Source organism: Mustela lutreola, chromosome 2, assembly GCF_030435805.1.
Source record: "Mustela lutreola isolate mMusLut2 chromosome 2, mMusLut2.pri, whole genome shotgun sequence".
NCBI classification, from domain to species: Eukaryota; Metazoa; Chordata; class Mammalia; order Carnivora; family Mustelidae; genus Mustela; species Mustela lutreola.
In genome coordinates, this window is record NC_081291.1 from 223660004 (window position 1) to 223712621 (window position 52618).

Genomic DNA, 52618 nt, shown 5'->3' on the forward strand with positions numbered 1-52618 from the left:
TGTATGTCTTACAGACGGTCCCTTATTTCAAAAATAGAGATTCCTACTTAAATTTAACGTGTCTGAAACCGGCCAGGCATCCGAGTCTGCAACACATCTGCTGCTGCTTGTTCACGGAGCCCCTGGCACTGCGCTGCTGGGCCACCTAGGCTGGCGGGCTCCGGAGCTGCAGCGAGATCACAGACCACAGCTAAGTGCCCTGCCCCCAAGCTGGGGCCTGGGGAGTGGGACACCCCTCCCCCACCCCCCGCACACCATGCTGCCCAACGTCGGGGATAAGGCACGCCTCTGCGCCCAGCACTCACGAGGGTGAGCGTTCCCTTCCCACGCCACGCTGCAAAGGACAAGTCCGTCTCCGTGTTAGGCTCCCACTGCGGCCGCACATGCCGAAGCTCAGAGCTCCGGTGTCTACACAGGGCCGCGTGTTCCTGCCCTAGTGACGCGCAAGTCAGCGAGGACACAGATCGAAGCATGACCGGGAGGACAGCGTCCGTCCTCACAACCAGCAGTAAACCTCTTTCACGCACCCCATTTCTCATCAATCTGTGTTTTTAAAAAGTTTTATTTCCTGAAAGTATCTCTAAGTGTGATAGTTTGTAACACACGACAAACAAAAACGATGTAACGAGATTATAAGGAAACAGGCAGGAAGTACTATGAAGCACTGAAACCAAGTGACGTCCCCGGCCGGGCCCACAGAGCCCTCCTGCCAGCCACCGCTCGAGCTGCGAGGCCTCGTTCCCTCAAAGGAACATTACTGGTTCTAGCCCCCAGCAGTGTGGCACACACGCCCCCACCGATGCGACAGAAGGGAAGCCACAGCCTGTGTGTGTGCACCCCGGCCGGGAGAGGGGGAGGGGACAGCTGTCACCATCTCCCCAAAGTGCCAGGCCAGCAACACGGTAACACTGCCTCTGGCTGTCATCGTCCTACATACACCATAATTTCAGAAAAGAAGCCTGTTTGGAGCGGGAAAGGTAGGGAAAACAAGAGATGCTGTGGTTCTGCAAGCTTGCCTTTTTTGGTACCAGCACAGAGTGTCACTGTCACTATGCGTTCAGCAGAGAAAGCCGGGCCGCGGCTGGGCGCCGTGTCTGTGCGTGCGTGAGGACGGGCCTCAGAGCCCCAGGGACTTCTGCGCCAGCTGCCTGGCCACCCGGCAGAACTGCTCCCGGTCGTCCCGCCACATCTTAGAAGCATCCACGTTGGCTCCGCTCTCATCGTTGGGCTCTGCAAGAGAAGAGACATGCGCCGTGGGAAAGGAGCTCTGGAACGCAAGGGCCGGCCGAGGTCTTCTGCCTCGCTTACACCCTCCACGTGTCCTTCCGGAGCCGTGTCCCAGAAACACGCGCTAGGGGAGAAAGTCAGCTCTCGGACAGACCCACCAAGGGTGGCTGAGAGGCAGCGCGAAGTCAGGGACACGCACATGTGGCAGGAAGACCCACCCTTGTGACCCCTACGTCCCGAGTGTCTTGAAGACAAACGTTCTATCTTGCTCTGGACACCCTGGGCCCCACTCCTCCGACTAGATGTCCACCCAGCTCCTGCCACAGCCCAAGGCGAGGTCGACACCTGGCCCCGGGGCACACCTGACTCCAAAAGGTGCCCCAGACAGATCAGGACACACACACAGAGGCAGCAAGGCAGGGAGCCAGAGGCCCAGAGCGGGCCAGGAGCAGGGCCCACGGCGCAGGGAGCCAGAACAGTGGGAAGCACTGGATGGGAGCAGAAAAGACAGCCAAGAGGCCAACTGTGAGCAGGACCCTGGTCCCTCCCTCCTGCCCAGCCTTGCGTCCCTCTGTGGCCACCCCGTCTCTGTCCCTCCAACCACGATGGCTTCTTCCTCCCGTTTATTCAAGAAGCCCTTCCTCAGCAGGTCCTGGGCGTGAGGTCCAGTGCAGGGGACCGCACCCCCTCCCCCAGGGCACTACAGACGGGACCGTCCACACACACATTGTTTCAAACTTGGGGCTGCAAAGTGGGCGATGGGAGAGCAGGAAGCAGAGGACTTGGGGTCCCGCAGGCCTCGAGGAGGGGTTGTGCTCAGCGGACCCCTGAGTAGGCCCGACGGCAGGGAGCATACGAGCGCGGACAGGGCCAGCCTGGCTCCCCACCCAGCCCTGGTGACAGCAGGAACCCAAGGCCCAGACGGCTCACAGAGGACCAAGGGCTGCAGCCTCCTCTCAAAGTAGGCCAGGACGGAGGGCGCCGAGTGGAGCTGCAGCCGAGCTGGGGGGGAACCGAGCTGAGAAAGCAGCCCAGAGCACAGGGCACGTACTCTGACAGCAGCAGGTCGGAAATACATTAAAACATTCTCTTTTTTTCCAGCAAGCTGCACGCCCAGTGCGGAGCCCAAGCCCGGCTCGAGCTCCCAACCCTGAGACCCAGACCGGAGACGGGATCAGGCGCCGCAGCAACCGCCGGAGACAGAGCCGCGGCTGCGCGACGACCTTTAACGGTCAGCCTGGGTCTCTCCCTCCCCGCCCCCCGCCCCACAGTGCTCTCCAAAATAAACAGATAAATAAGTAAGTAAATAAAACCTTTTGAGAAAAGAATTTATAGGGCGCCTGGGTGGCTCAGTGAGTTAAAGCCTCTGCCTTCGGCTCAGGTCATGGTCCCGGGGTCCTGGGATCGAGCCCCGCATCGGGCTCTCTGCTCAGCGGGAGCCTGCTTCCTCCTCTCTCTCTGCCTCTCTGCCTACTTGTGATCTCTCTCCGTCAAATAAATAAATAAAATATTTAAAAAAAAAAAATTTATAGGGACGCCTGGGTGGCTCAGTTGGTTAAGCAGCTGCCTTGGGCTCAGGTCATGATCCCAGGGATCGAGTCCTGGGATCGAGTCCCATATCGGGCTCCTTGCTCCGCAGGGAGCCTGCTTCTCGGTCTGACTCTGCCTTCCACTCTGTCTGCCTGTGCTCGCTCTCGCTCGCTCTCTCTGACAAATAAATAAAAATCTAAAAAAAAAAAAAAAAAAAAAAAAATTTATAGCAAAACTGTCCCGGTGCGACTTACAGCTGCCATTCGCAGACCGCCGATCCACCGCCTCTCCTCGGGTGCCCTGGCAGCGTGCGGGGAAAGGAGTGCCTCCGCCCTCACACTCGCACACGCACGGACATTGGACGTCCTCACCTTCGCGCCGCGCGAAGGGCCACTGAGGCCCCCCGAGCCTCCCCCGAGCGCCTCCCACCCCTCCACGTCTTTCCTTCCGGGCGGTCTAGGCTAGCGCCCCCGCGTCCCCGAGCGCCCCCTTCCTCGTGCTCTCTCTCTCATGCCCTTTGTCCTGCCCCTCAGCCACGGTCTCATCCAGACGTGAGCTCAGTCTCACCTGCACAGCGGGCCTCGGCCCAGCGGCCACCAGGGAAGGACACCCCCACGCCAGACCCTTCTCCCCACTCTGCGGGCTCCTGTTGCGGAGACGGCAGCCCTCTCCCCCGGTGCTGAGGTCAGAGACACAGGAGCCACCGTGCACACCAGCGAGCCTGTCTCCCATATGCAACCCGTTCTTGTGGCCCCACAGCGGTCCCCGGCCTTCAGAAGTCCTTGTCCCCCAGCCCACTGCAACACTTGCCCGACAGGCTCCCTGCCACACGGACAGTCTTGCCGAGGTGCGGCTGCACAGCCTCCTGTCCCTGGCTAAGCTGGAGCTGCAGCCGGTGCTGGTGGTGTCCCCACACGAGCCACAGGCCTCATTCCAAATGCCCCTCCCGCCCCCTTAGCTCAGTACCTCCTCCGCAGGACAATCCCATCTCGGGGCCGGCCCGACAGCTCCTGTGAGTCCAGCTCAGGATGTGTCAGTGACTGGCCGCCACTGGCGGATCTGGAAAATCCCCTCAGAAAGCAGGCTTACGGCTGGGGTCTAGGACACACTGCGCTGGACACCTCAGGACCCAGTGTCAGCCACACGGCAGGTGCCCTAGGAAACACCAGCTCCACGAGCGCGATCCCCAAGGACCGGAGCGCGGCTCACTCTGGCCATCGTACAGACTCATAATCATGAAGAATGTATACGAGTAATTGCGTGAAAAAGCAGAAACGGCATATGTGGATGAAGCACGAACAGACACGACCGTGACAGAGAACAGAGGAGGACGACACAGGACAGAGACGTCTGCGCGTCCGGCCCCCCTCCCGTCCCCCGGGGCGGCCTTACCTGCCAGCATGCTCACCACCGACAGCAGGATCTTCTCCACGCTCTGCACGGGGCTCCAGCGCTCGGCGCTGCTCTCGTAGCCCATGGGGTCGTCGCCCGGGGCGTGCAGGATGGAAATGCAGACTCTGCCGTCAGGGTAGACTGCGGGGGTGAGGACGCAGCAGGTGAGCCGAGAGAACCGGGACAGCGGGCAGCAAGGCAGGCAGCGGCGCGGACACAGAGAGCCAGCTGCTCGCGCGGCTGCGGCAGAGCCCGAGGCCCCGAGCGCCGCACCCTGGTGCACCCGGCCGGCTGGGCCCACGCTCGCCGACCAGGCTCCAGGCCGTTGCCTGGCCCCAGACACCCCCACAGCTCCACCTCCACGGGGATCTGGATTTGTCAGCAGTGCGTCTGAACGCACTAACTAATGATGGGGAACCTGGCAGAGAACTAGTTCACCAAAGTAACTCTTGTAACGAGCATTACAGTAATTGTCAGAGCTGATTTCTAAGATTTTCCAATGCCCCCATGAAACCCTGGAACCAACTGGACATGGAAATCTACATCCCCGGTGCCAGGATGAAGGCAACCAGGATTACAGAGACTTCTAGAAGGAAAAAGGTGCCCTGACTTCTCCCAGGGCCTCCCTCTAACACACAGCCCGTCATCTGTGCCCTGGAGGTCCGCAGTGTCCCGTTGAAGTCATGGCCACCAGCAGCATCAGGAACCAGACCCGTGTGCTCTGGGTCGAGACAAATGCGTCTCTGTTCCCAGTGTGTGACTGATGCTACCAAGGACCCTGCAGTGCCCGCCGCTTCTCTCTCTCACGGGAGAGCCTCAGGCGGTTCAATGTGTACCCAGGACAGCTCCACTGTAAACTGTGAAGGCTGCAGGTTATAATAACAGAAACAACCGACAATTCAGGATAAATGTATGTAACTCTCCTTCCTCGTGAGCTCAGAAGCCCCAACCACTGAGACACCGGAATGGCTTGAAGGACGCCCACACACATGCGCCACCCCACCTCGACCGTGGCCACCTCACAGCCAGCCTTCTCGAAAGAACGGGGCTTCTGAGCACTTACCGCACACACAGAACTGCATCAGTGTGAGAAAAGAAAAATCTGAAACAGTCTGTCTGAGGAGGGAGCTAACGACCCACACGTAACATCAGCAGGACGCAAGACGATCCAAATGAGGGTCTGCATGGCCAGTCCCACAGGGGGACACGATCCTGAGCCCCTCTGTCAGGGGTGGGGGTCTGGGCAGGCCTCCCCCGACCCCGTGGAGGTGCCCAGGCTAGGGGAGAACTGCGAGGTGGGTTCGTTTGTTATTAAGCCAAGGGGTGTCAAAGGCTCGGCAAGCTCTATAAACACTCCCATGGATTAAATGAGACTTGAGCTATTTCATACGCAGAGAAGTACAGGAAAATAAGGAATACTCAAATGAGAAAATACTTCACTTCTACAAAACAGGGCATCTTACTCGCTTTTATTCTCCACAACCATTAAGATCATGATTTTAGTGGCAATAATCATTTATAAATAAAAGGAACATTATCCTAGGGGCGGCTGGGTGGCTCTGTGGGTGAAGCGTCTGTCTTCAGCTCAGGTCAGGATCTCAGGGGCCTGGGATCGAGGCCCCGTCGGGCTCTCTGCTTCTCCTTCTCCCTTTCTCTATCAAATAAATAAATAAATCTTTCAAAAAATTTTATGAAAAGGAACATTATCCTAAACGTGATCCTTAAAAATATAGTTTCTTACTACACTATACGTACTACAGACACTCTTCTCTACAACCATGTCTTGTAAAGGAAAAGGAAAAACCAGAGCTATTCAGGAATCCAGTTCCTACCACTGGACACTTTCCCAACTTAAATCCATAAATGTAATTAATGACGGAATTCCCCCCCCTTCAAAATACATGTTTATTTTAGAAAAAAGATTTACAAAAACCAAAAAGATGCCGTTATTGAAAGAGAATCACTTTCAACATCTGTGAGCCACGTTCCCAGTTACGTGCATCCACCCACGAAGCGTTTTCAGGACAAGTGAACTGCAAGAAGGAGGAGGACCCGGAACCTGCCTTCCTCATTCGACACAGAACTTCCGCTCTAGATCCTTAAATTCTACTCAGATCACTGAAAGTAGCTGTATAGTACTCGGAGGTACAGTCTAGCGAGGCTCGGCTGTTGAAAACAGCTGCCCCGGCTGGTCCCCACTGTCAGAGCCCCCGGCGGGTGGGGCCGGGGCCGCACTGCGCGCGCACCCAGCGTGCGTCTCTGACCGGCCCGCCGGGAGAAGGAGCCAGCAGGTCAGAGGGCGCCCAGCATCAGGTCCACATTCACCATCTACGTCACACTGTCTTTCAACTGATGTCACCACCCCCACGAGGAGGTGGCTGTGGTTTAACACACGGGTTACACCTCCGGGTTACACCTCCCGGGCTCTGTGACCCCGCCCACAGCCCCGCGCCTCCTGTCGGACCCACGCCCCACAGCACTTACTGTTGGGATGAAACATCTCGCAGGTAAATCTCATCTTTGGGGGACTTAATGGGTAATCCAGCGGGAAGCTCAGGATGGCCGGAAAGACCCCGAACTCAAAGCAGGTGTCTTCTGGGCCCCTGGGGGACAGAAAGAACAGAGACGCTCAAGTACGTTTCCCAGGGCCCACCACACTAGTCAGAAGCTGGGAGACTTCTACTGCTTCACAAGCGCACACGGAGAGACTACGTGAATGCTAACGGTGAAGCGGTACTTCTCTCTGAGCAGGGAAGCGTCGCCTCCTCGTCCCCCGGCAATCTGCTTAGACTTAGGGACAAGCACAAACACCGAATTACAGGCACAGTGTCTGCACTAATGGAGGTAAGCGTGGGCGGCAGAGCCTCCCCAAAATACGGGATCGGGGGAGAGAGCTGCCAGCAACACTGGAAGGCCGGGGGGCGTCTGTTTGCTGTGTGCACGCTGCCGTCTCGTGCGATAAAGGTACACTGTAGGCGCACACCATCGTATTAACCAACCGAGCCACCCAGGCGTCCCCACACCATCGTATTAAATGAGGGTTAAGAGTGGTTATTTCAAAGGCTATTTTGAAATTTTTAAAAGTGCCCAAGAAACGATTTTGTCACCCTCAAGAAAGAGGTACGGAGCACCCCATGACCACAGATGCAGCTCCTGCAGGAGCCGGGTGAGCACAAGCGCGGCAGAGCCGGGCCAGCGCCCCCCGGAGGGCAGTGTCACGGGGCACCTGCGCGCCTGTCTGCGGGGCTTCCGTCCCCATCACAGGAGAGTGGCAGAGGCGGACGAAACCACTGCTGAGTCCTGTCAAACCCCAACACAATACATGTGAGTTAACAATATCCGGGACCCCATGTGGGTCACGACAGCAGCAGCTAGTAAGAGCCCTCCCTTATGGGTGTGCATCAGGGTCGCTCGTATGACCGCCTCCACGAGAGCAGAGCTGCCCCTTAGGAGGGCCTGTCCCCCTGAGCCAGGGTACGAACCAGCAGCTCTGCGAACACACCACCCCAGGAGCCCGAGACCCAGGCCACTGCAGGGGCCGCTGCACACCGGAGACAGGCTCCCTTTCCAGATGAAAACCAGACATGGCACAGGAAAAAAACAACTGAAATAGATTTATTCCGAGACAACTTTCGTTGTTTAAAATCATTTTCTCAGGGCACCTGGGTGGCTCAGTGGGTTAGACCTCTGCCTTCTGCTCGGGTCATGATCCCAGGGTCCTCGGATCGAGGCCCGCATCGGGCCCTCTGCTCGGCAGGGAGCCTGCTTCCCTTCCTCTCTCTGCCTGCCTCTGCCTACTTGTGATCTCGGTCTGTCAAATAAATAAATAAAATCTTAATAAACAAACAAATAAATAAATAAATAAAATCCTTGAAAAAATCATTTTCTCAAAGTATGAATTTGTTTCAAATCAATGAGACTATTTTGATGCAGCAAAATAATAATATAAACTTGCAAGCAGTATCAATGATGTTCACGTCCACAATTAAAGGAAAAAGAAAAAATTCAAAAGGACACGGGACAGAGGGCTTTCCTGTCCCTTGTGAAGCCGCCCGGGGCTTTCGACAGCGCCCGCCGCAGATGCCCAGATCACGTCCCGGGATTGGAAGGGGCCGCAGCAAACCAGCCACAACGAGACACGGCGAGAAGCGTTTGGGGGAGCCCGTTTGTTTTTCCTCTTTAAGAGACCGACCTTGATTTTGAGCACTGTGCCTCTGCTACTCTGGGGGGAAACCACAGTGAATAACTACTTTGTGTTGCAGGTGTGAGTGTCCCAACGGCACCCACAGCCTTGGCCGGAAACCAGGACTGGGAAAGCCACATGAAGAGGGACAAGCGGCGGGCAGGGCGCCCGTCCTGGAGAAGGGGCCGCCACGGCACAGGGAGCGAGCGCGGCCACCAGCAGCAGCCAGCGGCCGGGCAAGGCGGTCTGAGACCCGCCCTGCGCTTCCCGTCCTGGACGCCTGTTCCTCTGCGGGCGGAGGGCGGCCGCCCCTGCTCCCTGCCTTCCCTCCGCAGGTCCCCAGCGGCGGGGCGATGCAAGCTCCGCTCCCCAACAGGGTTGGCACAGCTAGGAGGCCGGTGCCAGGCCAAAGGCATCCAGGTCGGAGGGAGGCGCCCAGCAGGACTCCCGGGAGGCCAGCGGCACAGGCACCCCTCCAGCGTCCGTCAGGAACGCTCCCCGGGGGCCCCCGCATGGGCACAGCCTAGTCAGAGGAGAAAAAAAAGACCTTTTTTTTGGCTTGTTTTGGAACAAGCCAAATGGTATTTGCTCACCGCTCTAGTAAGTTCTTTGTTTCTCATAACAGGGCTTTGTTTAACACTTAAAAGAAAAATCCCCTTGGTGCCCGAGCCTCAGAAGCAAGAGCAAACATTTCCCTCAGGGCTCCCACATCTTACTTATCAAAGCTGTTTTCAAATGCCCTAGTTCAACACCGGTTTGAAAGGAGGGTTTCCCTGTCTTCCAGGACGCCCTGAGGCTGGGACAAGCTCGCAGGGGCCGTGCCCAGCGGGCCTGCTGACTCTGGAAAATGCTGTCGCATCAACTCCTGAACCGCGACCGAGAGACGTAACCAGTGTTATTTTTGGACGCACCTTGGTGCCATACTCCAGAAAGCCTCACTTCTCTCTCACTAAAGGCCTCATCTCAAAAATGCTCAGATAAAATAAAGTTTAAGAAGAAAGGAAACAAACTCATCTAAAACATACAAAGTCTTCAAAGCCAAATTATCGTCCATCTGTCCACTAAAACCAGAGGCAGGGACTCTCGTCCCTGAGATGAGCATCCGCGGGAACTGTCCCCCGTGCTCTGCACTGTGAAGGGAACCTCCTTCCAAGCCGCTCCGGCCGGCCGCCAGACAGCGGGAACGACCGGCTGAGCGGACGCTGGGAAGGCCACACTTGCGGCTTGAAGCTGACCCCTGACCAGCCCCGGCCACTGATGAGCCACACTCTCCCTTCTAGAAGGTCCACTGCCCAGTCCCCCCGCGCCCTGAGCCACCAAAAACGCGCGCTCACGCGCCGAGTGCCTGAAACCGGCACAAACGCTCCCTCAGTCTGTCCACCCCGAATGCCAGTGAGCAGCCGCTCTCCCTTCCCCGGCGGAAACCGCACCTCCGGGACACGGGGAGCCTCCAGCTGCGCGCTGGAGGCCGCAGAGACTGTGGCGCTTGCCGTGCGCCCTGGGTGTCCGCATGGGAGTGAGCCGGCGGCCGCCAGGAATGTTCTCGGCCCGCGGCCTGCATATCACTGCGGCTGCAGCAGCGCGGAAGCCCGCGGTCCTTCCCAAGCCCGCACAGCACACGGACGATCGTCTCCGACACACAGACGACAAGGCTGTAGGTCACGGAGACCGTAAACCACTCGCGAGTGCCTAACTGCAGCTGCGCTGCTGAGGGAGAACGCGCTCTCCCGGGTCAGGACCAGCCGCAGCGGGAGAGGAAGGCGGCCGCTCCGAGACGGCGGTCATCGCCATCGCGGCCCTGGCGCTGCGGAACCCCCAGAGCACCCGGTGGGTGGGCCGGGCCGGGGGCTGCTGTCAGCTGGGGCGTCACCCCTCCTGCCATCAGTGCCCCTCCGCGGAGCCCCAGCTCACCCGGGCGGAGGGCGGCCGGCTCTGCCGCGGCTACCAGCCTTCGCTCCTCCCGGCCGCTGGGCTCCAGGCCCCATCAGGACGGCAGGGGCGGCAGCTGCACGAGGCCCCCAGGCCAGTCTCCGGGCAGCAGGAGCCCACAGCCTGGCAGGAAAGACGGCACGGGCTCCCGGGGACTGGGGCTGAGGGGAGCGCCGGGGCAAGGAGCGGGCGGACACAGCCGGCTGGGCACCGGCTTTGCTGCAATTCTCCTTCACTTGTCGTGCCGTGTGCGCCCTGATCGTCCCAACGTGCGGAACCCGGGCCAAGAACCCTGGGAGGAAGACAGGACAGATGGCCTTTGCTTCGGGAGAGCGCGGCACAGCACAGAGTTTTCTCAGCCTGAACCAGTCCATAAGGAGGCTGCAGGCATCCTCTGATTTGGGGTTTTCTGTGATACAGACATCCCTGAAAACGGAATCAAACGTATCTGACCTATACTTGAACGCAATGAGCCTATCATTCCGAGAACTTCCCAGTCGGTTCTAACAAACACCAACCTTCACGACATGAACTGACTCTGACTAGAAAAGTACGTGTTGGAAAATACTCAAATACATGAGGTGTATAACATAACAAAACGCTCCCCTCCACGCCCCCTCCGGACTCACCTCCCCAAGGCTAACAAGCTCGTCTCTGTTCATCTACTCACACACCTTCATCTGCGAAACCGGATTTTTTCAAATTAAAAAAGTATCATGGTGGGGCGCCTAGGGGGCTCAGTGGGTTAAGCCGCTGCCTTCAGCTCAGGTCATGATCTCGGGGTCCTGGGATCGAGCCCCACATCGGGCTCTCTGCTCAGCGGGGAGCCTGCTTCTCCTCTCTCTCTGTCTGCCTCTCTGCCTACTTGTGATCTCTGCCTGTCAAATAAAAAATAAAAATCCTTAAATAATAAAAAAATTATTTAAAACTATATCTCGGCACGACTGACAAGAATGTGAAGAGACCTAATGAAGTGGCCTGGGAGCGAGCCCTGAGGCTGTGCAGGCGGCAGCCGTCCTTGGCCAAGCCCACAGCTCCCCGTGGAAACCCCCGCTGGCATCGCTGCGGACACCGACGCGCCGATCCTAAGATGCAGAGGGACATGCGAGGGACCCAGGAAGAGGCAAAAGAATCTGGAGGAAGAACAGAGCAACAGGACTCGTACTTTCCAATTCCAAAACCTCCTCCAAAGCTCCAGGAACCAAGACGGCGACGACGGGAGGACAGGCCCAGATCAACGAAGCGCGACTCGGAGTCCGACAGAAACCCGCGCGCGGGTGGTCGGCTGATGTCTGCGGGGCGGCCAAGGCAAGTGTGCAGCCCCATGCCGGTGACTAAAGCTGGGCCCTCCCGAATGCCGTCTCCAAAGAGAACCCCCAACGGTCCAAGCACATGAAATGTAAACGTAAGAGCTACGAACAGAAAACACAGAAGAAAACCTCTGGGACCGTGAGCTGTGCGACACTAAAAGCCTGGTCCATAAAGGAAAGAAACTGCTGAAAGGAAAGAAACACCTGAAAATCACATGTCGGACAAAGGATTTGTATCCAAAATATATAAAGACTCCACAAGAGGAGTCCAGGTAATGGGCAACAGTTGTGCAGGCCACCAAGACCCAGGGGCGGCGGGCAAGTCCCCAGAGACCCTCCGCACGCTGGGTTCGGAGAAGTCAAACACGGCCCCAGGGAGCGCCACACACACCCACAAGACAGCGGGGATGGCGCGAAGCACGGGCGAGGGCCGGGAAGGGAGCCGGCTCACGGCCGCACTACGAGAGCCCTGGGGAAGCACAGAACAGGTCAGTGAGATCCCCAAGGCCTTCCCCCCTCTTCTAGCCCGAGGACACAGAGCCGGCCCGCAGCACAGGCCTTTCCCGTCCTCACCGAGGGCTCCCCCGGAGAAGCACACCCACCCTGTGCGGACAGGGTCCCCAGACAGCCCAGCGTGACGAGGCCACACGGGCCAGACTCTGGAGCCAGAAGAGGCCGAATGGGACACCACCTCCCTATGCGGACGGTGTGCCGGTCTGTTTTGCTCCGATCAAGCGCAGAGCGGCAGGCGCAAGGGCATGAGGCTCCGCCGGCCCCCAGCCCGCGGGCCCCACAGCTCCCCGTCTGCTGGGAGGCCTGGTCGTCTTCCGGGCCGCGGCTCAGACTCCACCGTATGCCCAGCCGGGAGCCAGCAGACTTACCTTCCACCAGTTTTCTTAAAGGTTTTATTTAAGTCATCTCTGCACCCATGTGGGGCTCGAACTCAAGACCCCAACATCAAGAGTCGCACGCCCTTCTGCTGGGGCCAGCCGGGCATCCCAGAGCTGCCTTCCGCTTATCCTCCGAGAGGAGCTTGTGCAGTTTCGTTCTCCGTGCCCCTCCTGTGCACTGATCTGCTGCGCTCACATCGTACCACCCTCCGCCTCCTTCTCTTGGGGGCACACATGGGGTCCCCCCAAATCCTTTATACCTGTGGCCCAAGCACCCTCACTGCACAGCCGAGGAGAGACGGGGGCCCTGTGGGTGAGACCCCGTGCCCCCCCGGAAACGGGGCACGCATGGTTTCAGAAACACCGGGGCACCACAGAAACTCCGGAGACAATCAAAGAACAAAAGAGAGAAAAGAAAAGCCATCACTAAGCAGTGAAACTCAGCCAGGTGTCTGCGAACACAGCTGCGTGAGGCCAATCGATGGGGCGACAGCTAATTCCCCAATAGGTGTTTTAAGTGCATTTGTAAACGGCCTCTTGTTTGTAAATGGGTCTGGAACAGGACCAAGACCCACGGGCGCACCAAATCCTGAAGCAGGGGAATTCCATGCTAACGCAACAGCCTTACTCAGATATAAACGCGCGGAAGGAACCCGAAGAGCTCTCCTTACTTTTTTTGACGTTGAAGTTGAAGCTGAGGCATAACTGACACACGCCGGTCTACGTCCTGGGAGCGGGACAGCAGGGGCCACGCTCTGGAGACCTACAGGACGACCACCGTCAATCGAGGGAACACCCATCACCGTACGAAGTTACAGACTGTTCCTTCTTGTGATGAGGACTTGCAGCTGCACTGTCTTGAGGACTTTCATTTGCCTGCTGCAGTGTCACCAGCCCCGGTCACCCTGCTGTCCCTCACACTGCCGGGACAGAGTCATTCTGCAGCCGCAAGTTTGGGCTTTCGTCCTCCGTTGCCCGTTTCACTGTGGCCCCCACTCCGGCGCTCCAGCGCCCAGCTGTTCTCGGACCTTCGGGGTTTGGGGGCTTTCAGATCCCACCTGTGAGATCCTATGGTATTTCTCTTCCTCTGACTCATCTCACTTAGTATAATACCCTCAAGGTCCACCCACGTTTTCACCAATGGCACGATTTCCTTCCTTTTTAGGCTGCTATCCTGTGTGTGTGCGCGCACATGCGTGTGTACACACACTGCCTGTTCTGTCCACTCGTCCATCACTGGAGAGCAACTTTGGGGGCTTCCAGGTCTTGGCTGCTGCAAATAACGCTGCCGGGAACACGGAGATGCTGACGGCTTGAGCCGGGGTTTGCGTTGTCTCTGGGTAAAGGCTCAGTACTGCAGTCTGTTTCAGTTCGGGGACGCCCCGCACAGTTTTCCGGACCGGATGCAGCAACCGGCACTCCCAGCAGCAGGGTGACGCGGCTCCCCTCTCTCCGCAGCCTCGCCAGCACCTGTCACTTCTGGTCTTGCTGTGTGACGCCCGCGCTGACTGGTGCGAGGCGACGCCTCCCTGGGGTTCGGAAGCGCACTCCCGGGACACCGAGTGATGCCGAGCTCCCTTCCACACGCCCGTCAGCCATCTGTGTGTCTTCTTCAGAAAAGCGTGTATTCAGGTCCTCGGCCCGTTGGTAAATCAGATGATTTACATTTTTGGAGTTGAGCTCTGCCAGGTCTTCATGTACTTCGGAGAGCGCACAGGCACGGGACCACAAACCTCCTCTCCCATCCTGCAGGCGGCCTTTTCGTCCTGTCGGTGGCTTCCTGCGCTGAGCAGAAGCTTTCCCGATGGACCTTGTCCTGCTCCTTGATTTCTGCTTTTGTTGCCTTTGCATCTCATTATTACTGTGTTTTCAAAATACTGGTTCAATATTATAGTGTTTATCTAAAATTAGTAACAGTTACCCTAACAGGTTTAGTTACCCCAACACTTCAGAAATCACACCGGAAGGCTCCCATGTCCCTTAGAGGGTTTTTACCCAAGCCTGCCGACAGGCACGAGCCACTGCCCTGCGAACTGTCAGACCTGCCAGGGGCCACTCACCTCTGCACTCGAGCCTTCCAAAGCCCCGTGTCCCTCCCACAGGCTCGCAGGCAGGTGGCGCGCACAGCTGCCCGCGTGAACACGGAGAGAACGCACAGCATACAGCAAGTGGGAAAGCAGGGCTATCACTCAAGTTCCAATGATATAATCTACTGTTTCCTTAAAAAAAAAAAAGGCTCTGCGGCGGACACAGCAGCCAGCGCCATGCTCCAGCAGACGCAGGACACTGCGGAGCTGGACCCCCGTCATCCCATGGTAATTGCTTCAGGGGACAAAAGACACAAGATGAGACAGAAGTACAGACTGCAAAGACCTCCTCATGCCGGGAACATTTCAGCACGGGAAGAACAGCGGGCATCACAGGCCCAAGCCATCAGACGGCACGCATGCTGTACTTTCTCTGGACAGTCGAAAATATTTTGCTTTATCAAAAACCCTCATTCTTGTCATCAATTTCCATACGTTACTCTAACCTCCAGGGACACTATCAGTGCTCCTCAAGCACGGAAAGCACGAAGAGCTAATGTGACGCTGGCCCTGGGCAGACCCCCAAGGGGTGGGGACAGTGTCTGAAGGCCCGGCTGCCCCTGCCCCTCACTCCTCAACCCAACAAAATCCAGCCCCAGCACCTGCCAACTGACTGAGGCATCTTGTCTTCCTACAGGGAGAACGGAGAGTCCGGGGACCACCTCACAACTTCACAAATGTTACTGAAGCACATTCTGCTGAAAATACAGCAGGTCTCAGACAGGACAGGAACGCAGAAACTGCCCACATAAAGTAGGAAGGAGGCAAACAAAGCGTCTGGGTCATAGGAATCTAGAACATTCTAGATTCGAGGATCCGTTTGTGACCCCCTGAAGTAACATCCCTAAGTGAAATGGGAAATCCACGCATGAGCTTTCCACGGCAGGGCCAGGCACCACACTGCTGGCCTCAGAACTAAGCCGCGTGCCGGGGTCAGGGACCACGGAAGCCGGACGAGGCGCCCGGAGAGAGCGGCAGCAGCAGACGAGGCGCTCCGTGGGGACGAGAGGAAGAGGGAAGTGTGGGTGCACAGGCGCGTAGGGCCAGAGGCTCACTCTGGCCCCTGAGAGGGCATCAGAACCCCTCAGCCCCTGAGGGGCCCATCTCCACTCAGAGCTGAGGGCTCTTGGGGACTCCCCAAGTTGAGAACTGCCAGCGCAGCCACACAACATTCAAAATGTATTACTGTGCGGCATCTGGGGGGCTCAGTCGGTTAAGTGTCCCCCTCGGACTCAGGATGTGACCCCAGAGTCCTGGGATCGAGCCCCGCATCGGGCTCCCTGCTCAGCGGGAAGCTGGCTTCTCCCTCTGCCGCACCCCCTGCCTCTGCTCGCTCGCCCTCTGTCAAATAAATACAATCTTTTTTAAAAAATCTTAATTACTATAAAACCCTAGAAATACAACATCGACTAAACCTTTCACTGGCTCTAAGGAAACATTTCTGCTTCTCAGGATGCACATCTGTGCTGTCCCCTGCTCTGAGTCGAGCAGACTAGAAAGAGCTCAACTCAGGAAACGCACGAAGGAATGGACACTTGGAAGCACCGCATGGCCGCTGAAGGGATTCAAAGGTCCCGTGTCCGGGAAAGTCTTGAAAACCAGAAACACATGTAACGAACTTACATGATCAGTGCCTCCCACTCGAAAAAGTTCTCTTCATTCATGGGGCCTGCAGGGGAAAAAACAATTTCCACAATGAATTGTGAAGGCAACACTGGCGATCAGAAGTAGGTTATAAAGAGGTTAAGTGCAGTGCCTTACCTGCCACAATTCCTTCTGGAGGATTCAGCGTTAGTTCTATAAAACGAAAAAGTAAAACCATTATGAAACACAATGTGTATTAGGCTGGCATTTTAAAAAACACTTTTTAAAAGTATGTAAGAGGGGCGTCTGGGTGGCTCAGTGGGTTAAGCCGCTGCCTTCGGCTCAGGTCATGATCTCAGGGTCCTGGGATCAAGCCCCGCATCGGGCTCTCTGCTCAGCAGGGAGCCGGCTTCCCCCTCTCTCTCTGCCTGCCTCTCTGCCTGCTCGTGATCTCTGTTAAATAAATAAATAAAATCTTTTAAAAAACGCACACAGTTAAAAGTCTGGTCACAAGACCATTCAGACACGGATGCTCCCGGTCCCCTCGGAGCTCTGAGGAGCAGCCCAGAGCCACGGGCAGCAGCGATCTGAGCAGCCCGCGAGGCCACGGAGACGAGACGCGGCCGAGCACTGATGGTCCGTCACACGTCTCTGCCCAGCACTCCTCCGGCCAGTGGACACGCAGGGGCAAAGGACAGGCAAGGGCCCTGCCTTCAGTGAGCTCAGGCGCTCGGGAAGGGAGACTGCAGACAAGGACCACTCGTGAAGAAAGTTCCAGGTACCGGAGAGTACGACGTGACAAAGTGAGAGAAAGACATGCCCGCGGGGGCAGGGGACGCCTCGCTGTGAAGGTGACACTGGAGGGGCTCCTTTTTTTTTTAACTGAGATAGAGCTGACTTATCCCATGTTAGTTTCGGGTGCGACACAGGGAGCCGGTACCGTTTATATTCTGAAATGGGCGCGGTACGTCGTCTGGTTAGTTAACGTCCACCAACACACACTCACAAATCAGTTTTTCTTCCAATAAGAACTTTTAAGATCTACTTTCTTAGCAACTTTCAAACGCATCACATGGCATTATCAACTGCAGGCTCCGTGCTGTGCGTGACATCCCCAGGCCTCGCTCCTCTTATCACCAGTACCTTCCGACCACTTCCACGCTTCCTGCCCACGGCCCATCCCCCGCGGCTACCACGAGGCCATCCTGAGTCCAGGAGCGGCCGCTCTGATTAAGATTCCCTGCGCGAGACAGACCACCTGACACTCGTCTCTGTCTCACTCTGCTTAGTGTGACGCTCTCGAGGTCCCTCCAAGTTGTCGCAAACGGCAAGATTTCATACTTTGTTGTGGCTGAGTAACACCCCCTGGTACAAGCATTATCCATAACAGCCCCCAAAAATGAAAACACCCAAATATCTATCTATAGAAGATGAGATTAAGAGACTGTGGCAGGGTCACACAAGGCAACAAAAGCGACAATAAATGATGCTACACACAACATAAAATTGTGCGAGGAAGCCAGGTGTCTACCTATCGGCACAATACTCCTCACGCTACATACATACGCACGACCCAGAAAACACAACACAAACTACATGTATCGCTAGATTACACTGACTACGTTCATTAAAAACCCGGCAAGCTGAGCGCCAACGTTTAGGAACCCAGGCTTCGGTGGAAAAACAAAGCAAGCTGGTGATTCTCCTGCGAAGACAGAGCTGCTCTGGGGCGTGGCAGTCCCATACTGTGGGGTCCTGGGGAGCTCAGACTTCTTGCTTACCCGGGGCGGCGATGCTCGGGGAGCTCACTGAGGGGAACATGTCTTTCCTGCACCTGTCCTCACACCAGCGGATTCCAAATTAACTTTTTTAAAAAGACTTATTTATTCGAGAAAAGATAAAGAGCACGAGCAAATGGGAGGGGGTGGGCAGAGGGAGAGGGACAAGCGGACCCCTCGCTGAGTAGGGAGGCTGACACGCACCCACAGGGACTCGATCCCAGAACCCTGATATCATGACCTGAGCCGAAGGCAGACACTTAACTGACTGAAACACCCCGGTGCCCTTCAAATTAATAAAGGATTTTAAGAGTTGTTACCACGACAGTCTAGATGGGGAAGGAGCTGGCTTGAGTCAGAGTAGTAAGTGAGAACTGGGGTACCAGCGGGGGGGTCTGTTCTGCAGGCAGAGAGGAAGAACAAGGCTGTTCCCGGGTTCCTGGCCAAACAACTAAGCGAACGGTGGCACTATTCCTGTGACGGAACAGGAAGGGACAGGCTTGAAGGGAAAGCAGGAATTTTCATGTAAACACATTAAAATGGAGACCAGGAAACAGACAAGTAAAGGGCTTCTGGGCGGCTCAGCTGGTTAGTCATCTGACTTGGTTTTGGCCCAGGTCATGATCTCAGGGTCAAGGGATCGAGCCCACGTCCAGCTCTGCATTTAGCCAGGAGTCTGCTTGGGATTCTATCTCCTTCTCCCTCTGCCCCTTTCCGCCACTCACTCTCACTCTCTAAAATACGTAAAATAAACCTTAAAAAAATAAAAAGGCAATAGAACAGGCAGGTGGCTGGAGGGACAAGTGAGAGGCTCCAGGGAGAGACGACACTAGCCGTAGAAATCTACGTGCACACGGAAGGGACAGAGCCGCCGGGCAGTCCCCCAGGGAACACCTGGAAACTCAGGTGCCACCGGCAGGTCTCCACAATGACTAGGGAGTACCACCGCCACGGAGGGAGAAGGGACCAGGAACGCTCCACATTCTGCCAGGAACGAGTCCTCCACAAGGAATACGAGCTGCCGAGCCAGCCGGATCCACTGAGAGCCACAGAAGTCACAGCCGGCCGCGGGAAGGGAAGGGCCAGAGCGGGCGCCCAGAGGAAGCCGGGGAAGCAGGGCAGCAGACGCCTCGGAGCGGGCACCAGGTGCGGATGAGGAGGAGGGGTACCAGGAAGGCTGAGCCCCTCGGGTGGGGCAAGACAGACTGTCTCAGCCCCTCGTCGCGTCTCTGCGTGACAGCCGACCAGGAGAGCGGCCCCAGGGGATCCCAGAACCCAGCTCCCCAGGCTCCGCACACCCAGTCATCTGAAATCCAGTCTAGTTTTCACGTCTAAAGTCAAATCACCGTATTACAAGAAAAACCCAACAGATTAAAGCAGGTGAGTTACAAACCGCTGTGCCTGAGAGAGCACAACAGTAGAGACGGCACTGGTTCCCCGGGAGCCCTGAAGGGGTGCTTCCCCGCAAAGGAGCTGGCTGTGCTCTTCACCTGCGGCCCGCTGGAAGCGCTCACCCTCCCCGGAGGGAGGCCGACGGGTGCTCTCTGGGTGGCTGCAAGCACCCAGCACCCGGCGCGGCCCACCCGCATCCTGACTCGACAGCGGCACCTACTGGTCAGAGGGGAACTGCGCGGCCCAAGCTGCCCCGAGGGGAAGGGGTCCTGACTCTCCTTTCTCAGCTTTGTTCCAAACACACACCCACACACACCCGCAGAGCTTTCACGTTTACTGGCAAAAGCAAATTCAAAAAGAAAAACTCTTAACAGTATCAGAGAAGTCTGCACAAACCATAGCACTGAACCCTTGAGAATGCTAATTTGTTCAAAACATTTTAATAGTGGCTTAAAAAAGTCACCACACAAAATGCAATAGAAACTCAACTCCAACCCAGCGATCCCAGTCTTGGAGCCTCCCCTAGCAACAGATACACTGGTAAAAACAGGAAAAGAGGTAGGCATTAGGCTATTCATTTCAGAATTATTTGTAATAGCAAAACACTGGAAATTTGACCCAAATATCTATCAACAGGGGACCAGTCAGTCAAATCATGATTCTTCTACCAACGGAGTATTTCGCTGCTGGAAGAAAAGATGCACGCTCTCTGTACAGGTGTACAACGAAATGAAAAAAAAAAAAAAACACAGAAAGTGGAGAAAAGCTTGTACCGAGGGTCTGTAAAGAGGTGATTAAATAAAAATGAGGCTGTTAAGGGCCTGAGTCCACCAGGCCTGGTGTTCTCGGACGACCAGCACCCAGCCCCAGGAGGATGGCACCCACACACACCCCCAGGAGAGAGGCTCCGGAAGAGCCAGGCCTGCCCCCAGCTGGACGTCAGACCCAAAGACAATATTTCTGTTGTTGGAGGCCCTACTCCCAGGTATTTTGTCTCTGCAGCTCTAGAACACGAACACGGTCCTCGAGCAGGCGCGCGGCCATCTGTAAGTAATCTGCAGGGGAACCCTGACCCTTAACTCACGGCGCGCCTAAGCCTTTCCCTGACACTGACCACAGATGACCAGGAGAAACTACACCGTACTGAGAAAGACACGTGATTTGTCATAGGAGAAAATCGTAGCAATCTCCCAGTAGGCTGGGGTTTCTTAAACACGGAGAGCATGAAATATTTTGGAAATAAACAGACTGGACTTCAGTGAAATCAAGAAATCCTCTGCTCTTCAAAAGGCTGCGCTATGGAAACTCAAAGGCACACCACACGGGCTGCTGCTCCGGCGGTGCCCTCCGGTCACACAAAACCAAGGAGTTCTAAGGCTCTGCTAGACAACAGCATGCATAGGGTTAACACTGTAATGTACACTTAAAAACTGGTAAGAAGAGGAAATTATGGGGTTTTTTTTTAACCACAATTTTAAAAAGGGGCAAGCCTCAGTTTAAGGGAAAATATTTACAAAACATCCAACGAAAGACTGTAGATACATTATATAAAGAACTGTTACAACTTACCAAGAAAACAATATACTTGAAAATCAGCAGAAGACTCAAGACCCAGGATGGCATGAAACACACAGAACAATGCTCAGTGTCATTGATTAGGAAAGCACCTATCGGGGCGCCTGGGTGGTTCCGTCGGATGAGCATCTGCCTTTGGCTCACGTCATGATCCTGAGGTCTTGGGATCAAGTCCTGCGTTGGGCTCAGCGCTCAGCAGGGAACCTGCTTGAGATTCGCTCCCCCTCTGCCCTTCCCCCAATTCACATGCACGTACACTCTCTCTCTAAAATAAAATAAAGTCTGGGGGCGCCTGGGTGGCTCAGTGGGTTGAGCCTCTGCCATAGGCTTGGATCGTGATCTCAGGGTCCTGGGATCGAGCCCCGCATCGGGCTCTCTGCTCAGAGGGGAGCCTGCTCCCCTGCCCCGCCTGCCTCTCTGCCTCACAGAGACTTGTGATCTCTCTCTGTCAAATAAATAAAAATCTATAAAAAAAATAATAAAAGTCTTAAAAACAAAATAAAACCCTAAAGGCTGGCTGGGCCATAAGCACACATCAAGCAAGTGAGGAGGAAACCACGCTGAAGCAGCGGGGAGAGGCTGGGACAGAATCCCAGCCCTCCTCGCGGTATCTCACAACCAGGAGCAAACGCAAAATCCAGAGCTTCTCCCTGAGCAGCAAAAGGTTCCAACCTCACAGCAGCGCCCCAACTTCTAAGACGTACACTTGAATAGACAAGCCCCCAAACACCTAACTTTGAAATCCCAGGGGACTCGCATCCCGAGACCGCAAGACAGGAGTAATTCGGGAAGGCTCCCTGGAGCGGCTTGCACACGGGGACCCAGGCGCCCCGGGGCCCAGCTCAGAGGGAGCCCGTGGCTTGTGCCTAGACCGAAGAGAAGCAGGCTCACCTGCGTCTGTCGGGGCGCCGGCCTGAGGGCAGGCACGTGATCTGACACACACACACGTCAAGAGCCTGCTGGGTCACTCTCCACTGGGAACGGGGACTTGGGGGCCACCCTTGCCCCCACCCTTTGCTGGGCTCTGGGGCACCAGCATCTCCCTGAAGGGAGCTTCTATGCGTACCTAGTGCCCTGATTTCTGGGGCTGTCATCCACCGAACAGCTCTCGATCACCTGGCTCTGCAGGCCAGGGACACTTGGGCACCCGCTCCCAGGAAACTGTAATAATCAGTATCACACAGAAAGGAGCTCACACTTATCTGGTGTCCCAAATTCTATGCCTGCTTCTGGGGACTTCTCTACATCACCTGACTCCGGCAGCCAGTGGGACTTACGCTGTGGGTTCTGGAGGACCCTAACCAGTGAAGGAAGGGTTCTTAAACAGGCAGTACCCCTGGGAAAGCAAGAAGCCACAGATTCAGGAGCCGGTCTCTCTGTGCAGGGGGCCCTGCACTGGATGTGGAGCGGGGTCTCTCTGTGGATTCTCTCCCCTTCTGCCCCCTCAACTCCCTCTCTCCCTCTCTAATAACAAACAAACAAAAAAAGAAGTTGCAGAGAGAGGAATACAAAAGCTGACTGAAACACAGCCTAGATGAAGCAGAAGAAAGGGTCAGCTCAGTCAAGGAGTGGAGCTCAGGTGATCAGAGCAGCAAGAAGAAAAAAGAAAAAAATGTGAAGATAGCTTAGGGGCTTATAGGACAATATCGAACAGACTCATATTTGGATCACGGGAAAAGAGAGAGAGAGAAAAGTTCAGAAATCTCCTTGAAGAAGTAACAGCTGGGGGAAAAAAAAAGTAATGGCTGAAAACTTCCCTAATCTGGAGAAGGAAACAGACATCCAGATCCAAGAAGCCCAGAGAGTTTCAAATAAGAGGAACCCAATGGGACCCACACCAAGACATATTATGGTTACACGTCAAAAACTAACGACCAGGAGCGAATCTTAAAAGCAGCAGATGAGGGAGGGGAGGTCGTGGCAGGAGGATAAATCAGCAGCAGGAGAAAAACAGCTTATTATGTACAAGGAAACCCCTTAAGTCTTTCAGCGGATTTTTCAGCAGAAACTCTGCAGGCCAGAGAGAGTGGCACGACGTACTCAGTGCTGAAAGGAAAACCTCTAACCAAGATAACTCTACCCGGCAAAGTGATCATTCAGAAGTGAAGACGTAAAGTGTTTTCCGGAGAAACAAAATCTCAAAGAGTTCATCACCACTAACACGGCCTTCAAGGAATGTTCTTCTTTAAGCTGAAAAGAGGGGGTGTCACAAGAGCACGTGTGAAAGAATAAATCTCACTGGAAAGTTGAATATAGTAAAAGTAGTGGGTTAAGCACTTAAAAAGCTAGGATGAAGGTTAAAAGACATAGGAAGTAAAAAATAACTATGATTATGATAATTAAAGAACACAGATAAAAGAATGTACAGTGGGACATCAAAATATCAAATGTGGGGGTGAGGGAGAGTAAAAATGTTGAGCTTTAGGAACTTAAGTTATTATCAACTTAAAACAGACTGTTACAAGCATAAGTTGTTATAGGTAAGCCTCATGGTAGCTAGCCACAAAGCAAAAACCTGGGGCAGACCTACAAAAGATAAAGAAATACAAGCATACCACCTGAGAAAGTCATCAAACCACGAAGAAGAAAGCAAGAAGAAGAAAGGAACAGTGAGGAGCTACAGGAAATGTGAGAAGGGACGCCTGGGTGGCTCAGTGGGTTAAGTGTCTGTCTTTGGCTCAGGTCATAATCCCAGGGTCCTGGGATCGAGCCCTCCATCGGGCTCCCCACTCCGTGGGGAGTCTGCTTCTCCCTCTGCCTGCTGCTTCCCTGCTTGTGCTTGCTCTCTGTCAAATAAATAAAATTTAAAAAAAAAAAAAAAAACTTTCAGAAAACAATTAACAAAAATGGCAACAATCACATGCTAAGTAATTACTTAAAATGTAAGTGGACTAAACTCTCCAATCAAAAGACAGGGAGTGGCTAAATGGGTAATAAAAATCAAGAGCCAGGGCACCTGGGTGGCTCAGTCCTTAAGCATCTGCCTTTGTCTCAGGTCTATGATCCCAGGGTCCTGGGATCGAGCCCCGCATGGGGCTCCCTGCTCCGCGGCGAGCCTGCTTCTCCCTCTCCCACTCCCCTTGCTTGTGTTCCCTCTCTCACTGTGTCTCTCTCTGTCACACAAATAAATAAAATCTTTTAAAAAAAAAATTCAAGACCCATCCCTATACTGCTTACAAGAGATGCACTTGAGATGTCAGGACACACACACTACAAGTAAAGGGATAAAAAAGATGTTCCATGCAAATGGAAACCAAAAGAAATCTGGAGCAGCTATACTTCTACCAGACAAAACAGACTTTAAAACAGAGACTGTATTAAGAGATAAAGAAAGGAATTACATAACGATAAAGGAGTCAATCCACAAGAAGATGTAATATCTGTAAATATTTAAGCGCCCAACACAGGAGCCCCTGAATATATAAAGCAAATTTTAAGAGACCTAAAGAGAGACACAGACAGTAATACACTAGTAGCAGGGGATTTTAATACCCCACTTACATACAGAAAATCAGTAAGAAAACACTGGCCTTAAGTAACACGTTAGACCAGATGGGCTCAACAGATATTTGCAGAGCATTCCATTCAAAAGCAGCAGAAGACACGTTGTTCTTAAGTGCAAGGGGAACATTCTCCAGGACAATTTACATGTTAGGCCAGAGAATAAGTCTTAACAAATTTAAGAGGAGTAAAATCATACGAAGCATCTTTTCTGATCACAATTATGTGAAACTAGAGATTAGTTACATGAAGAACACTGGAATATTCACAACATGCTACTGAAAAACCAATGAGTCAATAAAGAAATCAAAAGAAAAATTTTAAAAAATACCTGGAGACAAAATTAAAACAAAGAAAATGTGATATACTAAAATTAATGAGATGCAGCAAAAGCAGTTCTAAAAGAGAAGATCACAGTGAAAATTCCTATGTCAAGAAACAGGAAAAATCTCAAATAAAGCACCTACTTTACACCTCAAGAAACCAGAAAAACCAGTGAAGCCCAGAGTTAGCAGAAGGAAGGAAGGAACAAACATTAGAATGGAAATAAATGAAATAGACTAAGAAGACAACAGAAATGATGAAACTAAGAGCTGGTTCTTCAAAAGATAAAATCGACACACCTCTAGCTAGACTCACCTCATTAAATGGAGAGAAGACTCAAACCACAAAAGTAGAAATGAAAGAGATGTTACAGCTGACACCACAGAAATACAAGGGATCACAAGAGACTACCACGGACGACTGCCGGCCAACAAACTGCACCTAGAAGAAATGGATGAATTCTTGGGGAACACACAACCTCCTAAGAGTGAAGCATGATGAAAGAGAAAATCTGAACACATGGATGACTGGTCAGGAGACTGAATCAGTAATTAGAAACCTCCCAACATACCCAAGTCCAGGACCAGATGGTTTCACTGGTGAATTCTACCCAACATTCAAAGAATTAATTAATACCAGCTCTTCTCTCAAACTCTTCCAAAACAAAGACAAAACAAACAAACGAACAAAAAACAGATGCGGAGGGAACATTTTACAAAGCCAGTTTCACTGTAATACCAAAACCAGACAAGAATGTCACAAGGAAACTACAGGCCAATATCCCTGGTGAACACAGATGCAAAAATCCCCAAGAAAATATTAGCAAACCCAATTCAACACATAGTAAGAGGATCATAGAGCATAATCAAATGACATTTATTCCAGGAATGCAAGAATGGTTCAACATCTGCAAATGAGTCAACGGGACAGACCATATTAACAAAATGAAGGATAAGAATTATACGATTATCTCATCTGGTGCAGAAAAGCATCTGATAAACTTCAACATCCGTGTATAACTCTCAGCAAAGCAGGTGGAGATGGAACACAACTCAACATAACAAAAGCCATATATGAAATCCCACAGCCAACACCAGACTCAATGGTGAAAAGCTGGAAGGTTATCCTCTAAGATCAGGAACAAGATAAGGATACCTCTTACCACTCTTATCCAACAGAGTAGTCAAGAAAAAGAAATAAAACACATCCGAATTGGAAAGGAAGAATTAAAACTGTTACTATCTACAGCATACATGACATTATACATAAAATAAAACACATCCGAATTGGATGTGTTAGAATAACACATGTTAGAATAAACAAATTCAGTAAAGTTGCAGGACACAAACAAAATCAATACACAAAAATCTGTTGTGTTTCTATACATTAATAGTGAATTATCAAAAAAAGGAATTAAGAATCCCATTTATAACTGCATAAAAATGAATAAAATACCTAGGAATAAACTTAACCAAGGAGGTGAGAGACCTGTATGTTTAAAACTACAACACACTGTGGCACTTGGGTGGCTCCGTTGGTTACGCATCTGCCTTTAGCTCGGGTCACGATCCTGGGGTCCTGGGGTTGAGTCCCGCATCGGGCTCCCTGCTCCATGGGGAGCCCGCTTCTCCCTTTCCCTGCGACTCTGCCTGCCATTCCCCCCTGCTTGTGCGCTCTCTCTGACAAATAAATAAAAATAAAATCTTAAAAAAAAAAAACCCTACAAGACATTAATGAAAGACAGAAATGGAAAGACAGCCTATGCTCATGGATTGGAAGAATGAAATTATTAAAATATCCATACTACACAAAGCAACATACAGATTCAGTGCAATCTCTATCAAAATTACAACGGCACTTCTCAAAAAATAGAGCATGCCTAAAAATTGTATGGAACCACCAAAGACCCAGAGTAGCCAAAGCAAACTTGAGAAAGAACAAAGCTGGAAGCATGACGCTCTTTGATTCCAAACTATATCACAAAGCTACAGTAGTTAAAACACCGAGAACTGGCATAAAAGCCGATACTTAGATTAGTGGAACAAAATAACCCAGAAATAAATCCACACATATATGGTCTATTAACTTAGAACAAAGGAGCCAAGAATACACAATGAGGAAAACACAGGTGAGTACACTTTTCAGACAAAATGCTGTTACACAGAGTGTAAACACAACTTTTACATGTACCAGGAAACCAAAGAATCCACGTGGCCAGCTTGCCTGTAATATTCACTTTCTTGTGGTTTGAAACTCAACCCACAAGATCGCCAGGGTAAGCCTGTATGCAATGGAATATTTGGAGGGGGAAGAACTGTTGCAATTTTCAGGAACAGGGACAGAGCTGGAGGACATCAAGCGAAGTGAAGTAAGACAGAACACCCAGCATCTCCCACACGTAGAGGCGACAGTGTGTATAAGAAACAAGGTCAGAGATACAAAGTGCAGACGGGTAGCTGCCAGAGGTGGAGGAGCTGGGGGGGGGGGGGCGGAAATGAGTGAATTGTTCTGGTTTGGGGTTCTTTTTTTTTTTTTTTTTTAAATAAATTGAATTTAAAACAATTTAAAAAACAAGCACAGAAAGTGGTAGAATACATTAAGATGTCTTAAAAATTAAGAAAAATGTAAAACTACAATGACAGACCACACGACACACCAAACAGAATGACTAAACATTTAAAACCCCATCACACCAAGCGTGGACAAGGCAGTGGAACCACCAGAACTCTTTGATACACTGACGGCAGAAATGTAAAACTGTACAACCACTCGGGAAAACAGTTTGGCTGTTTCTTTAAAACTCAAACATTAACCTCACAGGTGAGCCATGCATTTGCCCGAGAGATGAACATGTCTGTCCACGGAAAGACTCCAGCGCTGCTGGAGGATTATTTATATTGACCAAGAAGCAGAAACCGCCCAAAGGTCCACCGAATGCAGGAACATGCTCTGGTCCGTGCAGACGGTGGACGGTCACCCTGCAGCGGAAAGGCCACAACTCGCAGGACGGACGGCTACAGAGTCGCACTGGATGAAAAAATCCCGAGGAGAGAAAAGACAAGACAATCTACAGTGACTCAGAGCAGATGGGTCGGTCGTTACCCGGAGTCCAGGGCCCAGGAAGGCACAGAAGAGCTGGATCCAGAAGCAGAAGGACACTTGTGGGGCAGTGGGCACGCCCCTCATCCTGACTGTGGCCAGGGCTTCAGTGGTGTGTGCATCCCCAAAAGTCATCGCACTGTAAACCGAGTATATTAACGTGTTGTGTGTAAGTTAAACCTTAACGAAACAGCTTTAAAAAGAAAAAGAAAGACGGCTGGGGAGAAAGACGCCACAAAGGCTGAACGAAGACGAAGAGCAAACTTACAACATGCGCGACCAACCATGGACCGGGGTACGCAAAGGCGTAGAGAACATGCGAAAGACACGTACAAATCAGTAAGAGAACGACAGACCACTCTGGGAATTTGGTAAAAGACAAAACGGGCATTTCACAAAGGAAAACACATAAGCCACCTACAAACGTGACAGGACGCTCAACTTCCATCACAGCACACAAATTAAAACCACAAGGGACCATGTCCTTAGACACGGCCGTGCCCGATGTAGACCGTGCCCCACACCAAGGTGTCAGGGAACGTTCCAGGCAATGCGCACAGGGACAAGCACACAGAGAACCAGGCTGGCATGAACCAGGAACGTGGATCACGTGGATTACGAGCTCCATGGCTGTCTTACACCCCGGATACAGACTTTGCACAAAGGCACCAGCCATGGCCACACCAGCATCATATACACATACACACGCGTGTACACATACACACATACACACACACACATATACACATATAAATGAAAACTGGAAACAACCCAAGTGCCCACCCATGAAGGACGGGATGAATTCTGGCTTCTTCATGAACTCGACCACCACCCAGCAGTGGAAAGGAGCCACAGCTATGGGCTAGGACAGGCCTAACTCTCAGAGTCAGTGCTGAGAACACACACTGCACGATTCCATCTCAATTATTAAGACAACAGCAGGCAAAAACGAACAGTACGCTGCCTGTAAGCCCGTTAAGCAGTAGAACTCCGAAGAGAAGGAAAGGAGCCCGTTACTGGACTTCAGCGGCAGTAACCTGCGGGGGGGGGCGGGGGGCGGCACAGATTTCCAGCTGCCGCTAACGCTGCTTCTTGGGGGGGTGTCCTGCGTACAGATGTCATGTACCGTTTCATTTTCCATCTGAACAGACCCATTTACCTCTACACGTACAGTACGCTTCACAACACAGAGGGTTTTTGAAAACTTCAAAAGGGATACATACTGCCAGGGAGAAAGGACAGTGACCAGAGGGACGGACAGGAGTCTGGGGGTTCGGGGAAGACTTCTGCAGGGGAGCAGGGTATCCAGGGGAAGGAAGTGCTGATGCCCAGGATGTGGCCGGCGGGGTGAGGGCACAAGGGTCAGCAGAAGTCAGAGAGGCAGGGCTCACCGCCAGGCCTTTGGTTCTCACAGCAACAGAAGGCGCTGGGCAGAGGGACATGAGCTGACAAGCTGGAAGGGGCTCTCCCCCCGCTGCGCGGAGAACAAAGCAGGACAAGGGCAGAAGAGAAGACCCTTCAGGACTGTCCTGGCTGTAACCCAGGCCACAGCTGAGCGGCTGGGCCCAGCGTGGGACCCCAGATAAAGTCTGAAGGTGGGACAACAGGTTCCACGGGAACAGAAAACAGAAGGAGTCATCAAGGGCGAATCTAAGGTTTTGGGCCCGAAACCATGGAAGGGGGCTGCCGGCCCGACACAGGGGACTGCGGGGAGCGCTGGTGCGGGCAGGGCAGGCGCTCAGCTCTCCACGTTCAAGTTTGCGGTTCTTATTCAGTACGGCCTAGGTGGAGCACAGCCCCAGAATCTGTGACTGCGACCTTGTTTGATGGTGATCCTGCTGGGGGGGGGGGGGGGGCACTGGACGAAGGTGGGGTCCTAAGCCGATGCCTGGCAGCTCCCTAAAAGGGAAGACAGGCGGAGATGGGAGTTACACTGCCACAGCAAGGAGCAGCAAGGGCTTCTGGCCACCAGCAGCTGCCGGAGGCTGAGAGCCCCCCTTCCAACGCCTACAGAGTGTGGCCCTGCCGACACCTTGGTCTGGGCCTTCGGGCCTCCAGAAGAGCCGCAGAACGAATTCCTGCTTCGTGAAGACACTCGGCCAGCGCTACGTTGTTAAGGAGACCCCGAAACCCAATGCCTGAGTCTATTTCTCACGCTCGTCGGGAAGGCTGGATGTGTGACAATACAACATAAAAAAGATCCACACGGGATCTGGGGCACCTGGTGGCTCAGTCAGCTGAGTGTCTACCCCCGATCTCAGCTCGAGTCTTCGTCAGGCTGGGTGTGGAGCTTACTTTAAAAATAAAAATAAAATAAATTTTAAAAATACAAAAGAAAAAAACCTGGGTTCTTTTTCTGACTCTCCCTTTTCTGGTTCTAAGAACCGAGGCAAAACATTCTGCCTCTGATTCAATTTCCTGCAAGATGGGAAACACCGGGGGCCGAACAGAACCCCACGCCAGGTTCCCGAGCCCGTAGATTTCTGCAGCTCTGGGACTATTCCCAAGTACGAAAACGTCCGCCTGAGCCCTCTCCCTATCACCTGCTGAAACCTCACGTCACAGAGAGGCTGTTCCACAAAATCCACCCGCACGACGGACGCGCCACCCTCAAGTGGCGAGACAAACGGGACGCTAATCCGCGAAAGATGAGGCTGACTGGGATTTTATGATGTTTCTAGATCCAGCAACAGCACAACTCCCCTCGGTGACATACTGTACCCGCTGTCCTCCGATGTCAGCACAAACTCGTGACTTAGAACAGCACTCGCTTGGGGCGCCTGAGTGGCTGAGTCAGTGAATTCGGCTCAGGTCATGGTCTCAGGGTCCTGGGATCAAGTCCCACCTCGGGCTCCCCACTCTGGGGGGAGTCTGCTCCTCCCTCTCCCTCTGCCCGCTCCCCTCGCCCCGACCCCACTCTTGCTCTCTCTCTCTCAAATAAATAAATAAAAATCTTAAAAAAATAAAAAACAGCAAACCACCTATGGGTGACATGCCAGTTTCTGCGTGTCACAAGGGCAGGTGGTTCTCCGCGTAGAGTCTCAAGGGACAGCGTCAAGGTAGGGCTACCTGGCAGGTGCCACCCCACATTCACTCAGGTTCTTAGGAGAACTCAGGTCCCTGCGGCTGTAGGACAGAGGCTCCCCAGGGATCAATCCTAGGTCCTAAGGGCCACCCCCGTTCCTCGGTTCCTGGTCTCCCGCGCATCTTCCACGCCAGCCACGGCAGGGGGAGTCCTCTTCCTGCTTTGAAAACTTCCCGAACCTCCCCTCCCGCCCCACCCCTCCTCCTTCCTCTACAGTTTTGGCGGATTATTGGGTTGTACCCCAATAATCCAGGTTACTCTCCCGACCTGTACGTCGGCTACTCAGTAACCTCCAAGTCACACCTCCAGAGTGCCCCCCAGCAGCGCTAGACTCGGGTCTGGCGGGTGGAGCAGGGCAAGCGAGCTCACGGAGACGCCGGCGGGTTCCGCCTTCCACAACTACCCCGAGACGTCCCGTTAACACAGAAAAACACATATGGTACCACTTTGGAAGTCAAGTGTTACCAGCATTCCATTACTGCAAAGGACAGGAGTGTTGAAATAAGACGAGGTTTTTGTAAATCCAGAAAAAGCAAAAATAATCTTTCCTAATGCAACTATCCTCAGCAATTACAAGGTCAACAATGCAGAGTCGGGGTCAGAGCAGCAGCACAGGCTCCCCTGACCCCTTCCTACAGACCAGAGACAGCGACGCTCGCTGCAGCCCAGAACTGGGACTGAACGGACTAACGCAAACCGAGAAACACCGACCGGCACGGTGAGAATGACAGGTGTCCCCGCGCACGACCCCAGCCCAACTGCCCACGAGGAGGCAGAGGCAGCAGCGTCCCACTCCCACCCAACCCTCTGTTCCCACCCTGCCCCCCGAAAGCACTCCCACAGCAGAGGACACGGGCTGCGAGCGGTAAGGAAACCCGTATCCTAATGAGCCCACCTCTGCCCGCCCGCGCCCCGCGCTGGCCTGCTGCAGCCACACACGGGCTCTCCCCGCGCAGGGCCAGCTGGTTAGGACACTGGGCTCCCTGCACGTTTACCAGTTACTCTGGCTCATTTCCAACCTTCTGAAGGCGTCCTCCGGGTCATCACAGCAACAGCCTGGAGAACCGAGAGCCACCCACGAATCCTCCCAGAGCAGCCGAGGCAGAGGTGAAGGCCACGCTGGGCCACGAGCTACTAAGCAGCAGCAGGTGCACCCCCTGACGTTGGCCGTGGAGTCGCTGCTCTCCACCCCAGGCGGGCTGCGGCCTGTGTCCAGCAGCAGCTGGGGACACGTTCCACACACCCGCTGGGCCGTGACTTCTGCCAGCTCCTCCACGGGAGCGCTCCGCTGGAAACAGGCAGGACGCGGAATGTTCCCGCTTCTCGGTCCCGCCGTGCTCTCCCAGACATCAGGCACTTCCCCGGCTCAGCAAGCGCCCAGGTCTCCGAGCACCCCCGGAAGAACGACACACCGGTCCCTTGGAACAACGCCCCAATCTGACCTGTCGCCGCCAGCACATCACAAGGCGCTTTTCCTCCAGCTGCAGCTTTGGTCTCAACCTATGGGCGCCCCATCGGTTTCCCCACGTGCCCACCGGCTCCCCCGTGGCGCGGGTGCAGGGCTCCGCACGACAGGAGCCAGGCGCAGACGCTGACGTGGACGCTGACACTGACAGTAACACGGACCCTGACAGAGACGCGGACACACGCAGATGCGGACACAGACGCGGACACACGCAGACATGGACACGGACACGGACACGGACGCAGACACGGACGCAGACACACGCACACGGACAGAGACACACGCAGACACGGACACACGCAGACACGGACGCCAACACCGACACAGACACGGACACGGACATGGACCCGGACACACACACGGACACGCGCAGACACGGACACGGACGCGCGCGGACACGGACACGGACACGCGCACCCGCCGACGGACGCAGCGCCCCAAAGTCCACTCCTGCAGCGACGCTCACCGAGCGCGGCGGGCGGCGCCGGCCCAGGACGACGCGGAGACCCGGCCGCCGCCCGCCACTTACGGGACCGGAACCCGCGCTCGCGGTGGCCAACGGGCGGCGTGACTCCGGGGCTCGGCCGTCCCCTACCTGCCCGTCGCCCCAGCTCCGCCCGCGCGCAGCCGCCGGGCCACAGCCGGGAACCGGGGCCGGAGGAGGGGCAGGGCCGCGGGGTCGGGGTCGGGGCCGGGGTCGGGGCCGGGGTCGGGGTCGGGGCCGCGGGCCGGGCGGGGCGGGAGGCGGCGCGGCCCGCACGCACGTTTGTACTCCGCCATCAGCCTCTTGAGCGCCGTCCCCGCCATCGTCCCGGCGACAGCCGCGCGTCCGGCCTCGCCTCCTCAGCGCGGGCCCCTCCCGCCCGCCGCGGGCTGCTTCCGGGTCGCCGCCGCGGCCGGAATCCCTTCCGGGGCGCGGCGCGCGCCTGCGCAGTGCCGGGGGTGCCGGGGGTGCCGGGGGTGCCGGGGGTGCCGGGGGTGCCGGGGGTGCCGGGGGTGCCGGGGGCGGCGGCGCAGGGGCGGCGTCGGGGGCGCCCGGGCGTCGCGGTCGCGGGTCCCCGGCTTCGGCCCGCGCCTCGGCCGCTCTGGGGGTCCGGGTCGCGAGCGGCGCCCCGCCTCCCGTCGGCCGGTGTCCCGGAAAGCCCGGAGCCGCGGCGCCCGCGGACGGGGTGGCGGCCGCCTGTTGCATCACACTGGCCGGGCCTCGGGAGGGGCCGCCCGGGGGCCGCGCGCGGAGGACGGCGGCCGGGGACGGGGCGGGCCGGGGCCGGGGACGGGGCGGGCCGGGGACAAGGCGGGCGCGGAGCCCGGCGGGCGGGGCGGGGGCGGGCGGAGACCGCATCGGGCGGGGGTCCTTGCACAGGTGACCCCGTGGCGGGGATGGGCACCGAGGGCCGCGCCCGCAGGGCAAGCGCGCGTGGCAAGAGCCGTTGCGGGGCGACGTTCGGGCCCAGATGCCGTCAGCGGAGAGCTTCGGGTCTGCGGGTCCGACAGGTCGCGGACGGCCGTGCTCCGCGGGCGCCGGGGAGAGAGAGGGCGCACAGCCGCGTGACCCGACCGCTGCCCTCCGGCTCCCCCCCCCCCGCTGTGTGATGGGCCCCGGGGTGAAGGAGTCCTTTCTCAGCGTGGCGCTCGGTCCCAGTGGGCCCGCTGTCCTGCGCCGACCCTGCCGTGCTGCGCAGCCCCATTCCGAACGACTAAGAAAGTGAGCGGACTTCGTATGTTGTGGCTCTGCCGCGCGAAGATGCACACACCTTAAACCTTAGAAAAGAAGTTTCAGGGTCTGGTGGCTCCACTGGTCACGGCCCAGGTCACGATCCCAGGATCCCCTGCTCCGGGGGAGCCTGCTTCTCCCTCTGACTCTGCTTCTCCCCCTGCCTGGGCTCCCTCCCCCTCTCTCAATAAATCTTAAAAAAAAAAAAAAAAAGTTGTTGCGTCCACAGCATGCATGTCCTACCCACATCCTACACTCCTGTGTAGAAGTGACTGGGGAACGTCCTGTACCGAACTCAAGCATCACTAGGAACTGCTGGTTACTGTCTGCCTCCTGCACCCAGAAAACACGTTCCACAAGGGCAAGCAGTTTCCGTCTTGTTCACTTGTGGAGCAGCATTAGTGCCCGAGCGTGGCAGTCCACGAATGCTGAACTGAGTGAATTTTGTCAATGCAAACACCTCCCACGCGTGCATATTTTAGGGTAGAAGCACACAGAATGTACGCCAACACTAGCTTCTCAGATGGGGAGGCCACGCACCGCACAGAGGACGGGTCTTCAAACACCAACCTTGAGAAGCCCAAACTTCTGTCCCCAGCCATCCAGATGATGCTCTGGAGAGGAAAAGGGTCACGGTACTAGTTCCCAGCCACAGGCTGGGAGAGCTCGTGAGGAAGGAGGGGGACAGCCAGGACTGCCATGTGTGACCTGCCAGGGCGCAGAGGGTGACCGTCAGGTGAACACTCCCCTTCAACTAGCCTGAAAATGCCAGTGGCCTCTCTGAATGGTCTATACAGATGGGACACTGTGACAGTATGGCCCAAGGCCAAAGGCAGTACTTATTACAAGCCTGGAGACAGAATATCAAACTATATTTACTGTTTACAGTAGCAAAGGACAACAAATAATGTACAAATCGGTGAACGAACAGAACAGAGCCAGCAGACCACCCCCCCGCCCAACACCCAAAGAGCAGGACACAAAGGAAATGCAAACCCCTTCAGCGAGATTTCAGGCAAGCAAGAGACGACAGTCACGGTCACGCGTGGTGACTGGAACAGGGCAGCAGTGGGTCCATACACAAAGACAGGAGGAAAACTATCCGTTTAATTGGTGTAGATCCCAAAACCTCACAGAACCTAGATCACGTACTAAAGCTTAAGTCCCACACCTATTTGGAAAGCAGCACAGCCCACGTCCGTCAGGGTGACATGGAGTCACCTTTCCGCGGGCTTCGTGGATAACACACGCGGGAGCAGGTCTTTCACATGAAAACAAGCGCATACCCAGCAATACTGAAACCTGCTTTTTTGAGAGACCATAATTACTCCGAGGAGAGAAAAGTGAGGCCAGGGCCCTATGACCAAGGGAGACCCGTGGGGGTGGCTTTCTTCTCTAGGAAGGGGAAAGGCCTATCTCTGTGGCCCCAGGCACCAGGCAGTGGGTGCCCACGCCCAGGGCCATGTTGCCAAAGGACCTGCTTATTTTCCTTTTCACCTTTTAAAAAGCATTTCAGTATCTTCCCTTCAACTTCACCGTATCCTGAAACGCAGTACTTCGCAGCACTTAAAAAACCTGTGCCTACACAAAAGAGGGAAAGTTTATCTCCCTTCCCCAAGCTGCCCCCAAACTTGCCCAACAGCAGTGCCCCCGCCGCGGTGCTGTGAGCTCTCCAACAAGCAGTGGGGTGGGGAGGCCGAGCCCTGCGGGCAGGTCCCCACCTCGACTACAAGTGGACATTCAGACCACAAGTCGGGGGGCAAAACTGAAGGGAAAGGACAAAAATGAAAGCAAAAACAAACCCCAAGCCCCTCCGAACACATTTCACCCCAACAAAGACAAGTGCGACCGGCCCAATTCCAGCCGTGGGCTCCCCCTGCAGACAGTTCTGAGTTGCCCTCGCCAAATGTCAAGAGAGGGAAGTAGTTTTGGTGACCGTCCTTGGGTTTCCCCAGACTCCTTTGTGATGGGCACGGTCTCTGGTTCACTATTCGACAGCAGACACAAGGACGATGACACAGTGGGGACAGTCCCTGTAGACGGGGCGCCCTTAGACGCAGCCGCTCTCGGGCGAGCCTCCCGTCTGCTGCTGGAACACATCGATGGTGTCTTCGTCCTCCATCTCCAGCTGCCGGGGGTGCAGTGAGAGGGGAGAGCGTTAGTTTCCTCGCTGTCCCAGGAATGCCGACCCTCCCAGGCAAATACACAGGCTCACCGCGCGCGCTTCCTCCCCTCGGAGGACACCATCCAGCCTGACCACACCTGTGCGCGTCACACGGGGACAGATGCCCGGCTGTGGACGTCCCGTGAGCCCTACTCATCCCCCAAGCCTCCCCCCACAGAACTCACAAAAGATGTTCAAACCTAAGGACTTAGAAAAACTAAGCCTAACGAAGGGGGCACAGGCCTGGCTCAGTCAGTAGGGAATGGGGCGTGTGATCTCGGGGTTGAAGTTCAAGCCCCCCACTGTGTATACAGATCGCTTAAAAATAATGAAGTTTCAGGGGCGCCTGGGTGGCTCCGTGGGTTAAGTGTCTGCCTTCAGCTCAAGTCATGATCCCAGGGTCCTGAAATCGAGTCCCACACATCGGGCTCTCTGCTCAGCGGGGAGCCTGTTTCCCTCTCTCTCTGCCTGCCTCTCTGCCAACTTGTGATCTCTCTCTCCTTCTCTATGTCAAATAAATAAAATAAATAATTTTTTTTAAAAATGGAGTCTTCAGAAAGAAAAGTAAATCTCATTACAAAATAAACAAGGGTCTCGAGCTTTGACCCCCGTGACCCCCCCACCCCATCCCACTCAGGAGCATCTAACGAGCGGGTGCAGGTCACGCCCACGGACCCCAAACAAAGCCACATCCCACAAGGAGGGGCTGCTGGAGCAGACGCGTCCTGCCGCCAGCTCTTCTCTCCTGGCACGGGGTGCTCACACGCTTACCCCGACCTCCCCCATTCAGAGTCTGCGGAGGCTGGAAGCACCGATGCTCCCCCGGGACGCTTTCCCAAGGACAGAGGTGCGGGGCTGGGGCAGCAGGGCCTCTCCCCAGCTCAGGCCCCAGCAGCAGCCAGAATGACAGGCAGGCAGGACAAGGTGCCCCCCCAACACCCCCAGCCCGCAGGAGCCCCCCACAACCCAGCACCCCAGGTGAGTGGAGCGAGAGCTCCTGGAGTGGCACCCGCGGCCCGTCGCTCGGCGGTCCTGTCCCGTGGCCCCATCCGCCTGTTCTCACAACCCAGGACCGAACGGGTATCCTCTCGCCTCACAGAGAAGAGGGAGGCTCCGAGACGGTCAGGGCTCTAGATCACAGGGTCACCCAGCTGGCGGCAGCAGCAGCAGCCCAACCTCAGCGCCCTCTCCAGGCCCAAAGCCCTCCCACTGCAGTGTGCTGTGCGGCCAGGGGAGGGGCGCGGTGGGCCCCGGGGAGCGAGCCCGCACGATGGGCGATGCCGTCTGCACCGGTCGCGCCGGTGCACTGGAAGGGCACAAGGATCGGGCCAGCCATGGAGTTGCCAGTCCGGCGCCCTGGACGAGGCGTGGGCGCTGGGAGAGGGGGCAGGGGTGCGGGCGCCGGTACCCCGTCCTCCGCCCCATCCACCAGCACGGGGGGACGGCGTCCAACTTGTCTCCTCTGGAAAGTGAACCCCAAATTTAAAACTTATATAACTGATTAAAATCATTAAGAAACGTCACGTATCGTGCGTGAGGCCGCCCAGTAGCACTCAGACCAGCGCCCCCCTCCGTGGCACGGCGGAGACGGGAGCCCCCCACCCCCACAGCCCAGTGCTCCCGCCGGCTTTCCTACCTGCGCAGGGGTGTCTGTCTCGTTGATCGGCTGCCCGTCAAACCTGAACCGGATCTGCCTCATTGACAAGCCCTGAAAAGAAACACCAGTTACCGTTCGTGCTTCCAGGGGACACGTTAATTCCAGAAAAGAAAACATTTATCTCAAAACATCAGAATTGAGAACATACAGCCTTGTGACCCGCGTGATTATAAAACAGGCCGGCGGGCCTACCACACACTGTGGGATGCGCAGCACGGAGACCCGGCTCTCACACCTTCCAGCCCCCGGGGTCGCGCCCTGTGGGGGCTGGCCCCCACTTCCCCCCAAAAGCGACCAGAAGTTCACACTGCTGGCGCCACCACCTTTAAGAAGGTCCCAGAGAGAAAGTGAGGCACTGTGACCCGAGGCAGTGAGACCCGGGTCACAGGGCTGTGTGTAGGCGGGAAGCAGGCCGACTGCAGGGCCCAGCCGGAGGAGCCCACGCAGACTGCTGCGCCCGAGGCCAGGGCCAGTGCGGCGGGGGCAACCGAGACCCCTCCTAAGAAGCAACTCTGATTCCTCCCACCCGAACAGGCAGGACTGAAAGCTGCATCTCTGCTCCCTCCTGAAAAGATCTGACCCAAAACCCAAGGCATGAAGCACAGGGACACAGAGTACAGGAGAAGAGAGGGACCAGCAGAAGCAGACATGGCCACCCGCCAGGCGCTGCATGGCCACGGATACTAGACCCCAAGGTCAGGTGTGGAGGGGGGCAACAGGACTCGAGCCCCCAGAGACTCAAGCTGCTCACAGCTGACGCTCCAGCAGTGCCTGAAAACTGGTGCAGGAAAGGTCCCTCCAGACCCCCAACCTGGGGGCCCCCTGCCCCAAGCGGCCAGGCACTGCCATTCCCCAGGGAAAAGGTCTACCTTCCGGAGAGATGGGCTCTGAGCCCTGGGCTCAAGACACCAGGGACAAGTGACAGCAGCCAGCGTGGAGGCCAGCCACCAGCCGAGCCCCAGCTGCCCGTCCAGCTGCACGCCCAGGACGCAGACAGGAGGCTGGGAAGTCCGCTTCCGGGAAATTTAATGACTCACAGGTTATGACACCTGCAAGGCACACTCCTCCCCGCGCCCTCCCCAATGCTGGCAGGCCACCCCACCGGGGCTTGTGGGCTCTGTGCAGGTGGCTTTTCGTCAGCCTTTGGGCCTCACTCACAGATATGAGCAGCTAACCACAGACTTGGAGACGGAAAGCCTCAGATGTGCAGGCCTCCGACCAGCGAGGAAGGAACGGGTCTGCAGGCACAGGCAGGGAGGGCCCAGAGGACACAGACTCTGGAAATTCTAGAGACAGTCACTGCTGGGAAAAAGCAACCCTCAGACATCAAGGGAGAAGGAAGCGCGTTTGGAAATTAGAAATCACGGCAGAGGCTGGCCAGCCCAAGTCAGATGGGAGCACGAAGTTAGAAGAACCTCCCAGGAAGAAAACCAACGGCATCAAGCACCAAGCCCGAAGCCAGTGGGCAGAAACGCTCCTGAGTGACCGGTCCAGAGCAGGGAGCTCCAAGACGCAGGGGCGTCCCGAACACAGGGGACAGGACGGGAGAGGGCACTGTCCTCAAAGAACCAACGTCAGCCACGTTTCCTGAACCAAAAACACGTTTCTACACGGAGGGGCACCTGGCCGGCTCCACAGTGAAGCCCGCGACTCCTGATCTCAGGGTGACGAGCTCAAGCCCACGACTGGTGTACTGATTACTCTCAAAACAAAAGGAAAAGGAAAAAGAAATGGGAAAAAAGCATAGGGTAGCCTGCGTGGCTCAGTGGGTTGAGCCTCTGCCTTCGGCTCAGGTCATGATCTCAGGGTCCTGGGATCGAGTCCCATGTCGGGCTCTCTGCTCAGCACGGAGCCTGCCTCCCCCTCTCTCTGCCTGCTTGTGATCTCTGTCTGTCCGATAAAGAAAGAAAGAGAAAAAATGCATCAGGAAAGGGAACGGCACAATCATGCCCTTCAGAGCCGTGACAGTGATGTTTCAGGACACAGAATTAGGTCTTAAAATCTCTCAGAAAAGAGCAAAGTTACATCAAAGGACTGAGAACCGGAACGTCGCTGCACTTGCTACACCAACACTGGGAGAAGACGACATGGTGAGAACGTGCAGCCAACGGAGACGCGCTGAGGTTTAGGAAAAGCCGGTCACCTCAGACACACACTGTCTCAAAGACGCTGCGTTTTGTAAACCTCCCACAGCAAGATGCCGGAAGACATGCTCTGCCCAGAGGAAGATTAATCCAGAAAATACAGAGGATGGCGGCCAGAACCATCTCCAGAAGGGTTCTGAGGGGGCTCTGCGAGGACGGCCCAGCCACCAGGGCAGCGGGGCAGGAAGGGAGGGACAGGCGGCGGGGACTGCAGGACGGGCCCCCGGGCAGCGGGTGGACAATACAGGTGACGCGTTCACCATGATCACCCAGAAAACCCCCTGCAGGGACGGCCTCTGAAACCAGCTCTGGAAGGTGGGGAGGGACACGAGGACAGCGCACTGCGGGCCTCTAGTGTTTCGTGTAGTGACAGGTCCCAAGGCCACCGCCGGCAGAGCCAAGAACGGGAACAGGCCAGCAGGACTTCCAGAGCGTGCAGACACAGGCTGCCTCCCGCTAAGAGGACCAGGGCATCATGGAGAGAAGGCCGGGCAGGACCTGGTCCAGGAGCCGCACCCTGCACCGCAGAGCGATGTGGACACAAGCCCCCACAGGGAGGGATGTGGAGGGTCTCAGGTCCCTGTGTGTGAATGAGAACCGAAGACTGTGAGGTTCAAAACAGCGACATGTGTGGGCCGGTGGCGGCAGCACCAACCGTAGAGGGCCAGGCGGTCACTGCGGGAGGGCGCTGGAGACCCGGCCCACGGCTGCGGTGCCGCTAAGCCAAGGGAGGAATGAAGGGTTCTCCGCAAACCCGACCGTGAGCAGGGCGGTGTCTGCACGCACACACTCCAGCCACGGCCAGAAGTAACAACGAAGCACGCGCGTCCACGACTCTGCCACTGTGCCCTGAAGGACACGGCCACACACGCCTGACTGTGGGGGGAAGCCGGCAGTGGGACCCGGCTGCGGACAGGCCTGACCCGCCACCTGATGAGACACCAACAGGAGCAGAAGGACACAGCCAGCGAGGGGTGAGCGCGCCGTGCACAGACACATGCACCACATGCACTCGCACACTTGTGCACACACTTGTGCGCACACACAGACTTGTGCACACGCTTCCAGGACTGTGCTCGTGCACCCCATTCACTCACGCACACGCACACACTCACACACGCACGCTCGCACACGTATATGCCGTGCTCATGCACACTCACACACACGTGCACATGCATTTATGCATTCCGCTCGCGTGCACACGCTTCCAGGAATACCCTCGTGCACACACATGCACTCGTGCACACACTCGTGCACACACATGCACTCGAGCACACATGCACACGTGCATCCAGGACAGCGAAGCCCGGGGCAGCGGGCACTGCCTGCTGTCGCAGAGCCACGGCTCAGGATGGGAGCCCCGGGGGCACAGCGCGGAGGACGCACCTGCCTCTCGCAGTACGCCTTCATCAGCTTGCTCAGCGGGGTGTGCCTCTTGATTTTGAACTGCACCACGGAGCCATCCTGCCCGGCCACCTTGAGGTTTATGTGGTCGTTCTCGGTCTTCACGCCCTCCTGCAAGCACACACGAGACCGCGTCTCAGCACCGGCCCCCGCACGGCCACCCTGCCCACGGGCCGCGGGCGGGACCTGCTGGGTGGAAGGCCTTAGGAGCAGCTCATCCGTCTCTGGCAGCCCCGAGTCCTTCGCACAACCGCTTCGTCTCGACACAGGACGCTCCCAACGCTACACAAGTCGATAGAATTCACGGGTTATGAGCTCAAAGGACAGAATCTGCTTAATGACGCTGGGAAAAACCCACAACCCATCTTCGCTGTAGCAGGACTCTTCCAACATCCCAGCGCGTGCGCGCTTCCACGGACCTCGGGGACAAATGAGACAAGCACCGCCCACGACACGAGCTCGAGGGCAGCGGCCCTGTTGGGGGGGCGGGGTCACCCCACGGGCCGCACCTCTCTCCAGCGTGCCTACGGGGATCCTGCAGGCACAGGGCCCAGCCGGAGGAGCCCATGCAGACTGCTGCGCCTGAGGCCAGGGCCAGTGCGGCAGGGGAGACGGAGATCCCTCCTAAGAAGCAACTCTGATTCCTCCCGACCGAACTGGCAGGACTGAAAGCTGCATCTCTGCTCCCTCCTGAAAGATCTCACTACTCACATCTCCCTACTCCGGCACGATCTGGGAAGACAGGAGTCCTTTATTTTGAACAAAATGAGAAAGCTGGCCCGGGACCCTTTGAAAATCAAGTCTGCTGTGAACGGTGTTCCCGCCCCCTGTCCTCACACACGCCCGTCTTGCTCCTGCGCATCCTGCAGGACGGGGACCCATCTGTCCCGCCCCCGCGGCTGCCTCCCCCTTCCTCCCGCAGGGCCCTGCGCCTGGGCTCCCACGGACTGTAGGGCTGGGCAAGCAGCAGCCCCCAAGGCAGAACTCCAGCAGCGCCACTGAAGGCGGACCAGCTGGGGCGCGCTGTGGCCTGGGCCAGGGCAGGCATGCGGACACCCCGATACCCTCCCTCTCTGGAACAGAGGCGCCGCCGTGGCCAACCGGGCCCTGCACATGGGGTGCTCACTGGCCCGCGGCCAGGGCGGAGCTGCGCACAGATCCCCCAGACATGAAGGGTGCATTTGTCGGGCTTTTTTTTTTTTTCGAACAAAGGTTTAATTTTGGAATGATTGTACATTTACAGAAAAGGAGCAGCCAGACCAGAGCTGGAACTGCGCGCGCCCCTCGCCAGGCTTCCCTCGCGTGAACGCCCCCGGCGCCACTCTCCGTCTGTGCCCCTGGGAGCCCAGAGCTCGCGGCCGCACTGGCAAGGGAACGCACACTTCTCTGACATCTCCGCAGGTTTCCCGCCAACGGCCTTTCTCTCTTCCAGGATCCAACCCAGGCCACCACACTTACATCCATTTAGAGATAAGACCTTTTTTTTTTTTTTTTTTCAATTTTTTTGTGTCACCACCTGCGTGGCTCAGGTGGTGAAGTGCCTGCCTTCGGCTCAGGTCATGATCCTGGGGTCCAGGGATCGAGCCCCGCGTTAGGTTCCCTGCTCAGCGGAGGGCCTGCTTCTCCCTCTCCCTTTGCCCGCCGCTCCCCCTGCTGTGTTCTCTCTCCCTCTGCCACATAAATTAAAAAAAATATAAATATATATATATATATACATGTAACCTAAAATCTGCCATCTAACGGCTGCTGGCTGGTATTACACGCAGACCTGCCGTCCTCCAACCTTCACCGCACCCACCTCTAACCCTATTCTCGCGGCAGGACTGGGACTCTGTGCCACTGAACCCTAACTCCCCTCCACCCAGTGCCCCATTCTCTGTCTCTGTGATTCCATCCCCTCTGGGCATCTCACGCGAGTGGATCACACAGTGTTTGTCCTTTGGGACGGGCTTATTTCACTTGGCACGACGTCCTCGAGGTTCAAGCCCAGGGCCGCAGGGGCCCGTGCTGACGTCCTTCCGCCACATGGGGGGCCACGTTTCCCATGCCCGTTCCTCTGTATTCATCCGTCCGCGGACCCCTGGGTTACTTCCATGTCGTAGCTGTTATGAATAATGCTGCCATGAACTTGGGGGGGACAAGTAACTTTTGGAGACCCCGCTTTCCGTTCTTTGGGGCAAATACCCAGGAGGATCGTGGCTCCGTATGGTGATTCTATTGTTAAATCTTGTAGGAACACCCACACTCACTCTGCTGTGACTGCACACGGGACGTGCCGGCCGTGCACAGGCTCACCGGGGGCTGGGTCTGACTTCGGAGAGCAGCCACCCCCGAAGTTCTGATTCGCACTTCTCCATTCGTGACTCTGAGTGTAGCTGACGGGCTCAGTGGCCATTCGTGTACCTTCGTCTGGAGAGCTGTCTGCTGGAGAGCTTTGTCCATGTCTGAATAAAGTTCTTTTTTGCTCTTGAGTTTGAGGAGTGCACTCTGTATTCTGGATATTAATCTGTGATCAGACCGGTGATTTGCAAACATCTCCTCCTCTGCGGGCGGCTGCTGATTCCGGGGACGGTGTCTCTTGATGCACAAAATGCCTCATTCTCGAGGAGTCGGGTTGCTCTTCCCCTTGTGGCTGGTGCTCTGGTTTCTTATCCCGGAAATCTCTGTGAAGTCCGCTGTCCTACAGTCTCTCCTAAGAGTTTCCTTGCCTTGGGTCTTACGTCTCGGTCCCTGATCCATCTGAACTGCTTTTTGTATACGGTGTGAGGTAGGGGGCCAACTCCGTTCTTTCGCATGAGTACGGAGGATGCATGTGCTTTTTTAACGGAAAGAGATGAAAGTGTCAAGACAGACATGGGGACTAGAACACAGAGCAAACAGACACACAGGGCAGCGGCTGCAGGCCAGTGCAGGAAGGCAGCAAAATCAGGGAGGGCACTTCAGGCTGGTGCCGGCAGAGTACATCACAAACCACTCTCCCTGAGGGAAGGACACCAAGAACCAACGGCCTGTCTCCGACCCCTGGTGAATTCCTAGTAAGCCAGCAGTAAAAGAAAAAAAGAAACAATGACCACAAATCACCAAGGTCACCCCCTGCGTCAGCTATCCAAAGGAGGCAGACACTGTTTTCCCAGCTGACCCCCCGGTCTTCTTCCCAGCACCACGATGGCCCGCAAGTGCACCCCCATCCTCTCTCCCGGCCTGGAAAGCACAGGCCTTCCTCGGTTCAGAAGTAACGCAAACGAGGTTATCCTGACGCGGCACAGGGAAGCTGGCCACATAGCTGCGAAGTCTGAGGGCTGGAGCTGTGCCACGGTACTGGAACTTTAGTGAGAGGAAGCCAGGGAAAAAGCCCTAAAGGCGTTTCTATTTGCCCCTGGCAAGCCATGGACCCAAGATGGGAAATTAGAGTAAGAGGCCGGGCTGGCAAAAAGCAAACACAGCTTCACCTGCCTATGCCACAAGGCAGCGGCTCTGGAGCCCGGCCTTCTCTGAAATCCCAGCGGGCAAGGGGCCAGCCTGCACAAGGCCTGGAGAGGGGCAGGGCCCTGGGCTCCAGAAGGATCCGCTGCACCCCAGCCCTGCCTGCTGTGTGCACCGAGGCCCAGAGGGGCAGGGACTCCGGGATCAGAAGAAGCCTAGGCAGGAAGCACCCACCTCAACGGATGCTCCGCTTGGGCAAAAGCGATGGACACCAACAGTGCAGACCGACAGCCTCAAACGCTTGTTTTCGACGAAAGCAGTTACCGTAACTCACACTTCGCTAAGAACCACCACAGCACCTACACTGTCCACTCTGTAGAAACCCAGACCAGGGAGCCAGAAAGGATGGAGGAGCACAAACCCGGAGGACACGATGGGGAAGGGGCGGGGCGGGGGGGGCGCTGACCTGGACACCAGAAGCGCAGCGAGGGGCAGGTGATGTGGGGCGAGGGGCGCACACTGGAGAACCGGATGGGTAAAGGGGGGCGCGCACTGGAGGATGCCACGGGACGGATGGGGAGGGGCGCGCACCGGAGCAACAGACGCGGGGGCGACGGGGAGGCACGAGCGCGCACGGAAGATGTCCCGGGGCGGTGGCGCACACCCGGAGGACCGCGGTGGGGCGCGATGACTGGCGGACGCGGCGCCCACCGGATGACGCGGGCGGGGAGCCGCGCGGACACCGGGGGCGCAGCAGGCCCGGCTGTGGGAGGCTCCGGCGGGGACCCGGCGTGCACCCTGTCGGCGCCCTGCGAGGGCAGAGCGGGGCGCGCGGACGCCGCCGGGGGAAACGCGGCCCGCGGGGGCGGGGGACGCAGGGGCGGGAAGGTCCCCGCGAGGAGGTCTGGGAGAGGCGCGGCCCGGGGGGAACCGGACGGAGCGGGCAAGGGCGAGGCCGGGGACGGGTCCCAGCGCAGGGCTGGTGCGGGTAGAGGGTGGGTGACTCCGGAGGTGGCCAGGGGGTCCCGGAGACGGCGGGTTCCGGCAGGAAGCGCCCCGACGGGGAGGGTCCGGGCAGGGGCTGCCCCGCCCGCGCCCTCCAAGAGTCGCGTCCCGACAGCGCTGCGTCCTACGTCCGCCCCGGCGGGGCTCCCGGGAGCGGCGGGGCGGGGCTTGGCCGAGGGGCGGGACTTGGCCGAGGGGCGGGACCCGAGGCGTCGGGCGGAGCCTGGGTGGGGCGAGGCGCACCGCGGGGGGCGGAGCCTGGATGGGGCGGGGCCGGAGCCGGGGCGGGGCGGGGCGCGCCGCGGGGCGGAGCCGGGCCGGAGGGGGAGGGGAGCAGGGAGCGGGGTGCGGGGCAGGGGCGGGAGGCCCAGGGCGCGGGGAAGCCCCGCGGACGCCGCCTAGCCCCGGCACCCCGAGGTCGCGGAGGGCGCCCGGGGCGGGCCGGCCCGGGTCGGCCCGGGGTGGGGGTCGGCAGCGACGGCGCGGGCGCGGGCCGACCCCGGGGCTCCGGCTCGCACCCGCCGACCCTTACCTTGGGCTTCTCCTCGGACATGGCTGCGCGCGGCGGCGGGAGGCGGCGGCGGGGAAGCAGGCAGCGCCGGAGCGGGCGAGTCACGCTCTCCGCCCGCCGCTCTCCCGCCGCAACTGCTCGCGGGGCCGCGCTTTGCCCCCCAAATCCCTGCGCGCCGGTTGGCTGCCGTGAGGTCACGTGGCGGCGCGCGTGCACGATGCGCGCGCCCCCGAGGTGTCGGGCGCGCGCTCGTGTGGGCAGAGGTTCCTGGTGGTTGGAAATGCGTCACGGGGCGGGACGGCGCCATCCGGTGGGCCTGACAGCGGGGGCGCTCGGGGCAGCGAGGGGCCCGGGGGCGCACACGGAAGGCGGGTGTGCTTAGGGCGTCAAGCGACCCCGGGGGCGCTCAGGACACCGAACGGCCTGGGGCGGGGGGCGGGCAGATATACACGGGGGTGTTCAAGGCACGGAGGGCCCCGGGTGCAGGGTGGGGAGGCCAAATGCTGTGCCAGGGGGCGCTCAGGACACCAAAGGGCCCCGGGGGCGGGGGGAGGCCAAATATTCAGGGGGTGCACAGGGCACCGAGGGGCCCAGGAGTGCGCACGGGAAGTGGGGTGGTGATGGCACCAAGGGACCCCACGGCAGTGGGGGAGCTGCTCCGGACACCAAAGGGGTGGCGTGGGGGGGAAACAGGGTCAGAGGCACTCAGGTGACCAAGGCGCCTGGGGCTGTGAGTAGGACCAGGGGCCGCTCAGGGACCCAGAGGCACACAGGGCAGGGGAAGCAGGGGACCGCAGGGGCTCTTCAGGACACCAAGGGGCCCCGGGGCACATAGGGAAGAGGGGTGCTGAGGACATCCGGCGGGTTGCTCATAGGTGGGGGGCAGGCACAAAGATGGCAAGTTATCTTAGGGACTGAGAAGGACCTGTCCACTGTCTCCATGCCCTAGCCCACAGACCTGGTGTCCCATCCCCCCCCCTTCCGCTCCTCCAGCCAAGCCGCGGGCACACCCACTGGTGGGGGGGGTGCGTTTTTCGGAGCAAAAGGAACAAAGGCTGGTGTGGTCAGCCATCTGTGGTGGGCACAGGGGACCTGGTGCGTGAGTTGCCTCAGAAGGCAGCCCCACTCCTGGAAAAGGCTCCACTGGCCCTCACGAGGAGCCTCACGTCCTGTCGGGAGCAACCGCAGGTGGAGAAAGGTGGTCCGAGGCGGGCGCACCTGTCCGCCAGCGACAGCTTGCCCGCGTTCACTTAGCGCACCCACGGGAACGCCAAAGCCTGCACCCCCCACCAGGGCGCCAGGGGTTCGGAGCCCTGTGCTAGGCCTGCCCGGCCTGGCCACGTGTCTCTGGCTGGAGCCAGGCTTCCGTCTCAGCTGCCTCCACTTCCCCTCTTACCCGTCCCTCCCGAGCCTGGTGACTGGGAGCCAAGCACCTGGCAGGGGTGCTGGGGGGATGGGTGCGGGAGGCTGTGCTGTGCCCGCCTTCCTGATGTTTCTGGAACGCACGCGACACGGCAGAAACTCAGCACACACAGAATCTGCATAACACCATTAATTACATATTCGGTCTCTCGGAGAGCGTCATTGAGTCTAAGAAATCATACAGGGGAGGGTTGTGTCCAGGAAGCAGAAGGCTGCAACAGTCATCATCCTGGTCTGAAAACGAGAAGCTGGGAAACCTCCAGAAACACTGCTTTTCGTAAACCACCCGAGAGCTGGGATTGCAGCTTTGCCATCCTTAAGTCCAGGCCCCTCTAATGGGTTTGGGAAGATATTTTCCCGGGTCTCGGGATCTCACCTTAAAGTCTTTGAAAGTGTCTGTCCCGTCATTGTCCTCACTCCGCATACATCCCGGGCCAGGCCCTCTGGAGGTCTGTGCCTGGAGAGGAAACGGCGTCCCTGTAAAAGTCCACCCAGATCCAAGGACACGAGGCCTGCTGAAGGGTAGGGCTGGACCAGGGCAACAGAATGTCCACCTGCCCCCACCACACGCACACACACACGCGCACACACAAACGCACGCCCACACCAAGACAGCCAACACCAAGAAGTAAGCTGGGGGCCTGTGCTCCGTCTCAGGAGAGAGACCCTCGCCCTCCCCGCGTTGAGGGCGCACGAGGAGGCCTGGACCCGAAGGTGGAGCGGGAACACTGAGAAACTGCCCGCCAGCAAACCAGCCTCCCCCATAGCGCTGGGCGACGCCGGTGGAATTTGGGTCCGTGGACACACTGAACAAACCAGTACCACAAAACCCAGACCCAGTGGCCTCCCAGCCCCCAGACTCGACCCCCTGGGAGAGGAGCACCCTTTTCCAGGTCAGCTCGGTGTCTGGGATCCTGCAGACAGCATCTGCTCAGTCGATGATTCCAAGACACACACACAGAGGAAGAAACCCACAATCCAGACAGGAAAATCCAGATCCAGAGAGGACGCAGAAGCTGGGGTGGTCTGGCCGGCTTTGTGTCCCGGCTCCGGGGGAAAAGGTCAGCGACATGAAGGAAAAGGTGGGGCTTCCCAGCCTGGAGACGGAGACCGGGAATGTGGCTGCTGGAGACAAGAGCACCACACCGATGAAGAACGCCTTCCTCGGGCTGGCGAGCGCAGAAGACACGGACAGGAGAGAATCCAGGAGCTTCTCGAAGAGTCGAGAAATCACCCAGACTAAAAGAGGGGAAACAGGTGGGAACCAGGAGAACCGAGCAGAGGAAGTGCTGGAATGAATCATTTCGAACAGCCTGAATTGCGTGGCTGGAGACACAGAAGGGAGAAGGGGCAAGAGAAAGGTTTGCAAAAGTAACGGCCACGGGTTTTCTGACCCTACAGATAGCACGGCTCGGATCCGAATTCAGGAGACCCAGCCGGGATTTATGCCTGCAGGAGGCACACCTGTCCCCACTGGCCGACCGCAAACAGAAAACACATCCCAAAGGCAGGCGGGGACCCACAACCGGGAGCCGGAAGGACAGTGCACCTGTCGCGGAAACCACGCCAGCCAGAGGACAGTGAGGACAGGCTGCCAAAACGTGGCCACAGCCCGAGGAGCAAGCCTCCAGCCCGTGGTCCTCCACTTCGGCCACGTGTCAGAATCATGGGGAGCATTTAGGGACAAGTGCTCGTGACCCCATGAAATCTGGAGGTAGGCTCCGGCATTGGTGGGCTTAAAAATTCCTCAGGCCGCGCGGAGAACCGCCAGTGTGTGTGCAGGGCGAGCCTGAGGCTCCGAGTGGGGAGCTGGAGCGGGTCTGCCACGGGCAGCCCACCACGTGCCCTCAGCCACATTGAGGACACTCCAGGCACCACGGGACTCAGAAGCCGCAGGGAGCCCTGCAGGCCAGAGCCGTCAGGATGGAACTGGGCCACTGCTCTCAGTGCGGACAACGCGGTCCTGGGGCGGTGGGTGCCGGATGCCACAGTAAGTCACCCAGGCGGAGAGGGAACCGGAATTCTGTGAGCCGTGGGGGTCGTGAAGGCTCGTTGATCACAGGGACCCTCGGACGGGAACCAACACACGGTGAAGCCACCAGAGGCCAGTTCTAGGTCTGTTGGGTGGAGTCCCAACGTGACCGCCAAAAGGGGGACTCCTGGCCCCCTCCCAGATGCGAGGGCTGGTAAGGACGGACCCTGTCATTCAGACACATGCAGAGACCGTGAATTGGCCCCCAAGCCTTTCCCAGACGGGCCCATGGCCATTTTCAAGGGTCGCAGGGTCCTGGAGGAAAGGGAGCTCCCTGAACTTCTGGGGTCTTCTATCCTGGCTCTGTGGAGACCCCAGCCAGCCTCGGAGGCCCACGGGGCAGAGGAGAAGGGCCTTGCCCTGAATCCAGCCCACGGGGCCTAGTGGGAACCAGGAGCCGCAGACGTCCCCTCACTGGCTGTGGTTGGAGAAAGGGCCGATAGGAGCCGCGGGGGCTCTTAATTTTGGCTCCAGCCTGGCTCTCGGGCCTGGAATCGAGCCCCCACGTCAGGCTCCACACCCCGCAGAGTCTGTTCCCATCTCTTTCTCTCTCTCACTAATAAATAAATAAAATTAAAAAAAAAAAAAAAAGAAAAGGCTGGATGGGCGCGCTGACCCAGGGTGACTGGGGTTGCACGGAAGAGAGGTGGGCACAGAGGGGAGGCGGGTGAGGACACGGAGGAGGCGGCCCGGGACAAGCGGCCTGCCTGCGCCTCCGCCGGCCGTGAGATGCTGACGTTTAAGTCCTCCCGGCGGTGGGATGTCTGTCGCGGCAGCCGAGCACACCCACGCACCCCACTGCTCTGGCTGCCCCGGAGCTGGGTGCAACCGGAGAACCGCTGTGGGCCGTGGACGCTCACGGGGCGGTGATGCCCACAGCAGCGACCCAGCTGTGCCCGTGTCCCTGAAGGCTTTCCCTCCCGCGGTGGGGACTCAGAATGTCTCCACTCTGGCCTCAGGGTTTCCATGGTTACGGGGCAGAGGGGACGGTGACATCCACCTGAGCTCATTAGGCCGGATGGGGACAGGAGCCGGCCAGAGGCTTCCCCGGCACCTGTGCTCCCCGAGGCAGCGGCTGAACCCTTCCCCACTCAGGGGCGGCCACACGGGTGCCTTCCTGGGGATCCGGCTGCCCGGGACGGGTCGGAGTGTCCCGGTAGGGAGGACAGTCACCATGCACTAAGCACCGCAAAGGTGGGTGTTGCATTCGGGGGGCCTCTTGGGACTTCGGAGGTGACCTGGTCCACACCTGCTGTGCTGCTCTCACCCACGTGCGGGAACCTCCTTCAGGCTGCCACTCCGGAGAGGCTCCTGGAGCTGCCCGCCCTGGGCCGGTCACCAGCAGACCCTGCCGCACGTACGCTTGGTGCGCCTTTGGGCAGGTCCCAGGAGAAGAACCCCACAGAGACCATCTCTCGCCCTTGGGAGGAACACCTCGCCCTCTGCTGACAGCCGTCCTCCCCTTGAAAAGCAGGTCCTTGCTCGTGGGCACTGGGGGGTGGGGGTGGGGCTCCCTGCCCAGACTGCCCCGCACTAGCACCTGACCCACCGGTCAGCAAGTACACGTGCACCTCAGGGCCGCGAGGAATGGGGCGGCAGGTCGCGAACACGCCCAGACCCGGCACCACAGAGGCTCAAAGGTCCTGCCGGCCGACATCCTGCCTCCAGGCCGGGGGGCGGGGTGGGGAGCAGCATCCCCACCCCCGCTCCCAGGCAGCGGTCATGTCTTTCCAGCTCTTAGATGCTGGGGCAGTGCGGTCGACACAATGAAATGGAGCCCCGGCCTTGGGGCTCCCCGAGTCCCTCCGCAGCCACCCACGGGACCACAGACCCGAGAGGAGCCCACGAGCACACGGCTCTGGGGTTTCAAGGGGGAGCCTTTTCCTTTCCCAGCCGGCCTCTCCACAGCGGATCCAGGAACCGTCTCCGGTGTGACGCTAGCAGGCTGTCCTAGAGCCCAGCCGGCCATGCGCTGTGGCCCGAAGGACGGCTCAGGGCAGGCCTGCTGGGGCTCAGGTAGGGCCCATGCCCCCTGCCGGTAGGCCCCTGGGGCTCATCGTCACTGGGACTCCTGCATGGACGCTGGGGAGAAGTGCAGACCTCACGCTCAGTCACGGACCTCCCCAGAGAGACGGGACCAGAGGCCACAGGCAGGTGACACGGACATGGGCGTCCAGTGCCTCCAGCTGGTGCTGGCTTCATTCTAGAGAGCTGAGAATCAACAGCCCAATGGCCAGGTCATGTACCCATAGCCCAGCAGTTCTCACCGCAGTGCCTGGTCCTCAGACCATCAGCTGGGCCACGGCCCCCAAGGGTCCACCCTCGGGCACGGCCCGCTGTCCCTCACAGTCCCGTTGGCCATAACATGCAGTGCCAGAAGCGCCTTAGGACGGCCCCCGGCCCAGATGCCCACACCCAGGTCACCTGCTCGTGGCCTCTGACCCAGCCCCACTCCAGAGCCCCTTTTCTCTGGTGTGTCATCCTTGAAACGGGCTGGGAGAGAGAGCCCAGTGGTGCTCCGGGAGACTTCGCATGTGAACCTGGTCATGCCTAGAGGAGACACAAGCTGGCCACCCTGACGGGGCTCTTCTGATCTGGGAACCCGCTACCCGCTCCTTCCCGGCAGGTCCCTGCTCACCTGGACGCCTGCAGTGCCGCGGCCGGACTCTGTCTCTCTTCCTGCCCAGGCTGGAAGGTCCTGGAGACCCTCTACTGGCATGAGGTGCCCAAGGCGAGCACTGTCCTGCTGGCCCCAGCTGCACTGGGGCCTCGGGACCCGCCCGAGCAGATT

The 52618-nt window shown here is 57.2% G+C and overlaps 2 protein-coding genes across 3 annotated transcripts; both read right to left on the reverse strand.

The window, feature by feature from the left end:
- Nucleotides 1–544: 544 nt before the first annotated feature.
- On the reverse strand, nt 545–33271 carry UBE2G2 (ubiquitin conjugating enzyme E2 G2). 2 transcript variants are annotated; one of them, XM_059164927.1, is made up of 7 exons: nt 33116–33220; nt 18231–18384; nt 16310–16345; nt 16172–16217; nt 6634–6752; nt 4150–4290; nt 545–1230 (listed from the first exon to the last, which is right to left on the reverse strand). In XM_059164927.1, the coding sequence occupies exons 4-7, from the start codon at nt 16210–16212 to the stop codon at nt 1118–1120; spliced, it is 414 nt and encodes a 137-aa protein (XP_059020910.1). In that variant the 5' UTR covers nt 16213–16217; nt 16310–16345; nt 18231–18384; nt 33116–33220; the 3' UTR covers nt 545–1117. The 2 variants fall into 2 exon arrangements, with proteins under 2 accessions (XP_059020910.1, XP_059020909.1); XM_059164926.1 differs by lacking the exon at nt 18231–18384 and having other exon boundaries at nt 33116–33271.
- Nucleotides 33272–34920: 1649 nt separating this feature from the next.
- Nucleotides 34921–46553, reverse strand: SUMO3 (small ubiquitin like modifier 3). The gene is made up of 4 exons (XM_059164929.1): nt 46395–46553; nt 41417–41545; nt 37866–37937; nt 34921–36193 (listed from the first exon to the last, which is right to left on the reverse strand). The coding sequence occupies exons 1-4, from the start codon at nt 46413–46415 to the stop codon at nt 36116–36118; spliced, it is 300 nt and encodes a 99-aa protein (XP_059020912.1). The 5' UTR covers nt 46416–46553; the 3' UTR covers nt 34921–36115.
- Nucleotides 46554–52618: the final 6065 nt, after the last annotated feature.

Bases quoted from the DNA above. Each gene is read 5' to 3' on its own strand.
- UBE2G2 (XM_059164926.1), bottom strand. From the start codon at position 33,158: ATGGCGGGGACGGCGCTCAAGAGGCTGATGGCGGAGTACAAAC. The intron at 16,346-33,115 runs GTGCGTGCGGGC...TTCGTTTTATAG, and splicing joins GCTGATGGCGGAGTACAAAC to AACTAACGCTGAATCCTCCA. The intron at 1,231-4,149 runs GTAAGGCCGCCC...CTTCTCTTGCAG, and splicing joins GGTGGTGAGCATGCTGGCAG to AGCCCAACGATGAGAGCGGA.
- SUMO3 (XM_059164929.1), bottom strand. From the start codon at position 46,415: ATGTCCGAGGAGAAGCCCAAG. The intron at 41,546-46,394 runs GTAAGGGTCGGC...GTGTGCTTGCAG, and splicing joins TGTCCGAGGAGAAGCCCAAG to GAGGGCGTGAAGACCGAGAA. The intron at 37,938-41,416 runs GTGCGTCCTCCG...GTTTCTTTTCAG, and splicing joins AGGCGTACTGCGAGAGGCAG to GGCTTGTCAATGAGGCAGAT.